The following is a 71,371-nucleotide window of genomic DNA, read 5'->3' on the forward strand; positions in this document are numbered from 1 at the left end:
TATACAAAGCAATAGGCATAGAAAATGTCAATATAACTCTTAGCTATAATGATGTGGAGAGCATTACATTTCTTTGGTATGAATGTTGTGACCATATAGAGCAGTCTATGTCCTTACACCCAGTGCCTTCCACCCTCTCTCCAGGTCACAAGACTTCAAACCCAAGTCACCAATCTGAAGAAGAGCAGTGAGAACCTGCAGAAGCGAGTGGAGGACCTGATGACAAAACTGAAAGAGGTTTGGTGTAAATTCAACTGATTAGAAATGGGATTATTGATAAGGAACTATACTGTTATCAATACATCTATGTATTGTAGGCTAAAGACCATCATAGCACCATGGAGGAGAAGTACCGCAATGAACAGAATGCCCACATCAAGCTCTCCAACTTGTACAAGGTAATTATCTGACTATTCTTCTAATGAACTATGTTGGAATATGTATGAGCACTGTTTTTTATTATGCAGGGGTATATTTTAGCACTGTTTTGCATTATGTACAATATTTAGTGTGAACATTTAGTCATATAAGGCATTCATAGCAGTGCGGTGGTAGCTTGCTAATGGTCCGTTCTTCTATGTGGTTTCTTTAGGGGTCAGCGTCAGATGCAGAGTCCAAGAACGAGGAGTTGAACAGGGCCGTGGAGGAGCTGCACAAGCTGGTGAAGGAGTCTGGTGATGGTGAGATACACAATGCGTTCACTCTATTGTTTCCAATTCCTAATGGTTGTTGTCAACCATTGATACAATCTATCTAAATAATATCACATTTTGAAAAGACCCAAATGTTATAGGGAAAAGTAACACTTTGGTTTGGCTGAAATCTAATAGAAACATTAATAAAAACATAGTATACATTTTTTTTCTAATTATGTCATGGCTCTTCCTTCCAACAGCGAGACAGAACATGGAGAAGAAGCTGGCAGATATGGAGGGGTCAAAGAGCAAACAGGAGGCTGAGCTGAAGGAGAAGTTTAAGAAGATGGAGCTGGAGAACGCCAACCTGCGTGCCTCAGATAAGAAAAGAAGTATGGGACAGTACTGTATATATGTATTGTCTAGAATTTTCCTTTAGCTACAATCTGAATCTGTTGATCTTGGACTCCTCAGTCCTATATTCTCTTGAAATGTCTTATTTGAGATATTATCTCATACTGCAAGACAAGGTGTCTAGGATTGTTGAATGATTTGTTTTTTTTAAAGTGTTTATTTCTTCAGGCATGCCAGTGCTCACAGAGGAAGAGTTGGACTCCATGTGTCCGACCGCAGCTGCTGTGGCCAAGATTGTCAAGCCTGGAATGAAGTTCATGGAGGTAAAATTACATGTTTTAACATTGTGACGAAGCATTGAAATGAAGTGTCCAAAAGTCTCGAAGATACAGTGCCTTCAGAAAAAATTAATACCCGTTGACTTATTCCACATTGGGTTGTGTTAGTCTGAGTTAAAAATAGATTAAATATATCTTTTTTTTTATTACCCATCTACACACAATGCCCCATAATGACAGTGAAAACATGTTTTTAGAAATTTTAGCAAAAACTATTTAAAGTGAAATACAGAAATATCTTATTTACATAAGAATTCATATCCCTGAGTCAATACTTTGTAGAAGCGCCGTTGGCGACGATTACAGCTTTGTCGTCTTGGGTACATCTGGATTTGGGTGAGCTTTGGCTGAGCTACTCAAGGACCTTCACATTCTTGTTCTGAAACCATGCCAGGGTTGTTTTTGGCTGAATGCTTGGGGTCATTGTCCTGTTGGAACGTTAATCTTTGCCTCAGTCTAAAGATGTCTGTATGCTTCCCAGATGAAACGGGTAGTAAGAGTTTGTGCATATATTATGAAGACACTTGTGACGTTTTGGATTACATTTTTTTCTGGAGTCAAGCCAAAGTCTACGCCCCTTTGTTGGTGATTGGTTAACAGGAAATCGTCTAGCATCCATACGGTTTGGCCTGCAAAACTATTATGACCCCTCTATGGAAAGAAAAGACTCTCACGAACACGTACATGACCACAGGCCTCACAATACCCGCCTGAAGGTCCCCCAGTACCAGCTGAATAAATGAATGGAAGTATATATGGAGACTGTTTTGTGTCAAAAAAATAAGGGGTTCATGTAAAAAAAAAAAAAATGCATGTTTCCAGATGTTTCTTATCTTTCTCAGATATAGGACAGACTAGAGGTCGACCGATTAATTAGTGCCCATTTCAAGTTTTCATAACAATCGATAATCGTCATTTTTGGACGACGATTACATTGCACTCCACAAGGAGACTACATGGCAGGCTGACTACCTGTTATGCGAGTGCATCAAGGAGCCAAGGTAAGGTGCTAGCTAGCATTAAACTTATCTTATTAAAAACAATCAATCTTAACATAATCACTAGTTAACTACACATGGTTGATATTACTAGTTTATCTAGCTTGTCCTGCGTTGCATATAATCGATTCGGTTCCTGTTAATTTATCATTGAATCACAGCCTACTTCGCCAAACGGGTGATTTAACAAGCGCATTTGCGAAAAAAGCACTGTCGTTGCACCAATGTGTACCTAACCATAAACATTGACGCCTTTCTTAAAATCAATACACAGGTATATATTTTTAAACCTGCATATTTAGTTAATATTGCCTGCTAACATGAATTTCTTTTAACTAGGGAAATTGTGTCACTTCTCTTGCGTTCTGTGCAACAGCGTCGGGGTATATGCAGCTGTTTGGGCCGCCTGGCTCGTTGCGAACTGTGAAGACTATTTCTTCCTAACAAAGACTGTAATTCATTTGCCAGAATTGTACATAATTATGACATAACATTGACGGTTGTGCAATGTAACAGCAATATTTAGACTTGGGGTTGCCACCCATTCGATAAAATACGGAACGGTTCCGTATTTCACTGAAAGATTAAGCGTCTTGTTTTCGAAATTATAATTTCCGGATTTGACCATTATTAATGACCTACGTATTTCTGTGTGTTATTATATTATAATTAAGTCTATGATTTGAAAGAGCAGTCTGACTGCATTCATTCAAACAGCACTTCCCTGCATTTGCCAGCAGCTCTTCACTCTGCTTCAAGCATTGCACTGTTTGACTTCAAGCCTATCAACACCCGAGATTAGGCTGGCAATACTAAATTACCTATTAGAACATCCAATAGTCAAAGGTATATGAAATACAAATGGTATAGAGAGCGAGAGAGAGAGTCCTATAATAACTACAACCGAACACTTCTTACCTGGGAATATTGAAGACTCGTGTTAAAAGGAACCACCATCTTTCATATGTTCTGAGCAAAGAACTTAAACGTTCGCTTTTTTACATGGCACATATTGCAGTTTTACTTTCTTCAACACGTTGTTTTTGCATTATTTAAACCAAATTGAACATGTTTCATTTTTTATTTGAGACTAAATTGATTTTATCTATTATATTAAGTAAAAATAAGTGTTCATTCGGTATTGTTGTAGTTCTCATTATTACAAATATATATATATATATTTTTTAAATCGACCGATTTTAGTCGGTATCTGCGGTATCAGAACAGTCGGTATCAGAACAGACTTCCTATAGATTTGTTTGGTGGGGGACTATCTGTTCCCCCCCAAATTGGATGCACCCGACGTCAATTTGGAGTGTCATAGCGAGGGGGTGTGAATACTTATGTAAATTAGATTTCTGTATTTCAATACATTTGCAAACATTTCTAAAAACCATGTTTTCAGTTTGTTATTGTGGGGTTTTGTGTGTAATTTAATCTGTTTTTGAATTCAATATCACAATAAAATGTGGAATAAGTCAAGGGGTATGAATACTTTCTGATGGCAAATGTTTAGTCATGACTTAAACACAAAACAATCCCGCTCTCTTAGCTGTACAACGCATTCGTGGACATCCAGGACCAGTTGCTCGTGGAGAAGCAGGAGAACCGGCGTGTGACGCGCGTGCTGGACGAGATCGTGCAGGAGGTGGAGGAGAAGGCGCCTATCCTAAAGCGCCAGCGGGAGGAGTATGAGAGCATGCAGAGGTCCATGAACAGCCTCTGTGCCAAACTGGAACAGGCCAGGACGGTGAGCGGGAGAGGTGACGGGAGTGGCAGGACTGGACGAGTGAGGATCGATATGTGGGGGAGGGGAAAAGAGAAATTGGCAGAGGAAGAAGCTGGGTCGTGTTCATTAGGCACCAAACTGAAGGGAGGGACTACCTAGACTTATAAGAAATGCTCATTTTAGTTTTGAAATGTCTTCCATTTCATGAACAAAACCCAGATACATCACATAGAAGAGGGGAGAGAATACGACGCAGAAAAATATAGGCATGTATCAGTGCTAATGTCTGAGTTGAGGCTTGGATTGACCAATTTCGATCTCTTGTAATCTTCAGGAGATCCACAGCCTGCAGAAAGAGACAGATGAGGCCAAAAAGCACTGCTCCAACCTGGAGAAGGACAACCAGCACTCTGAGAGAGAGCTGGAGGACATGTCCCAGCAGGTATACCATGTTGTCATTTAGTGTCTACCATTACCATATTAATATAACTGTTAACTTAAAATGAACTTAACTACGTTCCAGTTTAACAACGTTTACTAAACCATATTTCCACAATACATTGTGTTCATTGCTCTCAGGCCAGGTCCATCAACAGTGAGACTCCTGTCCAGGTGCACTAATAACAGAGTAATAGCACTGTAATAACAGAAATATAGGGGAACTTAAAATATGAAGTTAACAGTTTGGTGGCTATCAAAGTGTCTTGGTTTTCCTTGCCTTAACAAAATCAAGAGAAGCTCCTCCAGGAATAAGAATAGGAGCCACTGCCTTTAATAAGTTGCTCTCATATAGATTTTACTCCTTTTCATCGCGCCCTCTAGGTGCGCGTCCTGCTAGTGGAGCTGGAGGAGGCGCGTGGCAACCCGGTGGTCCGCGAGGAGACGATGAACCTGAGCAGCAGCTCTGAGATCATCAACCCACGCCAGGTTTCCTTCCGCAGTGTGGAGGAGCTGCAGCGGCAAAACCAGAGCATGCTGGCACGTCTCCGGGAGCTGGGGGAGAAGATGGAGAGAGAGCAGACTGAGGCCAAGTCTGCACGGTAGGGAACGTTTATCAACCCCTTGACACTGTACTTCCTCACCCTTGAACATAGTATCGCAGTCATACAGTCAGATTTAATTTGCTTAGTGCTTTTTACAAATGCATTATTTCTGAAAACAAACTCTATTTCTCCTGTCTTGTGTATATGTAGTGTGACCCAGCTGGAACAGCAGCTAGAGAAGGTCCAGAAGGAGCTGGAGATTATAAAGGAGCAGAGAAACCAGCAAAAGCAGCTGGCTGACTCCAACGGCCGCCAGAGAGACATGTACCGCATCCTGCTGTCCCAGAGCACCGGCTTCAACCTCCCACCACAAGGTGAACTTCTCAGCAACCATCTCACAACCTAACCCCAACCTACCCGCTGTAAACACTCATCAACTTAAACGTAACCTCAACCACCACAGTATAACCACCCTTCAACCTAACCCTAATCATGACAAAGATATATGCATTGAGCCTACCTTCACACACAACCAAATCAATACATGGACCCGGGCATGTTTATTTATTGGGCCTTGGAGCTTTAGATCAATTAATTGATCTTTGTTATGCTGACAGGATTATATATGTTCTTATTCCCAGGTCCTACACAGGAGGCAGCCCCCCAGATGTACACCCCCAGCAGGCCCTCCTTCCCCCCTCCCACCAGGGCCACCCCCATGAGGGCTTCAGCCGCTGAGTCTTCCCAGACCTCCCAGGCCAAGGCTGCTCTCAAACAGGTCAGATGCGTACCAGGGAGAGGCAGTCAGACAACATTCAAGTTGACACTTTAATTAATTCTTTGTTGAATCAAAGGAAATTGAGATACTATTCATCTATGTTATGAATTTGTTTACTTACCTCGCGTTGGTCAGCATGCGAAACTGGGCACAGTGTGTAGTTTGACTAGGCTACTGTTATTGCCTGGGGTTGTCCAGCATGCAAAATGACTTGTAGATCACTGTCACTGCTGTTCACATGCAGTTCGGCACTGCAAGAGAGGACTCATCAGTTGTTACAAAATATTTTGTATTTTGATGTAATAATCATCATATCGAAGTAAACTTGGAGTCACGTGATATAATTTTTACTTTCACTAGGAGTTTATAGGCAGATTAAATAAATTATCATGAACTTCATGGTGGTGCTGAACAGTGGTGAGCTTGACGCAAATTTACAATAAATATTGAGAGTATTATTTGAATGCTGGTGACATATGATAATCAATGGTTGGCTGCCAATTATCAAATATAAATTATATTCTTCTTATCCATATCTCATCATATAATGTACCCTGTCCACTATCAGTGAACTGTTTAGAGAGCATGTGCCAAAACCAGATTGAGCAAGATCGCGATTTATTGCCACAGTTTGCGACAAAACAATCCGTAGAGTTGAAAATGCGATGGAAACCAATTTAACTTACACTCAGTGATCAAAAGGGAACGATCGCACACTCCCACTCAGTGGTCAGTTTATTAGGTACACCACCCCGTTCACAAAATATTTTTTTCATTCTGCCCCTTCCAGTTGAACGACTCCTTCACCACATACAAGAATGAGAAGGCGGTGAACGACAGGATGCTGAACGAGCAGAACGAGAAGCTACAGGAGCAGCTGTCTGCGGTCCGCTCCCAGAAGGCCAAGCTCTCCACACAGCTGGAGTTTGCCTCCAAGAGGTAAGTTGTTACACATCAGTATTGTTGTTGGATTTAGTATATGTCCAGCATTGCTTTTTCATACTTCACCTGACTTACTTTAGAAAATTCGGAGAAAATTGATTTCTGTTGCATTTTTAATTTTGTCTATCGATCATTTTCCGCTTCCCTTTTCGAATGCTCTGAACAAACACATCTCATATGTATTTTTTGGGGCAGAAGTGTCCATCTGCTGAAGTCAATCAAACCATGTTTGGTCTCTGTCAGATACGAGATGCTGCAGGAGAATGTAAACGGCTACAGGCGGGAGATCGCTGCTCTGCACGATAAGAGCCAGAAGATGGCCGCCACGGCTCAGAAACATGAGCAGATCATCCACACCATGACCCAGGATCTCCGGGCGGCCAATGAGAAGCTGGCCTTGGCAGAGGTTAGGAGGTTAAGGTTGGCCCAGGCGGGGTTAGTTAAGTTGCGATGGGGTATGTATGTTTATTAATTTCTCTTCTCCCCTCTCTCTCCATTTCTTCTTTCTCCTTTTCTTTCTTCCCCCCCACCATCAGGTGCGTGGTGAGAACATGAAGAAAGAGAGAGACATGCTGAAGTCAGCAGAGTCCAGACTGAACCAGGAGAAGGAAGCCATGATGGCTGAGCAGCGCAACCAGAACCTCCTGCTCACCAACCTCAAGTCAATCCAGGTACACACACTGCTCTTACATATGTCAACCAGTTACACACAAACACATTGTATCCTTACTGAGGTCTATCCTGACAGACTCCTCACAGTGGGCCTCTAGTAATTGAAAATGCCTCAAAGGACAAATCTGTGGTTTGGCTTTACCCCACTTTCATTAGCCCTGTGGGATATCACTGCAAATGCAGCTTTGCCGTAGAGTCCAGTCACACTACTCTAGTGTAGAAAAGATCTATGTTTAATGACGATCACCTCCCTGCCTTACTCTTGTCCCATAGCTGACGATGGAGCGTACAGAGACCGAGACCAGGCAGCGTCTGAACAGCCAGATAGAGAGACTGGAGAGAGAGCTCACCCAGTTTAAGAAGAAACTGGCTGAGGAGGTGGAGCAGAGGCACATGCTGGGCCGTAACCAAGACGTTCGTATATACTCAATCTTTTTCTTACTTCACTTCCTTCCCTCTTTCTTACTGATTTGCTCTCTGACACTGGTTGTCTTTTTTTCTGTCTCCTTTATCTCCTCTCACTTTTTCATCCCCTCTTTCTTCCCCCAACCCTTTCGTTCTGTCCTTCTCTCTTTAATTGCCCTTCTCGTAGGGTATGAGTTGAATACCCGTGACTATGAGAATATTAGACCTTCTGTGGCTTTTACCATAACATCACTTAAGCATTCCGCATGCTTCGGTTCAGCTCGCAAACTCCCTTAAAAGAACGAGAAAAAAGCGCCAATAGTACTGTTTGTTCATCTTTAGACGCCGTAGCCAGTATACACTTCCTCAACATTCAGAATTAATCTAAGATGACTCAAGAAATCTGTCATTAATTATGACGTTTTTGCCAAGATTTTAGTCGAGCAATTTTACATCTAACTAAGATGTTTGGTGCAAAAAGTGAAGAAATTTGCATTAAATGATTTGTTTCTCATTGAATGACAACAAGCACTTCAGTGAAGAATCCCTACTGTTGACCAATCACTGACGAAGGGGCGTAGACTTCGTCTTGCCTTCAGACATTTTTGTGTGTGTGTGTGTGCACGAACAGCCCCAAAAAACCTTGCCGAAGACCAAAACAAAGAAAAACGTCACAATGTTGTCATAATATATGCACAAACTTTTTCGGCTGGGAGCATGCGGACACTTTTAGGCCCCCTTTCCTTCCTCCACCAGTTTTTATTTAAATATACTCCCTCAGGCTCAACTGCTGGAGGCCAAGAAGCAGCTAGAGGCCCAGTGTGCCCTGCACCAGAAGACCAAGGAGCTGTTGAAGAATGCTGAGCAGCAGGCTAACCTTCTGAAACAACAGCTCAGCCATGCAGAAAGCCAGAACCAGGGTTCAGGTCTGGGCCAGACTAACCCCCGGGCACCCATCAGAGCACCGTTAAGAGGTAGGCTTTTGTCCAAAGGGGCAAATACAGATGTCCTCTGGGAATTTGACAGGAGACATTGCAATGTATTGTGTAAAAGCATTGGAAATGGTGGCATTGGACCAGAACTGTTGGCATTTTCAGTCACTCTCTGTGTGTTTGTTTGTAGCTCCATCTCAGACCCAGTCCCAGGAGGCCCAGGCCAAGCTCCAGTCAGAACTAGAGGAGGTGCGCGGGCGTCTGCAGCAGGCCGAGAAGCAGATCAGCGATCTGCAGGAGCGCCTGCAGAACGCGAGCACTAACGTGGAGCAGTACCGCACCGTGGTGCTCAGCCTGGAGGAGTCCCTCAGCAAAGAGAAACAGGTTATGTGTTGAGAATTAGCACAAGAAAAGCATACAAGTACTTATTATCCTACAATGACCCTTTCCCTTTGACTTATCAATCTTCCATCCTTGTAGTAATCGGCACTACCAGTGGAGTTCAAACTCACTTTGAACACCAATTTGATGTAACTTCTTTGATGCCTAACTTCCTCTCTCTCTACCTCTCAGGCTCGTTCTCCTGTGGAGACTCGTCTAAAGGAGGCCCAGGAGTTCCAGCGTGGGCTGGAGAAGAAGCTGGTGGAGGCTGAGAAGGAGAAACAGGAGCTCCGTGAGGAGAAGAGGAAGGCCATGGATATTGTGGAGAAACAGGTAAGATGGCAACTGTACCAAATACTTTCTCAAAACATCAGAAGCCACAGCTGTTGCTAAATGTTGCAATGTATTGACCCCTCTTATGTTTGGATGTCTGGAGCTGACATGTTAGTCGGGGGCCCAACAAGGCTCTTCTCTGTCATCCTCCGCTCATGCCTACTCCTTTTTCCCCAGGTGAATGAGCTGAAGAGGACCATGAAAAACTTGCAGTCAGAGCTGCAGGAGGCGGAGGAGAGGAAGGCTGCAGCCATCACCCAGGAACAGAAGGCCATGCAGGACAGCCTGCAGCAGGTAGACTTCCAGCTATGTCAGGCTACATGTTCTCAGTCGATAATTAAGGGCAAACTGCCCTGGATGTTGCTTGCTTCAGATCCTTTGTGCTTCACCTCTAGTTATAAATGAGGTAAAACGCTAGAAAGACTGTTGGTATGACAGTGTCTAGGCATGGGTTTGTCAAACTTAACTCTCTTTCTCCTTGCACAGGGCAAGCTGGCAGCGGAGGCCCAGAACAAGTACGAGCGGGAGCTGATGCTGCATGCGGCTGATGTGGAGGCGCTACAGGCGGTCAAGAAACAAGGCCTGCAGGGGAACCAGAGCAGGAAGCAGCTGGAGGACAAGGCCAAACAGACCACCACCCAGCTACAGGAGGCTCGCACCAACTGGAACCAGCTGGAGAAGAAACTCAAGGTTGGTGGTTGGTCAGGAGGTGAACGTTGTTGAAAGAGTTATGCGGATCTTTTTGACAGACAATGTGGTAAAGAACTATTAGATTTGGCCAGGATGTATCAGGTTACCGTTCCATCAGTTGCTTACTGGTGATGAGCTGGAAACATTGTTCTTCACACCCTGGCTTCCCTCTTCCCCCAGGAGGACCTGTCCAAGCAGCAGAAGCGGGCAGACGAGCTGCAGAAGCAGAATGGCCTGCTGCACCAGCAGATGGAGAGCCTGGGAGCCAAAATGGCCGCCACAGTACAGCAGCAGCAACAGGCTAGTAGGGAGAGCAGCCTCAACCTGTCCTTCAGCGAAGAGGGCAAGTCCCAGGAACAGATCCTGGAGATCCTCAGGTAGTAGATAGGGATGTGACTTTGCTTACTGTGCCAATTCCTTTATAGATACTTGATACCTGTATTGCTGACCTGTGTTAAACATGGATAATTTACATCTGAATCTGCGGTCACCTGAATTTCCTGATTGTAAAACTGAAAGATCACACTGATACATTTTTACACTACAAAATGGTTTCCCAGACCAGATTGAGCTAGTTCTAGACAACAACAAAAAAAGTACCATTCTACCTTAAAAATGGGCTTAATCTGTGTCTGGAAACCGAGCCTATACTAGAGCTGTTCCTAACCAGTACTTTAGCGAGCAAGCAGTTTGTTAAGCCTGCTCTGACCTTTCCCTCCTGCAGGTTTGTGCGTCGTGAGAAGGAGATTGCAGAGACACAGTTTGAGGTGGCTGAGGTTGAGACACTGCGCTACAAACAACAGGTTGAACACCAGGATCGAGAGCTGAAGGAACTACAAGAGAGCCTCAACGCTGAGAGAGAGAAACTACAGGTAGAATTAGAAAGTTCTTAACCTTTCAGAGCATCCTTTCCTCTGTTACAGCCTGCTACGGGTTCATATTTTAATTTCAACCAACTCTGCTGTCTGCCCCCCAGCTGACAGCAAAGACCATGGCCCAGCACGATGAGAAAATGAAGAGGATGGAGAACTTAAACGTGCTGGTGGAGACCAACAAGATGCTGAAGGAGGAGAGGGAGCGACTGGAACAGGAGCTGCACCAAACCCAGGCTAAAGTAAGGACTACTATACACTCTATTGAGTGATGTGGAAAACACGGACAGAATCACGGAATCCAGACATTTAAACGGAATTCAACAATATTATAACATGTATTGAACTTATTAGGAAATCAACTAAATGTTTTGAATTGATAAACGCTATAATTTGCAGCTTTCTGAAACATGAATGCCCATGTTTGTGTGTGGTGCGTGCGTTTGGTACACATTTTGTGTAGCCGTTAATGATGATGCTAATGATGACTGTAAATTCGTAGATGGAAAAGCATTCCTTAACCTCAATGAAATGTTAACTACAAAGTAGCCTATGCCTACCTGGCAGAATATCTGATTATTTACATCAATCCAGTGGCCATTTGTTTTGTTAACTCTGCAATCACATGAGTGCTACAGAAACACTGCATACCATACAATGGTCTCTGTGGGTGATTTGGAGAACAAAAACCAGAAGACGAAAACAAACCTAGAAAAACAAACGGAATCAAGCAAACGCATGAATGGATTTTATTGGGCCCTATGAGTGTTAAAAGCATCACTAATAATTGGTACTAGCTACATGATTTCTTTCTAAAGATGTTTGTCAGCTGCAGTAATACTCCCAAATGTTTAGTAGGCATCCTAATGTTGATTTCTGAGCCAGTCTGTTGCCTTTTGGACACACATCACCTGTATGATGAGACTGAATTACATTTTTATAGTTCTGTAGAACTCCGTTGCTTTGATGCTATACACGAAGAACCCTTGTCTCTATACATATACTGACAGAGTGCTCTTTTTCTCATGTGAATTGAGCGTTTACCATTACTTCCTTTTTCTTCCAGGTGCGTAAGCTGGAGGCGGACATCACTCCCCTGCAGGACTCCAACTCTGAGCTGAGTGAGAAGAATGGCATGCTGCAGGCTGAGAAGAAACTGTTGGAAGAGGACAGCAAACGCTGGAAGGCCCGCACACAGGTCAGAGTTCAACTTCAATGTTTGTGTGAGAGAGATGATGTACAATATGTGTGCGTGCTGTTTGTTCATAAATTCACTTTGGCTATCTACTCTGATATCAGAGCACTCTCATCTGAGTGTACAAGAGCGCAGAATAACTGATGCATTTTCGAACACACAACACCCATTGAATATGGCCGGTGTCATTAAACGTCTGCAAATAACTGTAATTCAATTATTGCAAGCAGGACAGTTGCAGTCACCAACACCAATAACATGAAAACAGCCTAACCAGCTCTGCTAGGGAGAGTAAAATGGTCAGTGAGCTGTTCTCTCATTTGTTTCTTGAAGTAGCTAGCCAACGTTAGCCAGTTAGCTTGGGTGCTTGACTCCCATTGTGAGGTCAGATCAACCCTACTCTTCAGCCAGATCATCCAGTGTGCACTCTGAATGCTCAGAGAATTTACGAATGGACAATCTGACAACGCTCTGAATTTGCAAACACCCAGAGCACACTCTGGCATTCCAGAGTGAATTTGTGTGTGTGTGTGTCCCTCAGCAACTGGTGAGCCAGCAGAAGGATACAGACCAGGAGGAGAACAAGAAGCTGCACTCTGAGAGAGAGGCCCACCTCAAACGCATCCAGCAGCTCTCTGAGGAGACTGGGAGACTGAAGGCTGAGGTGGCCAGGTCAGTACGCACTCACTCGAAATAGACTCATCACAATTAACGTACAATTCTTTATATTTGTTGATATAAAAAACAAGGCAATAACAATTACTATAACTACCAATTTGCTATCCTATATTTATCTTGTCTTACTACACAATACACCTGTCATGTTGTGACATGCAATTTGCCGCTCACTCTGATTCTATGCATCGTTGTAGAATTATAAAACACACGTGCACACCAGGGTTGGGGACTATTCATTGTTTCCAATTCAGAAACTGAATCCAAATGTAATAGTACAGTAGGCTCAAATATAAACTGTCCCAAGATTATTGTCCAAAATAATTTTTATTAGGTTATTTTCTAATCCGCATTCCTCTACACTTGACTCTGTACATACCCCTGTCCTCCATTAGGACCCATGCGTCGGTTATCACAGCCCAGAGCCAGGCGCAGAACCTGAAGGAGAATCTGGGCAAGGTGACCACTGAGAGGGACGCGAAGCACCTGGACATCCAGGAGAAGTGCAAGACCATCACGCAGGTCAAGAAAATCGGACGACGCTACAAGACGCAGTATGAGGAGCTCAAAGTGCAGCACGACAAGGTGTGTGTGTGTACATTTGCTGATCGTGCATGTTTAAACTGTACCTGCACATGTTTGCACCCACAGCTACAATGACCGGGGCCAGTCAGAACTTTACTGACTGTTAATTCTGTTCCGTTCCAACACTCTGCTCCTGTCCCCTTTGGTAGCTGGTGGCGGAGGCAGCAGCCAAGCCAGCCCAGGAGGAGGTGCTGCAGGCTGTGCAACAGGCCCAGCAGCAGGCTCAACAGGCCCAGCAGGCCTCTGCCCAAGAGATCCAGAGCCTGAAGGACTCCCTCAGCCAGGCTGAGACCAAGGTCAAAGACCTGGAGGGACAACTGGAAAACGTACAGGAGGTAGGTATACTGTATGTGTATGGAGCCAGTGTTGTAGATGCTGGGCTTAACTGCTTTTCTAAAAGTCTACTTTTGTGCAGATGGGTGTTGGCACCTTGTCAATATCATAAACCATGTTTCCAACCATTTAATGCGGTTGAATTACCTGACGCATAAAAAAAAGTACTGACAGGAAATGTCAGTGTAATTTCATAAATGTCGAAAAACTATTTGTTCGGTCGACAACTTTTTGTCTGTATAAAGAATAATGCGCAAAATGGCGGTGGAAATGCATTCATGCGCAAATATTAACATAACCATCATATCGAAGTAAACTTGGAGCAAATGATATTGGCCAACCACCACAATGGAAAACATGAAAAGTTTATAGGCAGATTAAATAAGTTATGAATTTCAGCTGGTGGTTAAGTGCACAGTGATCAGGCACATTTCCAATAGGCTAAATATTGAGGGTAGGCTGTTATTTGAACGCTTGTGACCTGATGATCGGTGCTTGGCTGCCAATTATCAATTGAGATCGTCTTACTCTTATCCATATCTCATCATATAACCCCCTGTCCACTATCAGTAAATTCTTGTCCTAGAGAGCATGAGGTGAAACCAGACTGAGCGATTTATCACTACAGTTTTTGTGACAAAACCATAGACTGAAAAATAAATGATGTACATAGCCTTTTATCCCCAACAAGTCAGTTTGATGGATAACTCACCACTGGTGAGAAAATCTGGTGATTTTATGCAGATTTTTAAAAATATTCGCCTGATTATCTTTCACCATTTGGATGGAAACCTAGCTATTGACTAGAAATTAACCTTTGATTTGATTGTATTTGTATTTCCATAAATAAAAAAAAATCCAGAGAAAGGTCATGATTGAATACATTGCCACCTTCCTTGTCCAGCCATGATCCTGTTCCCTTGTTCTGGAGGACCAATCTATTCCCTTTCCTGTACTTCGTTCACCATACAGCTTTACAAAACACCTCAAACCGTTGACCCCCAAACCCCTCTAATGATAGCAGGAGACACATTTCTATCTCGTATGGATTAATAAAGTATTGTTCTCAATCACCCTGTCAGACGGTGAATGAGCGCAACACAGAGATGGGGCGGCTGAAACAGGAGCTGACCCGGCTCCAGGAACAGTCTACACAGGCCCAGGGGACACAGAGTGAAGTGACCCGGCTGAAACAGGAGCTGACCCGCCTCCAGGAACAGTCTGCCCAGGGGACCCAGGGTGAAGTGACCCGGCTGAAACAGGAGCTGACCCGCCTCCAGGAACAGTCTACCCAGGCCCAGGGGACCCAGGGTGAAGTGACCCGGCTGAAACAGGAGCTGACCCGGCTCCAGGAACAGTCTACCCAGGCCCAGGGGTCCCAAGGTGAAGTGACCCGGCTGAAACAGGAGCTGGCCCGGCTCCAGGAACAGTCTACCCAGGCCCAGGGGACCCAGGGTGAAGTGACCCGGCTGAAACAGGAGCTGACCCGGCTCCAAGAACAGTTTACCCAGGCCCAGGGGACCCAGGGTGAAGTGACCCGGCTGAAACAGGAGCTGACCCGGCTCCAGGAACAGTCTACCCAGGCCCAGGGGACCCAGGGTGAAGTGACCCGGCTGAAACAGGAGCTGACCCGGCTCCAGGAACAGTCTGCCCAGGGGACCCAGGGTGAAGTGACCCGGCTGAAACAGGAGCTGCAGGAGAAGACTGCTCAGGAGGAGTCGCTACGGCAACAGATTGCCGACAAGGAGGAGAAGACCAAGAAGGTCTTCATGGGCGCCAAGCAGAAGATCAACCAACTCAACAGTAAGTCACATAGCTAGCTGTTTATGTTTTGTTTATGCACATTATCTAGTTTGTTGCCCCGATTTTAAAGAAATTATTTAAGTGATCTGAGAACTATCTGGGGTTTGTACTCATCACGGATTCCAAATGAAGTATTCTGTGTGTGTCCCAGTTGCGAAGGAGCATCTGACCAAGGAGGTGGAGGAGCTGAAGCAGCAGCGGGAGGAGCAGGAGGTGCGTCTGAGTGCTATCAAGTCCCAGTATGAGGGCCGTCTGCACCGACAGGACCGAGAGATCAGGGAGCTCCGAGACCACCGTGACGAACAACCTCAGAGAGACGAGTCCCAGGACCAGGGGAAAAATAAGGTACAGGCACTGCACACAAACGTCTGCATGCACCCTTACGTACTGTACAGGGAGTACTGTACACTTGATTTGGGATAAATTACATTTAAAATTCAGTCAATCCAGGAGATGAATTGAATTTCCAATTCAATTATTTGTGATAGACACTTTCTTCTTCCAGACCCAGGAGCAGCAACAGAGAGCTCCAGATCAGAGGCAGATCAACCAGAGGACTTCCCAAGCTGCAGACAGGGGAAGGTAGAAATATGTCTGAATCATGCACACTGAAAATAAAGACTGGTTTAAAATCTAAAGTAACTGATGCATCCCCCAACTCTTAACACCACGTCTGTGTCTCCCATTTCTTACCAAACAGTGGTTCTTCCGGCTCTTCAGAGCAGCCCCCCACTGCCAACATCAAACCCACCACGGTGTCGGGCGGTGCCCCCAGTAAACCTTCCCCCATCCCCGGGAACAAGTCCACCCCCAGGGCCAGCATCCGACCCATGGTGCCCATAACCATGCCCACCCCCACGGCCACTGTCATGCCCCATACACAGTCTGAAAACCAGGAAGGTGAGAGAAGTGGCTCTGTATTATAGGATTGGCATTAGATGGGTGACTGTCCCCCAGGGCAGCTGTGGATGGGCGACTGTCCCCCAGGGCAGCTGTGGATGGGCGACTGTCCCCCAGGGCAGCTGTGGATGGGCGACTGTCCCCCAGGGCAGCTGTGGATGGGCGACTGTCCCCCAGAGCAGCTGTGGATGGGCGACTGTCCCCCAGGGCAGCTGTGGATGGGCGACTGTTGACCTGACCTTGTTATCCCCTGTGTGTGTGTGTTAACCCCCACAGTGCTGCAGTCCTCTGAGAGTGGAACCCCCGTGGAACACGTGTCTGTGTTCGGCAGCACCAGCGGCTCGGTCCGCTCCACCAGCCCTAGCGTCCAGAACATCACGCACTCTCAGTTTCAGCCAATCAGCAGCCAGGCCACCGCCTTCGTCCAGCCAACCCAGCAACAGCAGGCCCCGCCCACCGCTGAGCTGGCCAGTCAGGAGACAGAGGCGGGCCCTAGTGGTCAAGTGGAGAGGCCCTCCACTTCTACGGCCGTATTTGGCTCCGCTATTGCTACAGGGGGCTCTGCTGGGCCAAAGCGTGCACGCGAGGTGGAGCTGGAGGCTCGAGCAGAGAGCGCCGACATGGCCCTGGAGAACCCAGACGAACCACCCATCCCCAAAAAGCTCCGTATCATCCAGAGAGTAGGACTGGAGGAGGAGAATGAAGAGGGCACTGATGGAGAGGCTGAGGGGTCAGGGGAGAACCAGGAGACTCCAGATGGCAGCCAGGTAAACCTTAAGACATAGGAGTGTGTGCGCACAAATTCATACGCATGTGTATCAGGCCCTGTATGTATACAGGTGCATGCATTCCTCATCACATGAGTGTTGTTGCAAAACCCTATCTAACTGTGTGCGGTAGGAACTACCAGACGTGTCCTTTCCTGTACTGGGAGAGGTGGAGGAAGAGGATGACGGGGTGTCCCAGTCTGTCCCCTCAGACCACCAGGTGACCCCCCAACCCTCGGACACCCAGGACTCCAGCGAAGAGCGCCAGCCTGACGTCATCATCATCGACACAGACAGCTCCAGTCGAGAAGAAGAGGAGGAAGAGGCAGAGCAGGTGAGGGTTTCAGTATATGTTGACGTTAAAATATATTGTGTTTTATGAATGTTTGCAGAATCTGATCTGTTGAGCTCTATTTAGGTGTTTAATTCGAAGTAAGGTGTGCATTTCACGCTAGAAGTGCATTTCACACTAGTTTATTTTCTCTCTGTAAAAGCACTTTGTGACAATTGCTAATGTATACAATCTTTAAATACATTTGATTATTCAAGAGATGTTTGTATTTTCTCAGTATGAGGAAGAGGTGGAGGAAGAGAAGGATGATGATGATGACGAGGACCAGGGGATGGGAAGAGAGGAGAGCAACGAGGGGAGCGGAGACGCCAACGAGCCGTTTGAAGGAGACGAGACGGGCCCTGAGACCTCGGAGCCTGCCTCGGAGAACGAGGAGAGCATGGGAGCTATAGACTCAACCTCCCAGAAACAGGCTGACTCACAAAGCGGTGAGAGACACTGTTTTTGTACGACATTTGTATTAGGAAGTCCCCCAATTTGCATTTGAAACACTGATGACTGAGGGAGTTTTGTCTGACAATTGAGAGACTTCCAAATATGGATGTCGTGTTTTGAAAGTAAAATTAATGCAGTAAATATCATTAAGTAGAAGTGAATAGAAACTTGAGGTAGATGTGACTGACGTATCAGAGTCTGAGACATTAACCCCTTCCCCTGCTTCCAGGTGAGGGGAGCAGCAGTACCACCGAATCCTTCCCCATGGCCATGTCCGACCCCCCCAAAGAACTACTACAGCCTACCGCTAGTACTACCAGCACTTTCTCCTTCTCTACCTCCCCCTTCTCCCCCTCCTCCAGCCTGCGCCTGCCCCAGTCTGTCCCCCGCCGACCCCCACACCCCCTGCCCCCACGCCTCTACATCCAGCCCCCCGGCCCTGAGCTGGGCCTGGGACCTCCACCCACACAGGTAAGGTTTTGATACAGACGTAAATACAGATATTCAGATGTAACCTGTACTAACATGCTCCTGGGTTCAATTATACAATATTCACTATGTACTGAGTCAGCTGTGCAAAAATATTTTGTCTAGTTCAGTGTCCTTGTGGTTGTTTGTCCCACAGAGGCTGTCTGTGCCAATCCGCCGGCAGTCTGTAGGCAGAGGACCCCAGCTCACGCCTGGGATAGGCAACATGGTAAGGCAGGAAGGAATGGTGCCTGGCTATATTTTGAGGCTTGGTTTCCCAGACACAGATTAGTGTTACCAAGCTTATTCCTGGACTAAAGGCTTCTTGGTCTAGGCATAATTTGGGTCCAGGAGTATTTCAATGACCATGTAACCTAACCAAGTTATGTCTTGCACAGTTTGCAAGTCCTTTCTCACCATCTCTGTTCTCCATCCCTCAGCAACACTTCTTTGATGACGATGACAGGATGGTCCCCAGTACGCCCACGCTGGTGGTGCCCCACCGGACTGATGGCTTTGCTGAGGCCATCCAGTAAGTCTCTCTCACACACACACACACACACTTACTTGTATGGACCCTTAAATGAATGTTGTGATTTGGTATTTATTGACTGGACCCAGTCTCTTGGCCATTGGTTTTTCATTGATATTATTATCGGTGTCTGTCTCAGTTCTCCACAGGTAGCAGGAGTTCCCAGGTTCAGGTTTGGTCCTCCTGAAGACATGCCTCAGGCCAGCTCGTCCCACTCTGACCTCGGACAGCTCGCCTCACAAGGAGGTATAACACACACCAAGTAGCACTGAGTGAATATGCTGCTCTGTACTGTCTTTTTCCTCTATAGATACAATATATCTGTCATGAAATGTATATGTCATTGTAATGAGTGTCCGCTTCAACTCCCTGACCTCTGTGGTTGTGTCTGTAGGTCTGGGGATGTACGAGAGTCCACTGTTCCTGGCCGCTCACGACGAGGAGTCTGGAGGGAGGAGTGTTCCCACCACGCCCCTGCAGGTTGCTGCCCCAGTGACACTCTTCAATGAATCCCACCCCTCTGATGCCCAGGACATGGCATCCCAGTCTGTTCCCATGGTGACGACATCCACGAGCCACCACGGGCTGGCAGTCCCCGGCGGAGAGACCATCCCAGGAGATGACGGTGACGAGGTGTTCATGGAGGCAGATAGTGAAGGGTGAGAACAGGGGTTGTTGTGGTGTGGGGATGGGGGGGGGGTGTGTGTGTTGCTCATACACTTTTCAATCCTATTAGTAGGAGTGGTGAAGCGTCCATGGATAGCCAGGCTGAGATGGACTCTGTCCAGCCGTCAGACGATGCTAGTCTGCCCTCCACAAGCCAGGAGCCCACCTCCAGCTCTGCCGGTCAGTACAGCTTTCCCTCTCTCACGTCTCTCTTGCTTGTTCTCTCACACCTCAACCTTCTCTCATCCCTGCTTACAACCTCTTTGTCTCTTCTCTAATTATTTTGCTCCCTCTCTCTTCAGACACCAGCAGTAGTGTGCAGCCCAAGCCCTCCGGTCGCCCCTTGGCCCAGCACTCTCTGCCCATGAGAACAGCCAACAGGGGCAGGGCGCTCATCCGCAGAGGAGGTGAGCTTTCATCTACATTGAATTTTTAAGTCTTGAAGGCCACTTTTAACCCAGAACAACATGTTATAAGTCCATTCAACTAAAGCAGTAGCTTTGCTACCATACTGTTGCCTAATAGAGTGGAAACGCAGCACACAACAAAGTAGATGAGAATTTTTTTAAATTAGTTTGATAAGCAAGTGAAAGTAGGTGACATAAAGCACACATTGTAGACTTTTGTTTGGCATGTTGGAGTACATGTGCTGCAAGTATAGTTGGAGCAGGGTTGCTGTCATGCGAGAGATACTTAAGCCCCCCCAGGTATGGTTTAAACTTGGACTTGTAAAATGTTTTATCTTAGGTTTGAACTTAGCACTGACAGTTTAGAGGTAATTATTTCAACGCAGATCAAAACAATCTTCAAAGAAGCTATAGTGACCCAATCTAAAGCAGCACAACAGAGTTACAAGTGTCATGAAGTGGCCATTTTGGATGATGGGTAAGATGGAACTTGACTCTTTTCGCCTCCTCCATTCAAGGTATGGGCTTCCTTCGAGCAGGAAGAGGCCCCTTCGGCAGAGGAAACCTACCCCGCTAATGATGCCATCATGCACTGCTCCATCCCCCGCCCTTCATCCCAACTATCAATCATAGTGTCTTGGTCTACTTAAAAAATCATACTAATTTGTGATCGACTTTTCTTCCCTAACTTCGTGTCAGTGGATACCATGTGCTTTAAAAGCGTACATTTTTGTTGTTTTGTATTTGTTTCAAGAAGAGTGATTGTTCCATTGCTTTTGTTTTTGCTAATAAACTTAGAGGAAAATAAAATGTTTGTCGTAGTCGTGCGTTGTCGGTGGTCCATCCATAGGGTTGCTCTAGACACACTTGAGCCAGTTGATTTTTTATTTTTTTTATTTTACCTTTATTTAACCAGGCAAGTCAGTTAAGAACAAATTCTTATTTTCAATGACGGCCTGGGAACGGTGGGTTAACTGCCTGTTCAGGGGCAGAACGACAGATTTGTACCTTGTCAGCTCGGGGGTTTGAACTCGCAACCTTCCGGTTACTAGTCCAACGCTCTAACCACTAGGCTACCCTGCCGCCCCGTTGATGGCGTTCTGGCGGGGATCGGGGTTGTCTGGTTTGGCCAGAGCAGGCAGGTCACCAGATATCTTGATGTTGAAGTAGAGCGCTAAAATGGATTAGAGTTCATGTTACTATATAGATTATAAATAACTACCTTTCCAACAGAATAACTGTTTTGCTTTTAGATTAGCATTTTGACTTTTTAGTATTCGTTTTTATCGTTTTTATCCCTAGTGACCGGTAATTTCCACATTGCGTATTCTGTTTCTCTCAAAACATGTTTGATACCATTCCAGCCATTACTGTGAGCCCGTCCTCTCCAATTAATGTGCCAACTGCCGCTTGTGGTTCAAAGGCACTTAAATCTCTTATCTTGCCCATTCACCGTCTGAATAGGACATACAAACAATGTCTCAAGGCTTACACATTTTTCTTTAACCTGTCTCCTCCCCTTCATAAACACTGAAGTGTGTTTAACAAGTGACCTCAAGGGATCATAGCTTTTCAACCTGGGCAGTCGGTCATGGAAAGAGCAGGTGTTCTTAATGTTTTGCAAACTGTATGTCAAACGCAGCATCGGCGTAAGAATGATAAATTTCTTAAATATGTATGTGTACATTACGTCTGTCTTTTGAACTGCAGTAACCCCATTTCCATGATATAACCAAGATATCAGATGTACAATACCTCAAACTAAGACTTGGGTCCAGCAAAGAGGAAGTATTTGTATCTGTCGGCCTTCTTGGCGCTGGGGACAGACACAGCTGAGGTCACTGAGGAGGGGAAGCCTTTCAGAGACGGCTTGATGTTAATCTCTACTCCCAGACGCACCTCTGCTCTGCGACCGTGGGGTTTCTTGGTACTGGACTTGGATTTCTTGCCACAGACGGGGCTACTTCCAGCAGGGTAGGAGTATTTCTGCATGGTGCCTCCTGTGAGAAAGAAATGGTTTATTAGGCTTGAGTGAAGCAAGCTCATTGGTGTAAATCATCATGTAAAGCAATGGGAGTAGGTTAGGTAGTGGTAATCCTCAAAACTCTCCCTAACTTTTCTTGAAGAAGTAGACAGACTCGGGCCTTCTCCTGTTAACAGGCACAGACAGGGCTGCAGTGATGGTGCCAGTCAGACCATCAAAACTAGAGGCAACAGATTTGGGGTAACCAGGCTCCATCTTGCCGTTGGCCATCCTCCAGTAGCCTTACATGGAAAAGAGATGGGGACAAAAGTGTTGCCATTTGGTTCCACCAAGGCATCTCCACTGCCCCAACCCTCTGAACTTCTCAGGTTCTAGGTTTTTCCTCTGCAGTTCTAAAGCATCTTGATGATGTAGCTCTTGCCCTGGCAGTTGGTGCGGGTGATGGCACTGTCAATAGGGGACGGAATGCCAAACTCCTCCGTGACGTTGCGGGCTGGGCAAAGGGCCTTGGTCCTGGGGTCCATCGTCCAGAAGAAATTACCTGGTTGGGGGAAACCAAACCACAATCATTAGATAATGTATCAACTCACTTCAGTTTTTGTCTGCTGCTGCTTTGGAAAAGCTACTTGACCTTCATAAACATTTAATCACTAAGTAATAAGTGAGATATGAGAGAGCTGTGTAGGACAGTGCTGGGCATGAGCTAGGCCACTATGCTCAACACACACTTGAAGATGAGAATGGTTCCGTTGGCCAGTCTGTTGATGGGCAGGTCACTGCAGAGGTCTGGGTTACTGTTGGCATCTAGAGTAAAGAGGACACACCCGTGTGGGTAGAAGCCATTACAATTGTGAAGAATATTTAGGTGTTATTTACTATATAATATTATACATATAGCTTACTGTATAATAGCTAAATATTTACTTGACAGTGATTGCATCATTTTTTTTAGCAATAATCAATTGATGCAGTACTATACATCACAACAGAGCAGACATCCCAAAAGTGACTGACGGAGAAACATGACATTAGTATCTAATCCTGAGGTCCCCAGCTGGTACACTTTTTTGTGGGGTTTGTTTGGGTTGTTGACCTCAAAGGCCTTGGCTATGCCTGCCAGGGTGCTGGGGCCGTTGAGCTGAGATGCCCTCCAAGAGACTGGTGGCTGCATCACTCAAGGCTTCACAGGAGATAAGGGGGCAAGATGGAGGACGTTAGAACATGTACATACCAACAAACACAAGCAGGTATCAGCACTCAGAGAGAAAATTGGACTCCTGAGCCTACTAAGATGCATAGAGCTTTGCTCTTGTCGCTCGACTACCTCAAAACATAACTAGCTGTTCTGCCACTTTCTCAGACAACACCATCAAACACTTGACACTCACTATCCATGACAGTGGCTGGGCCATGAAGCGGTCAGTCAGGGGGTAAAAGTCAGGGTTCAAAGAGGATGCTGGGTCCTCGGAGAAAGGAGAATAGTCACTCTGACTAGAGCTGCTGGATCCAGGGTAAGGGCCGTTGGTGTCTGTGAGAAACACAGACCGGTTACAGGAATCCACAGAGCAGGCTACCATAAACTCTAAATTATGAAAATGACTGAATGATTCTAGCATGTAGTTATAATTCTTAATCAATTGTTGCCCAGCATCAAGTGCCTTGTGTGTTGACAAAGTCCTCAATCTCTACATTTCATACATTACATAAAGTGTTATAATGTCAATGATGGACAAGAGCACCCACAATAGGCTGAACTTACAATAGTCCTGAGTCTCAGGAAAGAGGTCAGACAGAGCGGGGTATGTGACCTTACTATGGTCTGAAAGCACAACAAAAATACCAGAAATGATCAACTTTTGTGTTCTGAGACCCAGAGGGCAGACAGACACAGGCTCAGCCCCTGAACTGCTGCATGTATCAGTACAGTTACTGCTTTCATCTCATCTGACCACAATACATCAATAACCTAGAGGCCTATTGTGGGTTGGATTATCACATGCAGTCAGTCGGTCACTGATCAACACGTAACCAGATGGAGGCTAATTGCTCTTCCAGTCAATAAGCATGGCCTTGGTTTGGAAAAACTCAGGACCGCAGCTATTACACACATGCCTTGTCTGCCTTCCTCACTCTCGCTGTTTAAAGTTTTCTTGGAAAATTTGAGAGACTTCAATTCTGTCTTGCTGGAGGATTTGTTCTTAGGAAGCGCTAAAGATAATTAATTGTATCTTATTTAAACGTTTCTACTGTTTAAAATGGCCCACTCTAACCTAGCACTGAGACAGTTTGGCCTATAATCAGGGTACACAAGCTCTGTTGATCCATGCAGTTACTTTGCTACAAAGACAAAGACAATAACTGAGCCTGTTGGCTTTTTCGTGGCATCCTGCTTGATCCTCTGGGTTGGTGTTGGAATTGGAGTGGCATCTAAAAACAGAAGAAAGTTGATGGTGATAATCAAAAACGATTAGTAAATGGTCTGACCCATCACTCTATTCAACTCACTTTAAATCATTAACTACATAGGCAGTGTTCTTTAGACATGTTCTCTGTGGGACTGATGGGTTTAATGGATTACTGATTGCTGGTTGTATTGTCCTGGTTAAGTTGAGCTAACTATCAGATATCATGAAAAAGTGTTGTAAAGAGTCTTCATAAAGATAGCTGTTGGACGTACCGCAGTGGTTCTGGTAGTCACGGCAACAGGTGTCATAGCGGACACAGCCTGAGTCACATTCGCAAAGCCTGCCTCGTCTGAACCATTCACCACACCTACCACTGCACGACCTGATATTCACCAACACACAGACTTTCTCTTTGTACATGGTCCTCTCTACTACACCATTGATGGATGACTTGGCCTGTCACATAGTTTGAGTTTCAGGTACATCATCACATGTTTACATTCATGCATATATACAGACTCTGATGAATAACCATGCTGACTTTTAAATAAAGACATAGTAATAGCATCAGTCTTACCGGAAGTGCAGAGAGCCTCAAAGTCCTTGCAGCACTCGTCATGAGGGAGGCAGCTGGCGTCACACTAGCAGGGCTGACCACGAGCAAATGGCTCACCACATCTAGCACTGCAGCTGTCTGCAGGTTGGGACGACAGCGATGGGGAGGGATGAGCTCAAAAACAACTACTACTGTACATTCAATGCTACCATTAAAAAAGGTCCAAAGTGACTTACAGAACTGTTGCATTAACAGTGTCACATATTCAGCATATAATGTGGCCCCTGTACCAGACAATGGGTTCTTACCTTGAGCAGCAGAGAATGGCAGAAGAGCAGCACGGGTCGCCACCACGAAGGCAGCCAACAGTGACGATGCAGTCATCATGAGTTTGTCTCTAATATAATAGAAAAAGAAGACTATTAAATACCTTTTGTCCAACTCAGTAGGATGAACTGGAAAAAAGCATCCTCCTCTTTGGTTTTATCCATAAAGGAGTGTTACAAAGTTACATTCAAATAATCAAACCATAACTAATTGTCAATGTTCTCTTCACATGTTATGCTTGGTAGGTCCCTGAAATAGAGAAAAAGATCAAAGAAAGCCAATCACCTTCACACAAGTCAACTGCAGTCGACTCACCTTGCTCTCCCTAACTTCCTATGGGCTTTATATAGTGTGAATAGGGCTGGTTTTGGAGTGACAGCTACCGCAGGATATTTTTATTAGTCCAAATACAGACACAATTAAAACCACAAATGATGCAGAGACCTCCTCCTCACTCACAGGAAGTAGAACTAACCTGGCCAGGCGTGTTGAGGCGTGGAATAAGAAACTGAAAGAGCATCTGTGGGAATAGACACCGGTGACATCACAGTGAGGTGACGACCTTGCTTTTCAAGGGTCCCCAAAAAACACTATGTTCTTTATATTAATAACCAGACCTGCATGGTTGTTCCCGCCACTCTGTGTGGACTCCAACAACAACACACTGATTGGTTTTTATCATCTTAATTAAATTAAAGTCCGCCTGACAACCTCAATTGGTTAAAAGGTTGAATTGTTCTCGTGATTCACAATGTACCTCAGTGTATGATCAAGCTTTCACTCTCAGGGCCCAAACTTCAAACTGATGTATTAGTACTGTATTACCAAACAAAAATAACTGTTTTTTTTGGTGATATTTTAACTACATTCTGACTAGTGTTCCTTACAGTAGGTTAGTGGAACATGGTCAATCATGACTAAACTAAACCAATTACTCTATAACCAGGAAGAACTCTATGATAGTGCCAATATAATAGGTAATCTCTGGCTAGTACTAGGGCTCTTAAAGGTTTCCCTTGTCAGATCATGTGGTCAGTAAAATCTCTGGACCTAAGTGATAATGTAGCAACTGAACAGTGTGCAGTGATTTGAATGTAAATCATTCAGCACACCTTTATTGTGGCGTTCATCTCTCTGAGTAGGTCTGTGTACAACACAAGGGGTATACTACAATGCAGGATCAATGAGTTAGCAAGCTCACCTGCTTAAATATTCTGAAATAACTTCTTATTTAAGCTTGAAATGGGCATGGTCTAATTGAGTCAACAACCAAAAACACACATCTAAGTTTAGCCTTAATGAACCAGAAAATCAACAGTTTTTTCTGGTTGTTTATCAAAGTTAGCTGGCTAACTCATTGATCCTGCTTTGTAGTATACCCCTGAGATCTTCCAGTGATTTGATCTCGCTACAATAACAATGAGGCGCACCGAAACACAGCACTTACTCTCACTACCATTTGGTATTTTATTAGGACCCCCATTAGCTGTTACAAAAACAGCAGCTACCCTTCCTGGGGTCCACACAAAACAGAATGACATAATACAGAACATCATTAGACAAGAACAGCTCAAGGACAGAACTACATACATTTTTAAAAAGGCACACATCAATACATACACACAAACAAGTGTCAATTGCTGCTTTATTTTTTTTAGAAAATGTTTTTTTTGTGTGACCCTGCCTCTTGATACATTTTCAGTGTTTGGAACAAAATATACTTTTCAAGAAAGAATAGTCTCTCCTGGTTCTATTCTAAGGTAATGTCTTCTACCCCACCGACGAACATGTAGGTATTATTCAAACCGTCTCTCCGAGGCAATATGTTTCAAGAATGAAAATAGCAGTGATGGGAAAAGTACCCAATTGTCATACTTGAGTAGAAGTAAAGATACCTTAATAGAAAATGAAGTGAAAGTGAAATGAAGTAAAAGTGAAAGTCACCAAGTAAAATACTACTTGAGTAAAAGTCTAAAAGTATTTGGTTTTAAATATACATAAGTATCAAAAGTAAATGTAATTGCTAAAATATACTTCAAAAATCAAAAATGCTAAGTAAAAGTATAAATCACTTCAATTTCCTTATATTAAGCAACCTTTCCTTTCTTTTTTTCAGGGCCACACTTCAACAGACATAATTTACAAACAAAGCATTTGTGTTTAGTGAGTCTGCCAGATCAAAGGCAGTAGGGATGACCAGGGGTGTTCTCTTGATAAGGGTGTGATTTAGAATATTTTCTGTCCTGCTCAGCATTCAAAATGTAACGAGTACTTTTGGGTGGTGTCAGGAAAAATGTAAGGAGTAAAATGTACAATATTTTCTTTAGGAATGTAGTGGAGTAAAAGTAAAAGTTTAAAAAATAAATAGAAATAGTGAAGTATAGATACCCCAAAAAACGACTTAAGTAGTACTTGAAAGTATTTGTACTTAAGCACGTTACACACTGGAAAATAGTGAGTGCTTCAAAGAGCATTCTTAAACACACCCATGTTCACACATGCACTTGGCTTCACATAAACATCCTCTTTGACCAATAATCTTACAATCAGAATTTTACGAGTTCACTAGATCAAAAATGTATAGCCCCACATTTACCATTTATCCAGAGTGACTTACAGGAGGAATTAGGGTTAAGTGCCTTGCTCAAGAGCACATCGACAGATTTTACCCTGGTCGGCTCAGGGATTCAAACTAGAAACCTTTCGGGTATTGGCCCAAAGCTCTTAACCACTAGGCTACCTGCCGGCAGGTTAACATGTGGAAGATGCTGAATCTTACTGAAGGTTGATGCCTACAAAGGGACTGACTGAGACGACTCCCTGCTCTGTGACCCCAAATTCTTTCTCAGTTCTGTGAACATTATGTTGTAGTTCTTGATTTCAGAGTCTTGTAAAAGGTGGTTTGTAGGAGCTGTGTTGGAGGCCTTATTAGGCTAGTATACTACCCAGCTGTCAGCCTACAGACCACAGGAACACAAGCTGGCAAGACTTCCACAGCTAGCCATGACCTTTGTCTCTCTCTGCCTCTGGACTGGACTCACCGTGGGTGACGAGAATGATATGGTTACAGTCTGATCTGCCCAGAGTTCCTATGAACTAACCATGATCTGCTATACTGTACGGCATCATTTAGTGTGGAACTCAAGCCAGGTACTATGGATAGGGCCAGGATTTGTCTTGTTCTTGAGATCTGGTCAATTAAATCTCTGGGCTCTGAGATATAGGCCGGCAGATAGCCTAGCAGTTAACGCATTGGGCCAGTGACAGAAAGGTTGCAAGTTTTAAGCACTGAGCCATCAAGGTAAAAAATCTGTTGATGTGCCCTTGAGCAAGGCACGTAATCGTAATTGTTCCAGGGTAGCCGTTGATAATGGCATACCTTGGCTGTGACACCACTCCGAGGGTGGAATTTTTTACATTTCCAATTCATGCATGCATATTAATACATGCGAAATGGGACAAATATTACTATTATTATAGCCTATAACTTGGGCCCAGAGTTTTTGCAAAGTCAGGAAGAACTCCTGGCCCAATTAGAGTATCGTTGCTGTAAAGGGTGGCTGGCATTGGAATGAATTAATGAAAATCAGACCGCAGTTGTTCTTTTTGCTCCAACACTCTTGAATGGACACTTAATAAATACTTGATAAAGGAGATGTGCAATGACTTGTTGGGATGAAATATGTGTTATAAAGAGATTAAATAGCTACCGAATGGCATTTACATATTTTGTCACTTAAAAGAGCAATACTAAACGAGACACACATGTCAACTTTGTGTGTAACCTAGACGTTTTATGAGGTAAGTCTCTAATTTCAAGAGAATAATTAGATAGTATTTCACAATTTCACTAATGCAACACAAAATGATGTATGGCAAGTGGGAGAGCTGTTGGTTGGTCCACTGACATTATAAAATAAACTGTGGTTCTATGTCTTACTACTATTTAGCTTTTCCACGCATTTGACATTCTCAGGCTTTCCAACGCTGCTTGTGCTCTCTCTTAATAGGTTACTTCACATATGGGAAGGAGATTACAATAGGACACAGAACATGATGTTACCACATACCATTGAGTTTATTGCAAGTTTATAGCATAACAAACTGACTGAGTGAGGTTCTGTTCAAATCTTTGCTAGGTTTCTTCTCCCATCCTACACATAATGTATTTACAGTAGAAGTCGGAAGTTTACATACACCTTAGCCAAATACATTTAAACTCAGTTTTTCACAATTCCTGACTTTTAATCCTAGTAAAAATGCCCTGTGTTAGGTCAGGTAGGATCACCACTTTATTTTAAGAATGTGAAATGTCAGAATAATAGTTGAGAGAATTATTTATTTCAGTTTTTATTTCTTTCATCACATTCCCAGTGGGTCGGAAGTTTACATACACTCAATTAGTATTTGGCAGCATTGCCTTTAAATTGTTTAACTTTGGTCAAACGTTTCAGGTAGCCTTCCACAAGGTTCCCACAATAAGTTGGGTGAATATTTGCCCATTCCTCCTGACAGAGCTGGTGAAACTGAGTCAGGTTTGTAGGCCTCCTTGCTGGCACACGCTTTTTCAGTTCTGCCCACACATTTTCTATAGGATTGAGGTCAGGTCTTTGTGATGGCCAGTCCAATACCTTGACTTTGTTGTCCTTAAGCCATTTTGCCACAACTTTGGAAGTATGCATTATCCATTTTGATAGACCCATTTGCGACCAAGCTTTAACTTCCTGACCGATGTCTTGAGATGTTGCTTCAATATATCCACATATTTTTCTTCCTCATGATGCCATCTATTTTGTGAAGTTCACCAGTCCCTCCTGCAGCAAAACAACCCAACAACATGATGCTGCCTCCCCCGTGCTTCACGGTTGGGATGGTGTTCTTTGGCTTGCAAGCATCCCCCTTTTTTCTCCAAACATAACGTTGGTCATTATGGCCAAACATTTCTATTTTTGTTTCATCAGACCAGAGGACATTTCTCCAAATTTCTTTTGATTTTCTCACAATGTCAAGCAAAGAGGCACTGAGTTTGAAGGTAGGGCCTTGAAATACATCCATAGGTACACCTCCAATTGACTCAAATGATTTCAATTAGCCTATCAGAAGCTTCTAAAGCCATGTCATAATTTTCTGGAATTTTCCAAGCTGTGTTAAAGGCACAGACAACTTAGTGTATGTAAACTTCCGACCCACTGGAATTGTGATTCAGTGAATTATAAGTGAAATAATCTATCTGTAAACAATTGTTGGAAATATTACTGCCAAAACTATAGTTCTGTTAACAAGACATTTTTGGGGTGGTTGAAAAACTAGTTTTAATGACTCCAACCTAAGTGCATGTAAACTTCAGACTTCAACTGTACATACTGTATTTACATAGAGTATGTTTAAAGAATGTGATTTATCTTTGTTGTCCTATTTTGTAACTGTACTTTAAATAAAAATCTAATTGAGGCTGAGAATAAAGGTTGACAGAATGAATTGACCAGACTTGAAGCAATTTATTATGTTAAAAGTTGTCTTTCTATTTGCACAGATATTCTATTCTGGTGACATTGTATTTCATACCGTTCATCATTGAATAAAATAAGACATGTTGCATTCATTTGTTGCTAGATCTGATAATTAATACTCTTCTTTTTACAAAAACAAATCCTCTTTAAAATTCACCTTTGACAGTGTTGCATTTCTTAAAATACCAATAGAAACTTTTTATTTTCACATTATTAATTGTGCTCGGTACAAAATATGCAAGTGAAGAACTCTCAAGTTTGACTTCATAGCAGTTGTACTCTGGGGTACGGGATCTGGGAATTGGGTTTAGGGGGTATTTACAATGGGTAAGACTTGTGTCATGTGATCTGGTGCGGCGCTTCGAGCATTTCCATGAGGAAAGTATCTATGGGCGTATCTCCTATCAGCTTGAAGAAGAAGAGGTGCTCCAGACACTTGAGGCCGATGGAGCGTAGTGCAGGCAGGCGCAGCAACAGCTTGGCAAATCTAACCAGGAGAAAGTAGATAAGAGGGAAGAGGGAGGATTGATTACTCTTGTCTGGGGTGTAATTTTAAAGCCTTAACAAATCAAATTTTATTTGTCACATGCACCGAATACAACGCCTTACAGTGCAATGCTTACTTACAAGCCAAGAGGCTTGGCTATATACAGGGGGTACTGGTACAGAGTCAATGTGTCAAGGTGCGGGGCCACCGGTATTGAGGTAATTATGCACATGTAGGTAGAGTTATTAGAAGCTGTTTAGGAGCCTCTTGGACCTAGACTTGGCGCTCCGGTACCTCTTGCCGTGCCGTAGCAGAGAGAACAGTTTATGACTAGAGTGGCTGGAGTCTTTGACAATTTTTATGGCCTTCCTCTGACACCGCCTGGTAGAGAGGTCCTGGATGGCAGGAAGCTTGGCACTACCCTCTGTCGTGCCTTGCGGTCGGAGGCCGAGCAGTTGCCATACCAGGCAGTGATTCAACTCGTCAGGATGCTCTCAATGGTGCAGCTGTAAAGCTGGATCTGAGGACCCATGCCAAATCTTTTCGATCTTAGTCCTGTGTTGATGCTTTGCCTGTTTGATCGTTCGTCTGAGGGCATGGTGGGATTTCTTATAAGCTTCCGGGTTAGAGTCCCACTCCTTGAAAGCGGCAGCTCTACCCTTTAGCTCAGTGCGAATGTTGCCTTTAATCCATGGCTTCTGGTTGGGGTATGTACGTACAGTCATTGTGGGAACGGCGTACTCGATGCACTTATTGATAAAGCAAGTGACTGTGGTGTACTCCTCAATGCCATCGGAAGAATCCCGGAACATATTCCAGTCTGTGCTAGCAAAACAGTCCTGTAGTTTAGCATCTGCTTCATCTCACCACTTTTTTTATAGACCGAGTCACTGGTGCTTCCTGCTTTAATTTTTGGTTGTAAGCAGGAATCAGGAGGATATAGTTATGGTCAGATTTTCCAAATGGAGGGCGAGGGAGAGCTTTGTACGCATCTCTGTGTGTGGAGTAAAGGTGTAATGGAATACGCAAACCATGAAGATGAATTACGATTTATCGTCTTTAAGTCAGACTTAGCGGAGAAGGAATATGGGAAAATTAGAGCCTATATGGGTAGAGTAAAGTGTGATATTTTAAAGAGCTGCAGTGTCATATAGTAGGAAGAGTCAGACACATGAGACTGTTGAATGACTGGACATTAGTGTGTATGAGTGTGTCATTTACCGAGACTAGGGATTGGATTAAATCTGTGTTGTGGGAGATCGATTGAAATTGAAATGCAATGTTCTCGCGTTTGCAAAGACTGCATTCACGGTAAAGGTTGAATGTGTCGGGCTAATTCTGAAATGTCCTTTACATTTTAGCGTGGGTCTTCTGGGATACTTCCACAATAGGGATTGAATGCAGCCCCAAATGAGCCCAAATGAGCAGAAAATGTATAAGACTGAAGGAGAGTGTGACTGTGAGACACTGACCTGCCAGGCTGCTCCGGATATCTGTGTTTAGTGTAGGACTCCAGTGAGGCGTACACCTTCTCTCTCAGGGCTTCCACCTCTGTAGGATTAGACAGGCCCTTGGCATCTGGAAGCAAAGAACATTCATAGACAGAAACTTACCCTTGTGCACACAGTAGACAGTATGTGAAATTTATTATAAGTGTATTTGTAATGTATTTCTAAAGTCGAATATATGGTGGTCGGTGAGTTAAAAACATTAAATTATTAAAAAAATATAAGTTAATTGGACAACAATCTTTAATGCTAAAATGAATGAGGATGACCATCCTCCTCTTCCTCCCTGGACGAGCCGCCTCTTGTATGATGATGGTAGTTACCTGGGTTGAAGAGAACAATGGCTCGGAGGCAGCCCAGCTCAGTCTTGTCCATCTGCATGTCTTTCATCTTAGACACCAGCTCCGTCAGCACCCTGGAGACCACAACACAGCAAGAAAATACACTGAAAACAAGTCAAGGGAAAAAAACATGGTCACCCTTTATTTTGCAATTCCATCTATAGATATTCAACAAACTATCATTAAAGACATTTCTACTACTGTAGAAATACCAGGGCTACATTTCTAGCCATGGGGCGGCAGGGTAGCCTAGTGGTTAGAGCGTTGGACTAGTAACCGGAAGGTTGCGAGTTCAAACCCCCGAGCTGACAAGGTACAAATCTGTCGTTCTGCCCCTGAACAGGCAGTTAACCCACTGTTCCCAGGCCGTCATTGAAAATAAGAATTTGTTCTTAACTGACTTGCCTGGCTAAATAAAGGTAAAATAAAAAATTACATAAGATAAAGCTATAGTGTAGGCCACAGGAGGCTGCTGAGGGGAGGACAGGTTATAATAATGGCTGGAATGGAGTGAATGGAAAGGTATCAAACACATGGAAACGTGTTTGCTGTGTTTGATACCATTCCATTGATTCCGTTCCAGCCATTAATATGAGCCCGTCCTCCCCAATGAAGAAGCCACCAGCCACCTGTGGTGAGGGCTATGCGTTACTATGGTATCCATATTACACATGTCAAGGGGTTATACTGTTCAAGTATTTTTCTCTGACCTGTCAAAGATGGAGCCCACCCCGGCACTGTGGGCGCTGCTGCGGTGTACGTGGAGCCCCGTGGCCAATAGGATACCATCTTTCACTGTCACAGAGCGGTGGGAGAACGAGGCAATGAGCAGCTCATTCCAACCTAACAGAGAGAGAGAAATACACACTGTGGTTAACTGGTGAGTTTAACTTGAATTGTGACTATGTTGTTGAGACTAGAACTACCTACGTGTCCAGAGGGGTAAGGGTGTGCTAAGGAAACAGCTCTGTGCAAAAATATACTGTATTGTTCTACCACCACTACTCATAGTAAATATTTCCATCAATGCACTAGATGAATCAATAGGTGTCTATGGTGTGTGAACAGGCATGGTGATCTGCTGTGCTGTAGCTGGAGCCTACCTGCTCGTAATAAGATGACCTGGTCGTCCAGGGGCAGCTCAGAGAAGTGGGGGATCCTCTTGGCCCACTCCACCAGGGTGAACAGCTGCTTGTCTGCTGCCTGGCAGATGTTGGTGACCGGGTCGTTCTTCTGTCAGATAGACAGAGACACACATGGACTATTCAATAATCAGCTATGAAAGAGGACACTGAGTTTGGAACAAATAGACATGTGTAGAGTGACCTCAAGCATTCAGGACAACGAATATGATTTGACGTAGTGGAGATCTGTCCATAGAGAGAGAGAGAGATGGGCGGAAGGATGGACAGAGGGAGGTTTGCTTACAGAGTTGCCTGCGCTCGCCTCCATATAGGCTTCAGTCTTGGGTTCGATAGCCAGCTCCGCGTCCAGTATCTTCTCAACAGGCATGTCCTCGTTAAAACTACTGGTAGACTCCACCTCATTATCACTCTTCTCCCGGCCCCGCTGACGCTCCTCCTGCACCGCTGCGCAGAGGAACACACAAACATGGGAGTCACACACACACACACACACACACACACACACACACACACACACACACACACACACACACACACACACACACACACACACACACACACACACACACACACACACACACACACACACACACACACACACCTTCTCTCTTCATGCCCATAGCCAGACACTTCTGATAGCGGCAGTACTGGCAGCGGTTGCGCTGGCGCTTGTCGATCAGGCACTGCTTGCTGTCTCGACACGTGTAGCTGAGGTCCTTCCTGATGGTTCTCTTGAAGAAGCCCTTGCAGCCTTCACAGCTGTACACGCCATAGTGTTTCCCTGGAAGAACATGGAATATATAGAAGATCAATAATGTATCGATCAGATCACCTCTTAATGTAAATTAACTGTTGTTGTGTGGTTCTCTCTGGATGTTATCATTCTGTTAATGCTGTTAGTGAGGGGATATAATATGATGGAGCATTTCATAAGGAAATGTTTTGGCTTAGTTATCCTGTAGCTATGTTGATGAAGGTGGTATGGTATACTAGTAGTAGGGAAGGAATATCTTCCAAACCATGTAACTTGTCAAGGGGAAAAACTATGGTACAGTATAGTATGGTCTAGTCAGGTAACCATCTACAGTACAGTATATTATAGTCAGGTAACCAGCTACAGTATAGTATGGTCTAGTCTGGTAACCATCTACAGTATAGTATGGTTTAGTCAGGTAACCATCAACAGTATAGTATGGTCTAGTCAGGTAACCAGCTACAGTATAGTATGGTCTAGTCTGGTAACCATCTACAGTATAGTATGGTTTAGTCAGGTAACCATCAACAGTATAGTATGGTCTAGTCAGGTAACCATCTACAGTATAGTATGGTCTAGTCTGGTAACCAGCTACAGTATAGTATGGTCTAGTCTGGTAACCAGCTACAGTATAGTATGGTCTAGTCTGGTAACCAGCTACAGTATAGTATGGTCTAGTAACCAGCTACAGTATATTATAGTCTGGTAACCAGCTACAGTATAGTATGGTCTAGTCTGGTAACAAGCTACATTATATTATAGTCTGGTAACCAGCTACAGTATAGTATGGTCTGGTAACCAGCTACAGTATAGTATGGTCTAGTAACCAGCTACAGTATATTATAGTCTGGTAACCAGCTACAGTATAGTATGGTCTAGTCTGGTAACCAGCTACAGTATATTATAGTCTGGTAACCAGCTACATACAGTATATTATAGTCTGGTAACCAGCTACAGTATAGTGTGGTCTAGTCTGGTAACCAGTTACATTATAGTATGGTCTAGTCTGGTAACCAGCTACAGTATATTATAGTCTGGTAACCAGCTACAGTATAGTATGGTCTAGTCTGGTAACCAGCTACAGTATATTATAGTCTGGTAACCAGCTACAGTATATTATAGTCTGGTAACCAGCTACATTATAGTATGGTCTAGTCTGGTAACCAGCTACAGTATATTATAGTCTGGTAACCAGCTACATTATATTATAGTCTGGTAACCAGCTACAGTATAGTATGGTCTGGTAACCAGCTACAGTATAGTATGGTCTAGTAACCAGCTACAGTATATTATAGTCTGGTAACCAGCTACATTATATTATAGTCTAGTCTGGTAACGAGCTACAGTATAGTGTGGTCTAGTCAGGTAACGAGCTACAGTATAGTATGGTCAAATCTGGTAAACAGCTACAGTATAGTATGGTCAAATCTGGTAACCAGCTACAGTATAGTATGGTCAAATCTGGTAACCAGCTACAGTATAGTATGGTCAAAGCTGGTAAACAGCTACAGTATAGTGTGGTCTAGTCAGGTAACGAGCTACAGTATAGTATGGTCAAATCTGGTAACCAGCTACAGTATAGTATGGTCTAGTCTGGTAACCAGCTACAGTATAGTATGGTCTGGTAACCAGCTACAGTATATTATAGTCTGGTAACCAGCTACATTATAGTATGGTCTAGTCTGGTAACCAGCTACATTATAGTATGGTCTAGTCTGGTAACGAGCTACAGTATAGTATGGTCAAATCTGGTAACCAGCTACAGTATATTATGGTCTAGTCTGGTAACCAGCTACAATATAGTATGGTCTAGTCTGGTAACCAGCTACAATATAGTATGGTCTGGTAACCAGCTACAGTATATTATAGTCTGGTAACCAGCTACATTATAGTATGGTCTAGTCTGGTAACCAGCTACATTATAGTATGGTCTAGTCTGGTAACCAGCTACAGTATATTATAGTCTGGTAACCAGCTACATTATAGTATGGTCTAGTCTGGTAACCAGCTACAGTATATTATAGTCTGGTAACCAGCTACAGTATAGTGTGGTCTAGTCAGGTAACCAGCTACAGTATATTATAGTCTGGTAACCAGCTACAGTATAGTATGGTCTGGTAACAAGCTACAGTATATTATAGTCTGGTAACCAGCTACATTATAGTATGGTCTAGTCTGGTAACCTGCTACATTATAGTATGGTCTAGTCTAGGGCCTGTTGTGTTTTACCTGAGGATCGGTCCCCACAGATGGCACAGATGTGCTTGGACATGGACCCTGGGCTCATGCAGCCGTAGCTGTTCATGTGACCCAGTCCAGCTAGGCCTGGAGGAGGCTTGATATCCTCACTGCTGCTCACATTGTTCAGAGAGTTCATCTACAGAGAGGGGGACATCGACAGCAGAGAGGGGGTTAATGGGGAAATGTGTGTGGGTGTCTCACTTTCGCCAACTGCCCACTGTATCACAAAGGTCAAAAGTAAAAAGTCACCGACTTGCAGCTTCCCAGTTTTGTTGAAGACAGAACTCAGCACTTCCGGGTTCAGCAAAGATCACAGTGAGTGATATATTATGTCAGTCTTTCTATGACAACATCCCTATTTAAAAAATATATATATATTTCACCTTTATTTAACCAGGTAGGCTAGTTGAGAACAAGTTCTCATTTGCAACTGTGACCTGGCCAAGATAAAGCAAAGCAGTTCAACACATACAACAATAATAGAGTTACACATGGAATAAAGAAACAAATAATCAATAATACAGTAGAAAAATCTTTATACAGCATGTGCAAATGATATAGGATAAGAGAGTTAAGGCAATAAATAGGCCATGGTGGCAAAGTAATTACAATATAGCAATTAAACACAGGAATGGTAGAATGTGCAGAATATGAATGTGCAAGTAGAGATACTGGGGTGCAAAGGAGCAAGATGAATAAATAAATACAGTATGGGGATGAGGTATATGGGATGGGCTATTTACAGATGAGCTATGTACTATTTCAACCATGCATTAGCTACACAGTCAGTGCCTTCCTCAGTGTATTTGTGTGTATGCACCCATGTCAATCAATGTGCATCATTCAAACATAATAGCCCCCAGGTGTGCTAACGTGTGTTTGTATTCACTCCTCCCTTGTCCTTTCTGCCTCCCCCTCCCACCTTACAACCTTATCGGAAGTGTTTTTTCCTTTGTCATGTGACCTGTTCCCTCTAGGTGAGGAAGTAGCAGTTCACTTTGAATGTTTACTCTCAGCGAACACCCACAGTCAACATGGACACAAGGTTCTTAAGGAAGGGCACAAAATTATATCTGCTGATACCAGTTTGAATTCTAATCGAACTCAACTGAAAACACTCAATTGAAACCTGTTACATGCAGTTCCACATGAGAGCAGTAGAGGGAGGTAGTTGGTCATTAAAGAGCGACTGCTTTTAAAATCAACTAATCCCTTTGAAAATGGCCTATGTGGTATCGATATGAGTCATAAACAGTTAATATAGTGTCTAAATTTACAATAAAGTCTAAATAGGGTAATTTTTGTAATAAAGTCAGTCTGGTCTAAAACGGAGTTTGGAAAGATTTTGCGTAACAAAGGGTAAATGAAGGTTGGGTTTTGATTTGACGATGTCCCTTTGCCCACTATCATGGGGTGACCAGCTGCGGTGACTGCTCTCTATCCAATAGCATAGACAGTAAGGCAGACCTGCTCAGCAGCTCCGACTTTGTTTACATAAGACAACACATTGTGCATTTTTTTACATGAGAACTACTGCACCAAACACCTTGGTTAGATATCAAATCGTGCAACTAAAACATCCTCAGCAAAAACGTCAAAATAAATTACAGATTTCTTGAGTTATCTTAGATTAATTCTGGGGATTTTGAGGAAGTGAAATAGGCAGGTATCTACAGTGTCTCATGGGGGACAAACATCATTAACCAAACTGTATCGGTCAGAAAACACACGTCCAAGACTGAAAACTTGTTTTTCAAATGAGCAACAGAAAAACACACGTGCCAATTGGTGTGCTCAGTTGCTCTTTAAGGAAACTTTATAAGCCACTCTGGGCCATCTAAAGGTCTAATAGGGGTTACTTATATTTGTCCTGTTTTACACATGTACAAGTGTTGGTGTGAAATGGAAATGTGTTTTTTGCATATCCCTCAGAGGATATGGTCACGGCCAGGGATCAGCCATTATAGATGCCGACCCTGGAGCAATTAGTGTTAAGTGCCCTTTTCACCTAGTCGGCTCTCGGATTCAAACTAGCAACCTTTCGGTTACCGGCCCACCGCTAGGCTGCCTGCCGATCATTATCAGACCATGAAGTATTTATGTTCTTTGAAATACTTTGAGTTTGATTGAGCCTGTCTAGAGTGCCAGAGGGGCGGGGCTTACACTTTAAGGACTATTCCATTGGTTCCATTGTGCCAGATAAGCTCAATCAAGCCCAGCTAAAGTATTAGAAATAGAACAAATACTATTTGAACCCAGGTCTGATCATTAAGAATGAGAACATCCTCCTAAAACTGCATTATTCTGACAGTGAGGGATGTATGCGCTGTGCTATACAGGCATGCTCAAATCAAATAAAATTGTATTAGTCATATGCTCCAAATACAACAGGTGCAGACCTTACAGTGAAATGCTTACTTATGAGCCCCTAACCAACAATGCAGTTTCAAAAAATACGGATAAGAATAAGAAATAAAATGAACAAGAAATTAAGAGCAGCAGTAAAATAACAATAGCGAGACTATATTCAGAGGGGCACCGGTACAGAGTCAATGTGCGGGGGCACCGGTTAGTTGAGGTAATATGTACATGTAGGTAGAGTTATTAAAGTGACTATGCATAGATGGTAACAACAGAGAGTAGCAGCGGTGTAAAAGAGAGGGAGGGGGGGGGGGGGGGCAATGCAAATAGTCTGGGTAGCCATTTGATTAGATGTTCAGGAGTCTTATGGCTTGGGGGTAGAAGCTGTTTAGAAGCCTCTTGGACCTAGACTGCTGTGTACGCACGCGCACACACACAGGTTAAGGGACTATTGCAGGTCAAGAGACCAGCCTGGATCTAGTGTGTTTGGGTAGTAACAGAGCTTTCTGGCCCCTATTCGGCTTACTGCTGTGTACTGTACTCTACTGTAGACTAAAAGGCGACAGGGTCGACACACACACACTCACGCACGCACATACACAAAGGAAACATATGCACGGATGACCTATATAGTTAGTCTACACACCACATCCCATGTCTCCCACTCCACACATATCAGCCATGGGGCCCTTGTTGAATACTTCATATAGCCTATACATTATTCACAGTGCTCTTAATGCTACCGACTGTTCTATACACATTTCTCTGTTGCTTGGCTCATTGAAAGTACCAGCTCATTGAAAGTGTCTACTTCTTTGAGACCAAAAGGGAGCTGCACTATTAGCGGTAAGAAGAAATCCAATTTTAACATCCTATTGGCAATAAATGGATCTGAATCTGACTATTGCATATGTGTCCCTATTTGCTTTACAGAAGCCTGTTGGCACAGCTGTCATTAGATGACTTCCATTTGTGTACTCTTTTCTGCTAGCTAGCTAGCCTTCAAGGCTTTAGCTTAGCAGGCTGGGTCAATGATATCTCCCTCCGACTCACTAGCCATCACGCCTCATTAGCTTAGCTCAGTTAGCTCCGAGTGGGACAGCCAAATACAATTCGCTCATCCCCTCTAGGGCAGGCAGAGGCCAAGCCAGTGGTAAAGGCAGGGACGGTGCAAAAAAACGGTCAGAAAAGGAGACATTCTAGATTCTATTTAATGCAGGACAGAACGGCAATGTTTTTTTTTTAACTAACTGAATAAAATGTTAACTTTTAAATTCACAAGAGTAAGCCTCTATTTCCCCCATTTGTTATCTATTTGAGACTTGGACTCGAAGTAAGTGGAAGCGCTGTCTCACTAATGGAGTGGGGACGAGTGAATTGAGCAACAGAATAGAATGAGGTTCTATTTCTAGGGCAGTGATTCAGTTGTAGTCTGTGGACATGAATGAGTCTGGGTCAGGCTAACCTAATGTAGCAGGCCTGAGCTGTGTTTCTTTCTTTCTGGTCCTGACGAGAGAGAAAAAAAACTGTCAGGGGAGGTTTTCCTCTGCACTGGTCAACCAATCCAGTAAATGTGGAGATGTTAAGATAGAGTGTTGCCTTGTTAACATCCAAAAGCAGAAGTTGTGTCACAGGCTTTTTTAATTTCCCTTGAAAACCGGATGCATTTTTGGCGACCCCACTGTGGGTGGGGTCAGGCTAGCCTTCTAGGTTCTGTTAGAACAGTGGTCACCAATCTCCAAGGCATTCCTAGCAATGAAGCCTTGCGTTCCTATTTGTATTTATTTGTCTCAGGCTGTTGGCGGTAGGTGCACCTGATTCAGCTGCCCTACATGCCAGGTAGGTGAAGTGTTGCAATTTAGAACCATTTCATGTGTCTGAAGGTACAAACTCTGCCTTCATGGAGGGCAAATCTGTTTGAAGTAACATAGCAGGTGTAAAAGAAGCTAAAGCAAGGTCGATACTGTGAGATTTCAAAATGTTTAAAACCATGGCCAGAGAGACTGTCAACGAATACAGCAAAGAGCTGCTGTTTTTATGACTGAGTTCATGTTGAAGTTTTTACTCTTTTTATTCAACAGTTTTATAAGCCATAAAATGTGCATTCTTCCTACCTCCACTCGTGTTACAACAAACACTGCAGCTGTAATGAATGAGTAGGAAAGTGTATAGGTGGGCTTGCATTGTTATTATCAGCGGCTTGGGTCTTCTTTAATATCGAGGAATATTTCACTTTCTCTGGTCATTGAAGTAACAACATGAATTTGTGCATGAGGCAGAAATAATGCGCTGCGACTCGAGCTTAACTATGAGCTGGAAGACGGTGTCTTTTTTTGGTCAGTGGAGGAAAGGGAGAGCGGAGGAACGTTAGGAGGTAGACCCTCAGGATGCTGCGTTCTCTCTCCTCTGAAACAATCAAATGCAGGCACCATCAGCCCAATAAAATACAAATAAAAAGCAAATGTATGCTCTCAGCCTCACATGTAATACAACAACTGATCTATTACCGGTGTGATCATATTGTCTACCTCAAATTGTTTAATATAATATAAAAGTGGTCTGAACAACAATACACTGGCAAGGGAATTAAAGCAAAGCCAATATGCAGTGATAACGTATTGGGCCTATAGCCTACTGCACAAACCTAATTTCTACAGTACTGTTTTTAATAGGTTAACGTTGCATAGGCTTACGTCCTGTCAAAATGATTCTGAGCAGTTGATCTCAACCTGCATTTTGACTCAGAATGTGATCTTGACTCAGAATGTGATCTTGACTCAGAATGTGATCTTGACTCAGAATGTGATCTTGACTCAGAAAGGGTTGGTGACCACTGTGTTAGAAGGATGCAGATGACCACTATGGAGTCTGAGACTTCGGTAGTATCAGCTCTGACAGAGAAACAGTTAGAAATACAAAAGGGCCAGGAAAGGCTAGTCAGCTGGGTGTAGAGTAGTCTCCTTCAATTGGCATGGGTTTGAAGCTTGGCATGCAAGGCTAGGGCATTAAGAGACTCATATAAGTGACAACAATGTATCCAATGCAGTAGTTCCAAAGCTACTTTGGTGGGTCGGCTCACCTGCTGTAAGGCCTCTCGTGTTTTTAGTGTGTTCGTGTTTAACAAGTGTGTGTGTATAGGCGTGAGCATAAATAATTGTCCAGGAGGCAGGGAGCCTAGAAGTTAAGAGTGTTGGGCCAGTAACCGGAAGGTCACTGGTTCTATTCCCCAAGCCGACTAGTGAAGAAAAATCAGTTAATGTGTCCTTGAGAAAGGAACTTAACCTTAATTGCTCCAGGGTCGTTGTCAATAATTGGCTGAGCCCTGGTCATGGCCCCTGTCTCAGGGGGAGTTGGGATATGAAAAAAATACATTTCCAATTCAAAAATAGGACAAATATAAGCAACTAATTATTATGCGTGTGAATACATTGACCCTTACCTGTGGGCTGGAGAGTGTGCTGAAGCCCATGGTGGGAGTAGGGGGGATGGAGACACTTGGGGAGCCCAGAGATGACGAGGTGATGACTGAGTACGGCGAGCTGCCCTGCCCGTTGAATGGCGAGCCCAGGGTGCTCATGGGAGACGGGAGGGGCTGCCCGGGGTTGACAGAGGCACTGATGATGGAGGGGTGGTGATGATGATGATGGTGGTGGTGATAGGGGTGGTGGTGAGGGGGCCCCACCATGGTGCTGAGGGACTGAGATGGGGTGGAGCTCAGGTGCGAGACCTGCACAGAAGAACCTGTAATCAGAGCAAAAAACAGCCAATCAGAGATGAGAATGAAGGAGTTAGGAGACATGGCAATCAATAAAAGAACAGAACAGAATGGAACACAGCAGGGTTTTATTCATTAGAGCACACCGTAGAAAAGCTTGCTACAACTGAAAACAAGCATTTCTTATTGGACCAGTTCATGTAGTTGGTGCCTCATGAATTCGACCGTCATCTATATGAACTATATTGTCCTCAAAGAGGATTACCGTTTTCATAGGGATCAATAAAGTGAAACATTCAGATGTTGCAGGTAGAAATCTACAGTGTAGAACCACAACTCTAACCCATTCTAGTCTATTCCATATGAAAATAAAATGTTCATGACTACAGCAAAAGACCTTGGTTCTGGTTCACAGACGGTGTGATGACCAATCAGACCAGAGAATAACAACTAGACCCACATCAGCCCCTTTTCACAGCAAAACGAGGTGCTTGAGTAGACAGCCAGGGGTCCAAAATGTCCATCACTCCATTTAACCTCATCACTGATCCAGCTGGTAATGCACTGTGATGTAGCCTGATGTAGCCTGATGTAGCTTGGGGGTCAGTGCATGGGGAAAACCTGCATAAGGGACTTCCATATATCACCAGAATAGCCCAAAAGGTCAGTGCAGAGACAGGCTACACTGATCTGATCATTCATAGGAGCTTTATAAGGTCATATTCACATTATGCATCAACATGAGGAAATGTCAGGGGGATGTTACAGGGACGCTAGAGGGATGGTAGGGCAACATCATAGAGCTTTTCTCTATGACCTTAGCCAAAATAACGACAAACATTAGCCTACATCACAACGACAAACATTAGCCTACATCACAACGACAAACATTAGCCTACATCACAACGACAAACATTAGCCTACATCACAACGACAAACATTAGCCTACATCACAACGACAAACATTAGCCTACATCACAACGACAAACATTAGCCTACATCACAACGACAAACATTAGACAAACATTAGCCTACATCACAACGACAAACATTAGCCTACATCACAACGACAAACATTAGCCTACATCACAACGACAAACATTAGCCTACATCACAACGACAAACATTAGCCTACATCACGACGACAAACATTAGCCTACATCACAACGACAAACATTAGCCTACATCACAACGACAAACATTAGCCTACATCACAACGACAAACATTAGCCTACATCACAACGACAAACATTAGCCTACATAAGGAAAGTGAGACTTTAATGCTGCACAAAGATTGTTTTTTAGTTTGTATAGCAATTTGGGTTGATATGAAATTGCCATGATTGTATGAGAACAAAACGAACGAACAACAGAAGGTTATTTCCCTTCCAAAACAAACCGACTAAAACTCCCATTATAAATCTGCATCATCAAAAAAATCATATCAACAACCCCATTCCAACAGAAACATAATTCAACAAGAGAGGGCTTTATCAACTATCAAATCTATTTACATGTATGCAGATTGTAGCACGGCCAGGGTTTTCTTCCTAGCTGGAATATAGAATGACAGGTTGACATTTCAGGCCCCAACAATTTAAGGTTGGGCTGTTGGGCAGAGCTGTGTGTCACAGGGTTAATGGGGGGTGGCATTTGCATGGGGCATGGTTTCAGGGTCGCCATAGTCAGTCCTGGGTACAGGGATCTCTCTCATGTTACACAGGACAGAGTCTGATAGGTCAGCCAGACCAGCAGCGCTCGGACGCCAGTCTACAGTGGTCACTGATACTAGCATGTGTTAGTGGGGTTGGGACGTTTTGTGTGGCAGTGTTAAATGACTACTTGATTTTCATGCACACAGAATGTCTCTCTCACACACACACACACACACACACACACACACACACACACACACATACACACGATCATAGCCACACATGCTTCACACCATAATCCACGCATTACAATAAACATAACGCTCACACAAGTATAAAAAGGTTCTATCTATAAAAGTAGCAAGTCTAAAACAAGCTAAAGGAGGACAAAGGCACTTCCTCATATTGTGTAGTAACAGCTGTACCTTTAGCAGTTTCTCTGCCAAACCAGACGCAGGAAACCCCAATGTATATTTAGACAGGTTTGAACAGAATCTAGAAAATAAATGTGTGCGTGTCTGTGTCTGATCACACACACACTTTCACCAACTGTCTACTATTGTGTCACAAAGGTCCAAAGACACCAACACACAGCTTGCCATTTTTTGTTGAAGACAGAACCCAGCACTTCATGTTCAGCCAAGATCACAGTCAATCGTTCTATGCCAACAAATACATGCCCACATACTTCAGTTAATTCATGTATTAGCTATTGTACCTAGCATACAGTCAGTGCCTGCCAAGTCAAAGTATATTACTCTGGACTATATGTATGGTCGAAGTGGCCATATTGCTCCCACAATATCTATGTTACTCACTGTCAAAGTCAGGAAGGAGCATCAGGGGCTGGTAGTTTACGTACATATCTAACTCTGATTGGCTAATGTCTATTAAGTCGCTTTCCTCTTTTCCTCCGGAATCTCCGACACCTGCTATGATTCTCATGTCTGCAGGCGACACCTCGGAGGATCTGCAGGGGGCTTGACCCTTCCAACGCAGGCGGCGGGCTGGCAGCCCCCGATCATGTGTGTGTGTGTTACAAGCAGCTGTAGAGTGGCACACACACACACACACACACACACACTCGCTCTCTCTGTCTCTTGGCACAGCTCCTCCTGTGATATTAATGCCTGCTAAATGTCAAATTCCAACAGCAAAGAGCCTCACACACGTACAAACACGTACACGTGTACACACACACACAAAATTAATAGGCATATTTGAGCAACACACATGTACACATATGAATGTAAATGAGTATGTCACCATACAAACATCATCTGGGTTAAGTGGTTTAGAAGTGTTTTCAAATGATTTTTTTCACTGACTTTTATAGAGATACCATCATCATAATAAAAAAATATGATCAGTGAGCGCCTTAGCTTAATCATGTAAAAAGCAGGCCTGTAGCCTTTTGGCCTGGTCTGGTCTCCCCTGTCGTATTCATTATGATCTGAGAGCCAAAACTGATCATAGAAAAGCCCAGGCCTGATGTGTGGAGACAGAGCCCACTCATTCCTGTCTAAATGGAGATGATGTCTGATCAATCAGGGACCGTATAATCCTCTTAGCCTCTGTAAGCATCTCCAACCTGGTTATTTACTGTGTGTGTGTGTGTGTGTGTGTGTGTGTGTGTGTGTGTGTGTGTGTGTGTGTGTGTGTGTGTGTGTGTGTGTGTGTGTGTGTGTGTGTGTGTGTGTGTGTGTATTAGAGGTAGTGGGCTGGAAGCGGTTGAGTGGGGGCTTGGTCTACACGACAGCATGCTGAGGCACTGTAGAACACATTTCCCAGTTGCTCGTTACATGACAAACATACACATTCATTCACACGTGCAGTCTCTGTCCCTGTTCCATGTGTCTAAAGGGATTTGGCCTAGAAAAGGAGAAAATTCTATCCTGTCTGTCGGATGGGCTCTCTCAAATACCCAGTGGAGGATTGGATGACTTTTTAATTAAAGATGTCCCTTCTCTCTTGTAGACTTGTCCCTTTTTCCTGTTGAAATGACAGAAGATGTGCCGAGCAGACATCATTAACTTGTATGGCTTAAGCATGAGAGGAGAGTGAAGTGAAATAGAGAGTCCATTCAGTCCAACTCAAAGCTTCACATTCATTGATAAAACAATTCAGTATTACATGGGAGGATACAGTAACTTTGCTAACAGTTACTAATGGGAATATGGAGTCAACTGCTGATATACTGTATTTGTAATGGCTTGGGACCACTGGTGAATGGATTCATGCACAAACCAGATATGCACTTTTTCCTTGTTCACGTATCAGGAAATCACACTGTATCAATTCCTATGGCAGAGGACATCTATTTCCAAGATGATTGTTCAACGTTGGTCTGACCAATCAGAATCTATGCTTCAGGATTGTTTTGATCATGCGGACTGGGACATTTTCTGGGTCGACGTATACACTGACTCAGTGACTGGGTTCATCAGGAAGTGCATACAGGATGTTGTTCCTACCGAGATGATTACAATTTATCCATCCCAGAAACCGTGGATAGATGGTAGTATTCACACAAAACTGGAAAGCGCGAACACCACATTTAACCACATCCAGCTATGGCCTCCGTAAGGCAATCAAAGAGGCAAAACGCCAGAACAGGGACAAACTGGAGTAGCAATTCAACGGCTCAGACACAAGACATATGTGTCAGGGACTCCAGACAATCATGGATTATAAAGGGAAAGCCAGCCACATCGCAGACACCAACGCCTCGCTCCCGGACAAGCTAAACCCCATCTTCGCCCACTTTGAGGAAAACATCGAACCACCACCGTGGGCCCCCTCCGCTCACGATGACTCTGTGCTCTAGTTCTCCATGGCCGACGTGAGTAAGGTATTTAAGAGTGTTAACCCTCGCAAGGCTACCGGGCCCAGACGGCATCCCAAGCTGCATCCTCGGAGCATGCGCAGACCAGCTGGCTGGAGTGTTTGGGGACATATTCAATCTCTCACTGTCCCAGTCTGCTGTCCCCACTTGCTTCAAGATGTTCACCACTGTTCCTGTACCCAAGAAAGCGAAGGTAACTGAACTTAATTAATATCCCTCCATAGCACTCACTTCTGTCATGAAGTGCTATGAGAGGCTAGTTAAGGACCATATCACCTCCATCTTACCTAACACCCTAGACCCACTACAGGTTGTATTCAGTCCCAACAGATCCACTGCCCTATCCCACCTGGACAAGATAAATACCTATGTAAGCATGCTGGTCATCGACTACAGCTCAGCCTTTAACACCATAGTGCCCTCCAACCTCATCACTAAGCTCAGGGCCCTGGGTCTGAACCCCGCCCTGAACCCCGCCCTGAGTCCTAGACTTCCTGAGGGGCTGACCCCAGGTGGTGATGGTAGGCAACAACACCTCTGCCACGCTGATCCTCAACACGGGGGCCCCACAAGGGTGTGTGCTCAGCCCCCTCCTACACTCCCTGTTCATCCATGACTGTGTTGCCACGCACGTCTCCAACTCAATCATCAAGTCTGCTAACGACATAGCAGTGGTAGACCTGATTACCAACAATGACGAGACAGCCTACAGTCCCTTCAGGACTACTACAGCACCCAATGTCACAGGAAGGCCAAAAAGGTCATCAAGGAACAACACCTGAGCCACTGCATGTTCACCCCACTGTCATCCAGAAGTTGGAGAGTACAGGTGCATCAAAGCTGGGACTGAGAGTCTGATAAACAGCTTCTATCTCCAGGCCATCAGACTGTTAAACAGTCATCACTAGCCGGCCTCCACCCAGTACCCTGCCCTGAACCTCAATCACTGTTACTAGCCGGCTACCACTCGATACTCAACTCTGCACTTTAGAGACTGCCGCACTAGGTACATAGAGTCATTGAACACTGGTCACTTTAATAATGTTTACATACTGTTTTACCCACTTTATATGTACATACTGTATTCTAGTCATGGCTCATCCTATATAACGACTGTTGTACACACCTTTTCTATTCATATACTGTCCATACTGTCTATACACACCATTTTATACACTGAGTATACCAAACATTAGGAACACCTTCCAAATATTGAGTTGGCTGGATGTTCTTTGGGTGGTGGACCATTCTTGATAGGGACGGGAAACGGTGTCCCGGTGTGCCTGGTACCTACTACCATACCCCGTTCAAAGGAACTTACATGCTTTGTCTTGCCTATTCACCCTCTGAATGGCACACATAAACAATCCATGTCTCATCCAATTCTTAAAAATCCTTCTTGAACCTGGCTCCTCCCCTTCATCTACACTGATTGAAGTGGATTTAACAAGTGACATCAATAAGGGATCATAATGTAGCTTTCACCTGGAATCACCTGGTCAGTCTGTCATGGACTGGATTCACCTGGTCAGTCTATGTTATGGAAAGAGCGGGTGTTCCTAATGTTTTGTACACTCAGTGTATATATTTTGTTTCATATGATACATAATGTACTGTAACCAAGACAGAGTACCTCTCTCCTATAGCTACACACCAAACTGCACCATTTCACTGTTATCATATTACCTACAGTACATTGTGGTTTGACTTTTTAATAATTCAACCCTGTTACATTTAGACATGTCAACCCTGTTACATTTAGACATGTCAACCCTGTTACATTTAGACATGTCAACCCTGTTACATTTAGACATGTCAACCCTGTTACATTTAGACATGTCAACTCTGTTACAGTGGGGCAAAAAGGTATTTAGTCAGCCACCAATCGTGCAAGTTCTCCCACTTAAAAAGATGAGAGAGGCCTGTAATTTTCATCATACGTACACTTCAACTATGACAGACAAAATGAGAAAAAAAAATCCAGAAAATCACATTGTAGGATTTTTAATGAATTTATTTGCAAATTATTGTGGAAAATAAGTATTTGGTCACCTACAAACAAGCAAGATTTCTGGCTCTCACAGACCTGTAACTTCTTCTTTAAGAGGCTCCTCTGTCCTCCACTCGTTACCTGTATTAATGGCACCTGTTTGAACTTGTTATCAGTATAAAATACACCTGTCCACAACCTCAAACAGTCACACTCCAAACTCCACTATGGCCAAGACCAAAGAGCTGTCAAAAGACACCAGAAACAAAATTGTAACCCTGCACCAGGCTGGGAAGACTGAATCTGCAATAGGTAAGCAGCTTGGTTTGAAGAAATCAACTGTGGGAGCAATTATTAGGAAATGGAAGACATACAAGACCACTGATAATCTCCCTCGATCTGGGGCTCCACGCAAGATCTCATCCCGTGGGGTCAAAATGATCACAAGAACGGTGAGCAAAAATCCCAGAACCACACGGGGGGACCTAGTGAATGACCTGCAGAGAGCTGGGACCAAAGTAACAAAGCCTACCATCAGTAACACACTACGCTGCCAGGGACTCAAATCCTGCAGTGCCAGACGTGTCCCCCTGCTTAAGCCAGTACATGTCCAGGCCCGTCTGAAGTTTGCTAGAGAGCATTTGGATGACCCAGAAGAAGATTGGGAGAATGTCATATGGTCAGATGAAACCAAAATATAACTTTTTGGTAAAAACTCAACTCGTCGTGTTTGGAGGACAAAGAATGCTGACTTGCATCCAAAGAACACCATACCCACTGTGAAGCATGGGGTTGGAAACATCATGCTTTGGGGCTGTTTTTCTGCAAAGGGACCAGGATAACTGATCCGTGTAAAGGAAAGAATGAATGGGGCCATGTTTCGTGAGATTTTGAGTGAAAACCTCCTTCCATCAGCAAGAGCATTGAAGATAAAACGTGGCTGGGTCTTTCAGCTTGACAATGATCCCAAACACACCGCCCCAGCAACGAAGGAGTGGCTTCGTAAGAGGCATTTCAAGGTCCTGGAGTGGCCTATCCAGTCTCCAAATCTCAACCCCATAGAAAATCTTTGGAGGGAGTTGAAAGTCCATGTTGCCCAGCAACAGCCCTAAAACATCACTGCTCTAGAGGAGATCTGCATGGAGGAATGGGCCAAAATACCAGCAACAGTGTGTGAAAACCTTGTGAAGACTTACAGAAAACGTTTGACCTCTGTCATTGCCAACAAAGGGTATATAACAAAGTATTGAGATAAACTTTTGTTATTGACCAAATACTTATTTTCCACCATAATTTGCAAATAAATTCATTAAAAATCCTACAATGTGATTTTATGGATTTTTTTTCCCTCATTTTGTCTGTCATAGTTGAAGTGTACCTATGATGAAAATTACAGGCCTCTCATCTTTTTAAGTGGGAGAACTTGCACAATTGGTGGCTGACTAAATACTTTTTTGCCCCACTGTACATCTGTTATATCAATCTAAATTTGTGATTTTTACAACTGTTTTGGCTTTTCAGCAACACTGTCATTATAACACCATGATAAAAGACAACACGTGCTACATACAACTGTTTATGTATTCACACAAATAGCATTGGACACGTGACAGTGACACAAGACCATTACAAATGCATGTCGTAACAGGCGTTCAATCAACCATTTCATACATGTTCACCATCATTCCATGCATGCATCTTCATGAGTCTGTTTTCTAAGCATTGTGTAACATCATATACAATGAATAAAGTCAACCACATTCTGAGTGGGTTCCCACTGTATATAGAAACTCTGATCTCGCCCTCTCATTCTCTCTCTGAGGTTAACATTTCCATCCTGGTGTCTATTTCATGTCCTGATTAACAGAGGTTGGGGGGGCAGTCATATGCCATGTGGCCAGGGGGTAGCAGGGGAGGGGCTCAATGTCTGTGGAGTTTGGAGAGGGAGTGTGCACGTGTGTGTGTGTGTGTGTGTGTGTGTGTGTGTGTGTGTGTGTGTGTGTGTGTGTGTGTGTTTGCTTGTGTGTGTGTGTGTGTTTGGGGGGGGGGGGATTAAAGGGGATTATCCCCCTGGAGGAGATGGTATATTGAAGCAGCTCTATAGAGCTTTTGGGCAGGGGAGGAACCCAGGATATGGTGCTGCTGTACAGAAAACAACTGGACCTTCTCCAAGGCTAGAAGCTTTTCAATACTGTGCCTTCACTGATCTCCGTCTCTAAGAAACTGGCCACTATCTCTGACCACAATTGAACTCAAACAACAAAAACAAATTCCCAAAAAGCTGATAAACATCTCAACATTGAGATGTTATGTACAAGCAGTTACTGTATGGCATAGAAATATAATCACTATTTATGTAGATGCTCTATAGGCTATTCTATTCAATTCCCCTATAATCCTACAAGAGACTACAAAGTTCTGAAGTTTCCATAAAGAGTAAAGCCAACCACGAGCCCCTCTATCTGTGGAGCAGCACTGCTCTCCTATTCTACTGAAGCAGTAGCGTTGGCTACCCAGACTGGGCCCACTACAACTGGGGCAGAAAAATTACCAATTAGATAAGGGAGCTGATTCACAATCACAAGCCTGCCGGGATACACATCAGAGCACCGCGCCTGGCCCTGACTAAATGTTATCTAATGGCCGGGCCTGCCAGCCCTGTATGTTGACACCATTTCTGCCTCTGCTATTTCTGAGTTTCCTCCATACAAAGAGAGACAGACAATCAGAACAAATGACAATAAAATGACAGAATGAAGAACAGAGCGGTGTATAGAGGACATTGGTTATAGCATCAAAGCACAATGAGTCGGGTACAAAAGAGTAGCCCACGGCAACAAGCGCGGTTGAAAGCGGAGAGCATGGCAGCAATAAGGTTATGATGAGAAGGCAGACAGGGACCTGATATTAATCCTATAGGTTGGATCAGGTCTGGACATAGCCAAGTTACTCTCAACTCCACGATGTACATCACATTAAAGGAGTTGAGAGGAGACGACTGTGGGCGGACTGAAGCTACAAGTACATAGAAGGTCCTAAGTAATCCAATTAGACGAACAGAGAGACAGATAGACAGACAAATACACAGACAGGTACACAACACACACAACTACAGAATGCTCACACACACCCACACACACACACACTCACGCATTTGACGAGTACCAAGCTACATACTAATATCTGTTAAGAAACAGGTGTCTTGTTGAATGCCAATTAAGATCGAGGGAGGGAGAGAGAGAGAGAGAGGGAGGGAGAGAGACCAAACGTGCCACTTGATCTCCCCACTCTCTTCCCTCTCTTTATCTCCTAACCCCTTTACAAACACAGCAGCACATAGAGGGCCTCTCAGTGCCCAGGACCCAACACAACACAGGCCTTGTACTACCTATTAAGGGACATCATCAAATAATTGTTAATGAAACATGAGGCCCATGTTGGGTCATCGGATCCCACTGTGTGGAGAGAGAGAGAGAGAGAGAGAGAGAGAGAGAGAGAGAGAGAGAGAGAGAGAGAGAGAGAGAGAGAGAGAGAGAGAGAGAGAAGAGAGAGAGCGAGAGAGAGAGAGAGAGAGAGAGAGAGAGAAAGAGAGAGCGAGAAAGAGAGAGAGAGAGAAAAAGAGAGATAGAGATAGATAGAGAGAAAAAGAGAGATAGAGATAGATAGAGAGAAAAAGAGAGACAGAGAGAGGCAGAGAGAGAGAGAAAGAGAAAGAAAAAGAGAGAGAGAAAGAAAAAGAGAGAGAGATAGAAAAAGAGAGAAAAAGAGAGAAAGAGAGAAAAAGAGATAGAAAGAGAGAGAGAAAAAGAGAGAGTGAGATGCAGCTTATCTCTCAGTAGGCCCTAGTTCCCAGGAGAAGACTCAGAAGTGGATACTCATCCTGTGGAGCACTGCTTATGCTCCAGACACTACATGCTATAGCACTGAATAAATCAACATTAGTTTATGTGGCTTCACCCCAGACAGACAACATTGACTTAGTCTATCTGTATTTCATATCAGTCGGTCTATCGATCCATCTACATGTCTGTCTGTCTGCCTGAATGCTTGTCTGTCTGTCTGCCTGTCCATCAGCTTTCCTGTCTGCCTGACGGTCTGGCTGTCTGTGGTGTGAAGCTCAATATGAACTGATGGTGATTTATTCAGTGATATCAGGAAGTCTCAACACTGATTATAATGAGTACTACAGAGAACACTGGTAGCTAAATCAGACTGCCATCCCAGTTCTATACAGTATGGGGGCAATTAAGAGGTAGCGCGTAGGAACGAAGCATGCTAGTGAATAATTAACTAGGGGGACCTTTTGGGGTATTTGAGGAATCAGAGTATTTTTTGACATCCTCTTCTTGTTCTACTGTTGATGAATATAATACAGCAACATCTGTTCCCAAACCTGTGTCTAAATGTCGTCTTATTACAACAGCATTTTTCTGTTATTTTTAAACAGACATTTATGTAACAACCTTTTCATGAACAAATATGGTCAGCGCTGAGAATTATGTCAATGGTATAATAACACATGAAGAGACATGTTCAATAGCAGGTTTATTAGCAGGTTTAGAGTTGCTGATTTACCTGATGGCTTGCAGACAGGGGAAAACAAGTATGTCAAACTACAGTATGGAGCCTGAACTGAAAGTAGGCCAAATAGTGTGCTGAAGTTCATTGATCTTTGGCTGACACCAGTGGAGAGGCTGTAGACCCAGGATGCTGCTCGTGTTGACTTACCCTGTCTACAGACAAACTAAAACACAGCATGGTACCATATATAAAAAATACCAGATTAACTCTCGCTTTTCATTTCCAAAAAGCCTCCACTGAAATGGGTCATTGTCTTCTAGTTCTGCTGTTCCAACACCGACAGAATTGTCCTATTTTGGCCGAGAGAAAATAAAGTAGCTTACAGTATATTATAAACTCGGTGGTTCGAGCCCTAAATGCTGATTGGCTGACAGCCATGGTATATCAGACCATATACCACGTGTATGACAAAACATGTATTTTTACTGCTCTAATTACATTGGTAACCAGTTTATAATAGCAATAAGGCACCTTGGGGGTTTGTGGTATATGGCCAATATACCACGGCTAAGGGCTGTATCCAGGCACTCCGTGTTGCCTCGTGCATAAGAACAGCCCTTAGCCGTGGTATATTGGCCATATACCACACCTCCTCGTGACTTATTGCTTAATTATAAACTCGGTGGTTCGAGCCCTGAATTCTGATTGGCTGACAGCTGTGGTATATCAGACCGTATACCACGGGTATGACAAAACATTTATTTGTATTGCTCTAATTACTTTGGTAACCAGTTTGTAATAGCAATAAGAGACCTCCTCAGGCCTTATTGCTTAAATATAGTGAAGTTATCCTCACATAGCCTGGCATGAGATAACATGTACAGTAGTTTAAATACACCATCAAACCCTTTGAAATGCATGAATGGTGCTAATGAAGGCAGTTTGTCAGTAATCGTATAGCCTCAAACCATTCTCTCGCATCAAATCAAATTTTATTCGTCACATGCGCCGAATACAACAGGTGTAGGTAGACCTTACAGTGAAGTGCTTACTTACAAGCCCCTAACCAACAGTGCAGTTTTAAAAAATATGCATATGTGAGAGGCTCAGTCAGTGGACGAGTGTTAGTAGGCTTGTGTTGTCAAGGGTCCGTGCTATCTGGGATCCTTGGGGCATCCCTACCAAATTGAAGTTGACATTTAAAATGGTTACGGTTAGGGTTAGGCAAAGGTAGGATTTAGGGTTAGGATTTAGAGTAGGGACATCCCAAGGATTCCGAATAGCACTGACCATAGTCAACAGGACTGATCCCATGTCAGCCTTCCTAATCACCATTGGCAGTGAAAACCAGAATGACTTGGCCACATGACTTCTCACTCTCTTTGACTGCTTGCTGCAGGAAGAGATCATGGAACTCACAGCTGTGACCGTAGCGCCATATGGCTGGTTCCTACTCCACTAACGTGTTCTGCCATTGCATTGGTGCATTACAGTATGTGTTACTAGTGAATTATATTTCATTGAATTGTGAACTAATGTGAATTCAATGTGAAATCAACAATAATTTGAACCATGTCATGGGATTTAGGTTCAAAGTTGGGTGAAAAGAATGACTAAATTCTCTAAATTCCTTTACTTTGATGACTTTTTGCAAATCAAATCAGTTTTCCACGTTGATTCAATGTCATCACATATGGGTTGTTTTTTCTGACGTAGAAGCAACATTGATCCAACCAGTTTGTGCCCAGTGGGATCATAGCAGAAGTCAGACCATGCCAATGTTGAAATAAAACAAAGTCCACCGCTGCAGAGGAGACGAACCCATGCAGATGAACTTGTCCCACACTCATTTGTTCACATAACTAAACCCTAGAGAGAGAAAGAGTGTGAGAGAAAGAGAGAAGAGAGTGGACGAGAACAATAGAGTGAAAGAGAAAACGAGAGAGAAAGAGAGAGAGATAGAGAAGTAAAAATAGATCAAGATGTCTCAGATTCCTGGTCCAATGTGGGATAATGTCCGCTGTAGCAATATAAGCATGTCATTACACAAACATAACATGCTGAGAAAGTAATGGATTTGAGTCCTTCAGAATCCTCTCTGTAGCAGTATAATTTACTGCATGCATGGATTCATGCGTGTTCTGGTAATAATCCACTAAACTGATTCAGTGACAATTGCTGTCACACTTTGTCTGTTTTTTTTAATGAATTAATTATTGACAATAGTTGGTGTTGTAGATTGTAATGATCAATACTGTTACACTAAAATCTAAATATGAATAGGGAAATGATACAGTCGCCTAGGCTGTGTGGAAATGCAATAGAATAGAAAATAATGTGCATTTCCAATACAAAGATAGAATAAGTCTTTGGGTCCACAGGACTGCTTATTCGTGGTTTGTTGTGCTGTGGCCTCATTTTCGTTCTTTGATTGAAAAAAAAATATGATGATTCAATTACGGAACAATTTCAACCAATTAAGAATAACCTGCTAAAGAGAAGTAGAGCTTGCAGTGAGAAAAAATCGTATCGGCCTACCCTCTCAATGTGGTCTTCTTGACGAACTTTCCTCGAGAACAGCCGTGAGGTGAGTGAATGTATGGCTGTCGAATGGATAAGCGCTTCTCTGCCAAGCCAGACCCATAAATAAGAACAAGGCAGCGAACAGTTTAACAAGAGGCGCGTAAGAAAGGACATAAATTACAAAAGCGCAATTAAAGTGCCAACCCCTGACCCTGACTGAGGAGCAGAATCACTATCAGCTGACTTGAGCATTGGCACTGCCTCCTTGTCAATCAATACACATTAGGCGCCGGACAAGTGTTAACTACATAGATAACATTGCCACGCGGGATTTATTGCAGTCCGTATAAAGTCGGCTGTGCAGAGGGAATTCGGAAAAAACAAACACAACACAGAGAACTGCAAGAGCAGCCTATGCGGGATATACCGCCCGCGTCTCAAGACTTGATAGAGAAACGGAAAAACATACTTACTTAGATGTAGATAAGAGTCATTGTTATCCATAACTGTATGGACGTTATTATTATTGTACGTTTTTTCTCTCCAAGATGAATGTTCTTGTTTAGCGTTCATAGGGCAGCATCTCTCTGTGAACGTCGTCCCCGCCTTGACTGAGTTCTCTTCTTACTGTTGCCTGACTGGGCTACCACACACGGAGGGGCCCAGCGGAGGGGGTGGCGAAATCAGGAATCCCACTGGGCAAAAACAGGTTGAATCAACATTTGTTCCATGCCATTAAAAAAAAAAAAAGCAATGTCATGATGCTGAATCAATGTGAAAAACTGATTGGATTTGCAACAAGCCATCACCATAAGGGAATTTCGTATTTCTTTACCCAACTTTTTACCTAAATCCAATGACATGGTGATTTTTCTTCTTCTTCACAATTCAGGTTAGATGACAACTCAACCAAATCTAAATCAAAACTACATGTTGAAATGACGTATGTGTCTAGTGGGATTCTCCCAAATGACAACCTTATTCGCTTAATTTACAAATAATGACATCTATTTACAAATCAAATCTAGTACATTAGAGGCATGCCAATTTAGGATAATGTGTCTGCAAATTTTTTTGGGCACAGCAAAAGTAAATTAAATATGCCAATATGCTATATACTTAATTGAGGAATTAAAGTGGAAATTCCTCCAATTCCAAGGGGATGCTACAGGCTATGTTTGACTACTGATGGAAGGTCTGAAGACCCCTTGGACCCCCCCCTCCCTCCCCTCAGAGTGAGGGGTCATTTAAGGGTGAGCTCCCACTACCTCGGGAGGTTATTCAGAAGTCACCGGCATTCACAGTCTTGAACTCTCGTTTAAGGGGGACGGGGACGCTCCGCGAGCACCGCGGCTGACCACTCCACCACTCCCTCAGTCCAGCCGCTCTGCTCCCTGGCTGGGAAAGACTCCCCCAGCGCCCCCTCCTTCTAAAAACAACCCACAAAAGAACACAGGAGGATGCTAACAAAGATGAATAGCTTTTCTTCCAACTCATTCCACACTAATCAGGCCCCTTTTCATTTGTCCTCCTTTAGATAATGTAAATTCATGAAAGTCAAAGAAGGGGACTAAAAGGACCATTTATCACCCTGTCTTTTATCTCACTAATGGAGCCACATGGTCTAGGACATTAGTATTGTCTGTCCCCTGTTACTCAGTATCATTGCATAGCACACGGTTTTAAGTGGCAGAATACTATTTTGTTTTCAATCATGGTGGTTCAAAATGAAAATCAGAGGGTTGTGAATAACAATCAACATACAAAGTTTGTGTGTGTGCGTATGTCAGTGTGTGTGTGCGTGTGTCAGTGTGTGTGTGTGTGTGCGTGTGTGCCACTCTCTGTGTTTCTCAAAGCATGTGAAAAAAAACAGGCTTGGGTGTGTGTATTTAAATATTTTGAAATATTCCAAAATATTCAACATAATCAAATAATGTGACTTCAATCATTGCAGAAGTGGTTTAAAACATCTTAAATGTAACTAAATGTAATCAAAAATGTAATGTATGTAATTATTTATCATGAGAGCACCATAAACAATAACAGGTAGCGCTGCATACTCCAAGAAAGGTTCAAATCTCACCCTTCTGGGAAAAATAGTTATAAATGGATGAGGTGTCGTCACTTTTGAGAACACAAGCTCAAGTACACAGTACAAATATGACAAAAAAATATAAAATATGAAATATTTGATATTATGTATTTTCTATTCAACAAAACTGTATGAATAAAACTTTTAATTATTTATATGTTTTCATAAATATAGTATAATCAATTTATAAAATGACTAACTATAATTTTTCACCTTCCTTATAAGTGTAAAATACATATTTGTATATTTAGTGTTAGAGAAAATGTGCATATTTTCTAAACTCCTGCGCCCATCGCTATGAACGTCCCACAGAGCTCTAGCTTGGCTTCTTGAACTTGCTTCATCTCATATTAATCTTGTCCGTCTATGTTTTTTTGTTTAAAATCTATGAACGATTTTAGATTACTGGCTATATATACACATCTCTGAATGTGCTACTGCAACGAAACCACTCTCTCCTGCTGCGTTATGATGTAAGGATTTCAATCATATGCCTTATTCGTGGCTGTGACATAGGGTTCAGCCAGGGGTTGATGGACAGTCGAAAGAGCGAATGAAATGGTAGGAGGGACATCCCAGCTTCAAGTGGTGTCAGATTTCACATCCTGCTTCACACAGGCAGAAGAGACATACTTCTGTGTCCATGAGAATCAGGGCTACCGCTCAACGCAAGCCATTTCCATCTATGTGGTCCACATATCAATTGATACTCTTAAATGTGGGTTGGAACCGGTACCATAACCACGCAGGTCCCCAAAACAGGGGACTTTACATATGAGGTTTTAAACAGGAGCAAACATTGCTGCTAGTCAACAACAATAGGCCATGTGAAACCCATTAAAAAGCACAAGGCAACAGACCCCACCCTCAACACCATCTATCACCACTTAAGCTGAAGCATTAACCCAACTCAGAGAGCTGAGAAGCAAAAGTGACCACAGCTCGCCCGGTCCCTCATATAGCCCAGTGAAGCAAGCTCACTCGATAGTGTCTTCCTTAGGTAAAGTACAGAATTAACAGTTGTAGCTAAAAATGACCATTGTGCATGATGAAACATGTTTTTTTCTTACCATCACTGCATTTTGCTTCTGCCCACAATGTCTGCAGAATAGCTTCATTTCCTCTATTGTCTGTATTACAAAGGTGTCAGTCAGTCTGGTCTGTTACACATCGTGAGCATATGGCCACTACAGTTGAATCACCCTGCCTCCACTTTTTAAACTAATATGACATTATGAGATCGAGGTGTGTGTGTGTGTTGTGTGGATCTTCATGCATATAGATTTTAGTGTTTTCTTTTGAGTGTGTGTGTGCACATATAATTGTATCTGTGTGTTCAATAATCTGTGTGTCAGTGTGTCTTAAAACGTGTGCTATGCATCTGTGCACGTGTGTGTTTGTGAACGGTCTTCGGCTTGGTTGGCTGAGTTGTTTCCATCTTCCATGAACTCTTAATCTAGGTCTCATCATGCCTCTATGAGCTCCCTTCCCTCTTGCCCTCCCCTCCCCTCTTCCTCCCCCATCATCACCCCCCACACTGCTGCGGAGTGCATCCCTCCCGCACAGCACCCAACGCAGGCGTGTAGAACATCATCAATCTCATACATCATCAATCTCCGAGCACAAAAGATGAAACGTGCAACCCAACTTTCCATTGTAAGCTCTTTCTTTGGCCTCAGCTAAGTTTCCATGCGTTCAGTTGAGTTAAAGATACTGAAACAAAAACAACCATGTCAGGGATAGTTCCAGGCTAGGAGGCTGTATGATGAGATCTATAGCCACAATAAAGTGTGTTGAACATGAAGCTTGATGAGGCTAATGGACAGTTTGGTTTGGTTTATCATCAGCGTTTGAAAATATGGCAGTCACTTATCTAGGAACTCTTTGTACTTCCAAGATGGGACCTTTGCTCTCATCTGAAGTTCTGTAAAAGGGGCCAATTTTTCATTCATTTGCTGTATCTGCCTCTCTTTGTTTGGCCAAGTCAATAAAAACTTAAAGAAGTACAGAAATACTGCCCTTCAGGGATTGGTGAGTCAACATGTTGAGTCAACATGGCTCGATGAAGACACAGGAATTTCGAGGTGAAAGTGGACATTCAAGTCTGTGGAAATTTGAAATCGCAACCAGCTTGTATCATTCTATGATCTTGACTTGATAAAAATGAGAAGATTTGTACTCGTAATTTTTGGTAATCACCACACAGTTCTTTAACCAACAGACAGAACAGGAGACATTGTGGTTACTTCCAAACAGGATCTGAACTTTAGTTTTACTGGAGAAAGCCCTGACCAACAGGAAAGACAGCTAGAGCAGCATAACCTCATGACTGGCGTATCGTTTCAGCGGCACAGGAAGTCTGTCGTAAATCTTACTCAACAGATCTGTCAGCCGGGCTCATGGGACCTGAACCATGACACACTGATCAACACATGAGAGCTCCACCACGGGCCCAACGCTCAACCCTGAGAGACCCCCAAAAAAGCTGGAATTGTTTTCCAGTCCCAAGGTCATCCAACAACGTATCCAAGCTGGATTGTAAACTGCAGTCGGGCATCAAAATGTTTGTCCAATTCATCACATTGGGAAATTAGCTGACTTTCTGAGGTAAACGTTACAGGGAGAGTGGACATCATTAGCAATCAGCTAATCCCAATGGAATCAATGGAGTTGAGAGGGGCCTATGGGATCCTTGGCGTCGAAATAAGTATTACTTCAACAACAAGAACCTTGAGCAATAATTCAGAGGCAAGGAGACAAAAGGGGAAGCCAAGTTTGCAACATATTGTGAAAGCCAGCTCAGCAGCTAACCAGATGGACAGCATGCTCTGACCATTTTATCAGCAGAACAACCATTGGAGAGATCCCATGCATTCAAGTAGGGGAACGACCGAGAGGGTGAAATGTGTCCGCCCGGTCCTTGTTCAGGCTCCCATAGTCTCTTTCAACAGCTGCTGTAACTTACTAAGCGAGCCTATGAGTCTGGTCCGTGAAGCTAACCAACAGCCTGTCCCAATTCGCTTCATTTTCTTCCCTGTTGGCCTACCTAACCCCTCAATGTTTGCATGTCCAGAGGGTCTGGATAGGTAAAAGCAGCGTACTGGCTTAGCTTACACCATATGGCGTCCCCCTTACAGATCTGCAAGCATCGAAGGGTTGGGATCATGAGGAAAGTGTAGTGAGGCAGGCTCACCAAAACACCTACAGTTCCAGCAAACAGACCAAACAAAGAGTCAATCTGGGAACAATTGGGAGACAAACAACAGGAAATCACCTGGCCCTTCCCTTGAGAACTCCACCTGAATCACAGCACAGTGGCCAAACAGTGGGCTAAAACAGACATCTTCAAGAGGACATTTGACAGGAAACAACAGAGCAAAATCAATAGGGCCTGAAGAAGGCCAGAGCGGGTGACCGGGGGCACACACCATCAACTAACAGAGGAAGAGAGTACCCGCCTGCTGCCAAATTGGAGGAACACTCAAGGCTCTTCCTTTCCAAACAAGATAGTTGCCAGAATAATTATTTTTAAAAGTACAATGACAGTGAAAGCCTGCGACAACAACAGGTCCGAATGTAGCAGTGTAGTAGACAACAAAAAGAGTGCAAGGGACATTCTGGCATTTTGGACAAAAAGGAAATGCTCTATCTTAAATATATCACAATTAACTAGGGTCAGGAGTTATTCCATGTGCTGACTATCTTAAATATATCACAATTAACTAGGGTCAGGAGTTATTCCTGACCCTGCGCGATCTACACATTATGGTACAGTTGTTATAGAACAAGATCGAAAAATGCACCACAATAGTATTTTATAGCCCATTTTTTTTCATTTTAATGGAATGTCATGTTCACTCGCCATCTCACATATTTTGGCAACTACAAGAGCACTAGTTTTATACTTGATGAATTTACATTATGTCTGTGTCATATTTTTTCTGTGATGGTATAGTGGCCATGATGTAACCACATACACTGAGCTCTTTCCACGACAGACTGACCGTGTGAATCTAGGTGAAAGCTATGATCGCTTATTGATGTAACTTGTTAAATCCACTTCAATCAGTGTAGATGAAGGGGAAGAGCAAACCTTTTAAGGATCCAACCCTTTTTTTAAATTTTCGCCTAAAATTACATACACAAATCTAACTGCCTGTAGCTCATGGGCCTGAAGCAAAGATATGCATATTCTTGATACCATTTGAAAGGAAACACTTTGAAGTTTGTGGAAATGTGAAATTAATGTGGGAGAATATAACACATTAGATTTTGTAAAAGATATTACAAATAATCTTTTATATTTTTTACCATCATCTTTGAAATGCAAGAGAAAGTCCATAATGTATTATTCCAGCCCAGGCGCAATTTAGATTTTGGCCACTAGATGTGAAGTTTTAGACTGATCCAATGATCCATTGCATATATGTTCAATATGTTGTATCAAGACTGCCCAAATGTGCCTAATTGGTTAATTAATACATTTTCAAGTTCATAATTGTGCACTCGCCTCAAACAATAGCATGGTATTCTTTCACTGTAAATTGGACAGTGCAGTTAGATTAACAAGAATTTAAGCTTTCTGCCCATATCAGATATGTCTATGTCCTGGGAAATGATTTTGTTACTTACAACCTCATGCGAATAACATTAGCCTACGTTAGCTCAACTGTCCCGCGGGGTGGACAACTATCCCATAGAGGTTAAAGAAAGATTTTTTACCCTTGAGACAATTGAGACATGGATTGTGTATGTGTGCCATTCAGAGGGTGAATGGGCAATACTAAAGATTGAAGTACCTTTGAATGGTTTATGATAGTAGGTGCCTGGCCCACCAGTTTGTGTCAGGAACTGCAACTCTACTGGGTTTTTCACGGTCAACAGTTTCCCGTGTGTATCAAGAATGGTCCACCACCCAAAGGACATCCAGACAACTTGACGCAACTGTGGGAAGCATTGGAGTCAACATGGGTCAGCATCCCTGTAGAATATTAGGAAGGTGTTCCAAATGTTTGGTATACTCAGTGTATTTTTCCTGTACATAGGCCTTTGCTATTCAAGAGTGGTGGTCAGTCCACATGCACGGTCCTTCAGAAAATATATGTCTTACAGTTGTTATATTTCCACCCTCTCCGAGGACCAATTGTCATCTCCAGAAGGCCTCGAAAGACGCATTTTATGAACCTGTTAATCCCTGGTTCTGTCTAGAGGGTTACAACAAATAATTGAGATGAAGCCAACCAGACCATAGATTTGTCATACCGCATAAAAAATCTATGATGTTGATGTGGCCCAGTCATAACTGACCTAAGAATAACCCCAGCCACTATTTTGAATGATTGCTAATGTTGCCCAAACAAAAAATTAGACGCAAATTACACAGAAATAAAAATAATCCCACCCCATTGCATCCTATATGCGTGCAAAGAATACCGGATCTGTGGTCTGGCTTAGAGACACTGTTGTAAAAGAGACGGCTGGACCAGGGATTCGCCTAGAACACCTCAGGTTAAGCTGGATCTGTCCTGAAGGGACCAATCAGATTAGGGCCAGAGACACCTGCTTCTTCATGTCACACTGGTCTGGTCTGCTGTGAACTGTTTGTTCCTCTGTACCACTAAAGAGCATGTTTCACCCTCCTTTCGTAGTTTTAGAACGGTCTTTTTTCATTACGTTTTAGTCATTTATCAGACACTCTTATCCAGAGCGACTTACAGTTAGTGAATTCATCTTAAAATAGCTAGTTGGGACAACCACGTATCTCAGTAATAAGTAAGTACACGGGTGATAACTGTGATTTTTAGATCAAAGCAGCTCTGCAGCCCCGAGTCCACATCAAGGCTGCAGAGGCCCTTGAAGAGTGACTCACACTTGCTCAAATGTCATCGTATCAGCTTTCACATCACATCTAACACAGCCAAAACAAAAATGGCAGTTGTATCATTTCTAGCAAACAACACTCCATTTTAGATACTTTTTTTGGGGAAAGGGCAGAGGAATATGAAGGTGCTGCATTGTATTTTACTGTCAAAATCACAGGGTCACTCCAGTGACCAAACCAGGACGAAATGTCCAAATTGTACACGGAGGGACTACTTTTCAACGAGGGCCATAAATTGAGGGTAGCCTAACCGTGTCGTCACACCCTCTAGGAACAGCTCTCTCTATTTATAATGTAAGTCAAAGGCTTATTGGAGACATTCGCTGAAACTGGAGAGCAGACATGGACTAGCATCAAAAATCTGACTTGGCAGGATCAATAAGAAATGGGTGTTGTTGAGTTCAGAGGAAAGTGCATGATAGCATGTGCAGTGTACTTTAATATTTCATATATTTAAGCATTTCACTGTATTGTGACAATAAATCTTGAACTATCAACACTGTGACATGAATAAACTGTTGTATCATATATCATTTTCACAAACACTTCAAAATGTTGATGCATGTTGTGTTATGTTGAGTGGCCCAAATGTTTATAAATTAATTTTCTCTTTGATACTTATCAATACATTTTGGAGACTTCCAAAAATCACTGATCGTGGACTACAAGAAATGGAGGGCCGAGCACGCCCCCATCCATCGACGGAGCTGTAGTGAAGCTGTTCGAGAAAGGAATTATCATGGTCCACACACACCAACACAGAAGGCATGACAACGCCTCTTCCCCCTCAGGAGGCTGAAAAGATTTGCCATGGGTCCTCAGAGCCTCAAAAAGTTCTACAGCTGCACCATTGAGAGCATTTTGACTGGCTGCATCACCGCCTGGTATGGCAACGGATCAACATCTGACCACAAGGCACTACAGAGGGTAGTGTGTACATTCCAGTACATCACTGGGGCCGAGCGTCCTGCCATCCAGGACCTCTATACCAGACAGTGTCAGAAGAAGCACCTAAGAATGGTCAAAGACTCCAGCCCCTAAAGTCATAGACTTTTCTCTCTGCTACAGCACTGCAACCTGTGCGGATGCACAATGTCTGGAACCAACAGGACACTGAACAGGTTCTACCCCCAAGTCATAAGAATGCTAAATAGATAATTAATTAGTTAACCAAATATCTACCCGGACTATCTGCATTGACCCTTTTTGCACTAACTCTTTGACTCATTACATACACTGATGCTACCGTTTATTATCCTGTTGCCTAGTCACTTTATCCCTACATACTGTATATGCACATATCTACTTCAACTACCTCATAGACCTGCACATCGACATGGCACTGGTACCCTGTTTATATAGCCAAGTAATTGTTACTCATTGTGTATTTATTCCTTGTGTTATTATTGTTTTATTATTTCTGTTATTTTCTCTTTACATTGTTGGGAAAGTTGTTTACGAAGCATGTGACAAATAACATTACATTTGATTTGAAGTAGTGTCACCATTTCCATGCATCCATTTAAAACGTGTATTTGCTGCCATCTAATGAAATAAAGATGTAATATCAAATCAAAGTTTACTGGTCGTGTACACAGTTTACAGTAGCAGATGTTATAGCGGGTGCAGCGAAATGCGTATGTTAATTGCTCCTAACAATGCAGTAAAATGTCAAACAATTAAAATGTAAGGGGAAAAAATACAAAAAAGACAAGAAATTGAGAATGGCGGGACAAATCTGATTACAGTTTTTTTCATCGCTTTGGTACTATTTTCACAAGTATGTGGTAACATTTTACAACTCTTAATACAAAACTCAAAACAGATCATCAAAAAGGCATTTTTTTCAAAACTTGAAGCACATTTTCAATTGACTAAGTACAACACACAAAATCATACGGTAACTTTTTCACCAAACCTTTTAATTTATTTTATTTCACCTTTATTTAACCAGGTAGGCTAGTTGAGAACAAGTTCTCATTTGCAACTGCGACCTGGCCAAGATAAAGCAAAGCAGTTCGACACATACAACAACACAGAGTTACACATGGAATAAACAAACATACAGTCAATAATACAGTAGAAACGTCTATAGACAGTATGTGCAAATGAGGTAGGATAAGAGAGGTAAGGCAATAAATTGGCCATGGTGGCGGAGTAATTACAATATAACAATTAAACACTGGAATGGTAGATGTGCAGAAGATGAATGAGAAAGTAGAGATACCGGGGTGCAAAGGAGCAAGATAAATAAATAAATACAGTATGAGGATGAGGTAGTTGGATGGGCTATTTACAGATGGGCTATGTACAGGTGCAGTGATCAGTGAGCTGCTAGGACAGCTGGTGCTTAAAGCTAGTGAGGGAGGTAAATCTCCAGCTTCAGTGATTTTTGCAGTTCGTTCCAGTCATTGGCAGCAGAGAACTGGAAGGTAAGGCGGCCAAAGTAAGAATTGGCTTTGGGGGTGACCAGTGAGATATACCTGCTGGAGCCCGTGCTACGAGTGGGTGCTGTTATGGTGACCAGTGAGCTGAGATAAGGCGGGGCTTTACCTAGACTTGTAGATGACCTGGAGCCAGTGGGTTTGGCTTCAAGTATGAAGCGAGAGCCAGCCAACGAGAGCATACAGGTCGCAGTGGCGGGTAGTATATGGGGCTTTGGTGACAAAACGGATGGCACTGTGATAGACTGCATTTTGTTGAGTAGAGTGTTGGAGGCTATTTTGGAAATGACATCACCGAAGTCGAGGATCGGTAGGATAGGAACAGGCTAGTAATAGGGGTTGCAACAATTTAGCAGAATTTTTCCAGATTGTCTAGCCCAGCTGATTTGTACGGGCCCAGATTTTGCAGGTCTTTCAGAACATCTGCTATCTGGATTTGGGTGAAGGAGAAATGGGGAGGCTTGGGCGAGTTGCTGTGGGGGGTGGAGGGCTGTTGATTGGTGTAGGGGTAGCCAGGTGGAAAGCATGGCCAGCCGTAGAAAAATGCTTTATGAAATTCTCAATTATAGTGGATTTATCGGTGGTGACAGTGTTTCCTAGCCTCAGTGCAGTGGGCAGCTGGGAGGAGGTGCTCTTATTCTCCATGGACTTTAGTGTCCCAGAACATTTTTGAGTTTGTGCTACAGGATGCACATTTCTGCTTGAAAAAGCTAGCCTTAGCTTTCCTAACTGCCGGTGTATATTGGTTCCTAACTTCTCTGAAAAGTTGCATATCACAGGGCTATTCGATGCTAATGCAGAACACCACAGGATGTTTTTGTGCTGGTCAAAGACAGTCAGGTCAGGAGATAACCTAGGGCTATATCTGTTCCTGGTTCTAAACTTTTTGAATGGGGCTTGCTTATTTAAGATGGTGAGGAAGGCACTTTTAAAGAATAACCAGGCATCCTCTACTGATGGGATGAGGTCAATATCCTTCCAGGATACCTGGGCCAGGTCAATTAGAAAGGCCTGCTCGCTGAAGTGTTTTAGGGAGCGTTTGACAGTGATGAGGGGTGGTCGTTTGACCGCAGACCCATTATGGATGCAGGCAATGAGGCAGTGATCACTGAGATCTTGGTAAAAGAAAACAGCAGAGGTGTATTTGGAGGGCAAGTTAGTTAGGATGATATCTATGAGGGTGCCCGTGTTTACAGATTTGGGGTTGTACCTGGTGGGATAATTTGATAATAACCTAATCAGTGTTTCATCTATAATTATCTTTCAAATAAAGTAATTGCCTTTCACAAAGCAATGCTATCAACAATTTTCATATTATTCTCTTCTCATTTGTTTGAAAATGTTTGACCATGACTTAACCCAACAGCGCTTAATGGTTAATCACTTAACCGTTTGGTAAACCTATAGATTTTAAACTGGTTTGTCTGCTATGTATGGATTTAGAGAACTACAGAAATAAAATGTGTGTTTGTAAAGTATTGTAATGCGTGCGTACTGGCGCAGAGAAGTCAGGCGCAGGAGAGCAAAGACTGTGTTACAACGGTGCAGTTTAATGATAAAAATCACAGTGAACAAAAACAATAAATAAATACAATGGGACGAAACCCTTCGCAGACATAACGTGCACAAACTCTTACAATCAACAATACCGGGCAAGGACATGTGGGGAACAGAGGGTTAAATACACAACATGTAATTCGAGACAAAACAAATGGAAAATGAAAGGTGGATCGGCGATGAATAGAAGACCGGTGACGTCGTCCGAACAAGGAGAAGGACCGACTTCCGAGGAAGTCGTGACAAGTATAAACATCTAAATTATATGTATGATACATGATAACTATACATAATGTATATTGACTTTGAGGGTCCTCTGTAATAATTTCCTCAATTTGGTGTCAACAAACAGGATCAGTGATTCCACCTGTGGAGCATCTCAGTGAAGGTCTGAGAGGGAGACACCGGTGCTGCATTCCCTAGTGGGAAAGTGTAAGGGAATTTCCCTTCTGACCAAAAAAGGTGACGTGGACCAGACTTCTACTGAGATCGGTCCTGGGGGAAGATACCCAATATGTAAAACTCTGAGGGACATGTCTTCTGAATTCCAGTAAGTCAATTTAAATGAATTTGTATTAAAAAAATACTAATAATGAAATCGAGGCGATTAATTAATAAAATGGTACCCATAGCCTTATAGAGAGAAGACTATTCACTAGTTTAATGAGAAATAATGAGAAAACTATAGCGAAGGCTTAACGGTACCATGGAAAGTCCCACTAACAGCTGTCTGTAGACATTTATAAGAAATGTCTGTGTGGTCTGCAGCCAGGTACAACATCACATGAGGTACACTACTGGTCAAAAGTTTTAGAACACCTACTCATTCAAGGGTTTTTCTTTTCTTTCTACATTGTATAATAATAGTGAAGACATCAAAACTATGAAATAACACATATGTGATCATGTAGTAACAAAAATGTGTTAAACAAATCAAAATATATTTTATATTTGAGATTCTTCAAATAGCCACCCTTTGCCTTGATGACAGCTTTGCACACTCTTGGCATTCTCTCAACCAGCTTCATGAGGTAGTCACCTGGAATGCATTTCAATTAACAGGTGTGCCTTCTTAAAAGTGAATTTAACACATTTGAGCCAATCAGTTGTGTTTGTCAGAAGAGAACTGGAGAAATGTAAGAGACAAAAAGAGAAGAGAGAATGTAGAAATACAAGATGCAAATTAAGGAGTGCAAGCAGCAGGAAGAACGTCAGTAAAAAAGTAGCCGAGATGAAGAAGATGAAACAAGCAGCAGTGATGACAGCAATGAGGGCAAAAAATAGAAAATATACGAGAAAGAAAACCTCCCCGGGAATGTATCTGTTAATACGCTACTCTATCCCCAATGGTGGTGGTAGCATGTTGGAAATGGATAGACCGTGGGATGTTGATGAAATTAAGGCAATAGTGGGTGATGTCACTGACCCAGCAAAATATGCTGTAAAGTTTGAAGAAGAGATAAAAACAATCATCTCCATGTACAACCCCTCCCCCAGAGAAATTGAAGAAATACTCTGCTGTTGTTTAAAATTTAAATGGAAGGACTATAAACATGTGCGACCAGCTGGATGCAGTGTTCACCGGTATAAAGGCTGCTTTCCCTAAACATACAGACTGGCAGAACCATATCCTCTACCTGTAGATAACGTAGATAATGTTATAGATCAGCTCCCACAGAACTGGAAAACTCAGCTCCCACCAGTTTAATATCCACATTTAAATCGTAATAGTACTAATTTCAATCCATTTATTATCCAAATTTCAGTAATTTGTGTTACAGCTTAATATGTCACATCTCACAATCACACAACTTTCACATCCACATTCACTTAGTACTATTCCCAAACACACTCGGTAATCTCCTCATTACCCCATGTGCATCTTCAACAATTCTCTTGTCGTTACTTGCTATACATATGAATAACACCCGTATTCAAAAATACACAATCTGTCAAATGTTTCAGAACACCTACTCATTCAAGGGTTTTACTTTATTTTTTACTACTGTTGGCTGCTTTTCCTTCACTCTGTGGTCCGACTCATCCCAAACCATCTCAATTTGGTTGAGGTCAGGGAATTGTGGAGGTCAGGTCATCTAACGCAGCACTCCATCCCTCTCCTTCTTTGTAAAATAGCCCTTACATATCCTGGAGGTGTGTTGGGTCATTGTCCTGTTGAAAAACAAATGATAGTCACACTAAGCCCAAATCAGACTTATCGTGAAGCATTTATTTGGGCTGCAATTTCTGAGGCTGGTAACTCTAATGAACTTATCCTCTGCAGCAGGTAGAGGTAACTCTGGGTCTTCCTTTCCTCTGGCGGTCCTCATGAGAGCCAGTTTCATCAAAGCGCTTAATGGTTTTTGCGA

At 43.2% G+C, this 71,371-nt stretch overlaps 2 protein-coding genes and 1 pseudogene across 5 annotated transcripts in view; 1 reads left to right on the top strand and 2 right to left on the bottom strand.

Moving 5' to 3' along the window:
- The window catches only part of LOC139375976 (nucleoprotein TPR-like), a 22,933-nt gene extending 1,963 nt beyond the window's left edge, over positions 1–20,970 (top strand). The window contains exons 7-47 of one of the 2 annotated variants that reach the window (XM_071117966.1): positions 145–237; positions 318–398; positions 593–680; positions 896–1,027; positions 1,218–1,312; positions 3,878–4,075; positions 4,389–4,496; positions 4,877–5,094; positions 5,248–5,411; positions 5,679–5,815; positions 6,606–6,754; positions 7,001–7,163; positions 7,294–7,428; positions 7,703–7,843; positions 8,616–8,808; positions 8,957–9,150; positions 9,340–9,480; positions 9,658–9,774; positions 9,967–10,170; positions 10,351–10,547; positions 10,895–11,042; positions 11,147–11,284; positions 12,109–12,240; positions 12,779–12,909; positions 13,308–13,497; positions 13,647–13,832; positions 14,913–15,633; positions 15,785–15,978; positions 16,139–16,215; positions 16,334–16,533; positions 16,810–17,300; positions 17,434–17,634; positions 17,870–18,080; positions 18,317–18,558; positions 18,713–18,784; positions 18,996–19,087; positions 19,227–19,333; positions 19,482–19,746; positions 19,824–19,933; positions 20,056–20,160; positions 20,679–20,970. In XM_071117966.1, coding sequence (XP_070974067.1) covers positions 145–237; positions 318–398; positions 593–680; positions 896–1,027; positions 1,218–1,312; positions 3,878–4,075; positions 4,389–4,496; positions 4,877–5,094; positions 5,248–5,411; positions 5,679–5,815; positions 6,606–6,754; positions 7,001–7,163; positions 7,294–7,428; positions 7,703–7,843; positions 8,616–8,808; positions 8,957–9,150; positions 9,340–9,480; positions 9,658–9,774; positions 9,967–10,170; positions 10,351–10,547; positions 10,895–11,042; positions 11,147–11,284; positions 12,109–12,240; positions 12,779–12,909; positions 13,308–13,497; positions 13,647–13,832; positions 14,913–15,633; positions 15,785–15,978; positions 16,139–16,215; positions 16,334–16,533; positions 16,810–17,300; positions 17,434–17,634; positions 17,870–18,080; positions 18,317–18,558; positions 18,713–18,784; positions 18,996–19,087; positions 19,227–19,333; positions 19,482–19,746; positions 19,824–19,933; positions 20,056–20,160; positions 20,679–20,737 — 7,020 coding nt within the window. In that variant the 3' untranslated portion in view covers positions 20,738–20,970. The remainder of the gene's footprint in view (positions 1–144; positions 238–317; positions 399–592; positions 681–895; positions 1,028–1,217; positions 1,313–3,877; positions 4,076–4,388; positions 4,497–4,876; positions 5,095–5,247; positions 5,412–5,678; positions 5,816–6,605; positions 6,755–7,000; positions 7,164–7,293; positions 7,429–7,702; positions 7,844–8,615; positions 8,809–8,956; positions 9,151–9,339; positions 9,481–9,657; positions 9,775–9,966; positions 10,171–10,350; positions 10,548–10,894; positions 11,043–11,146; positions 11,285–12,108; positions 12,241–12,778; positions 12,910–13,307; positions 13,498–13,646; positions 13,833–14,912; positions 15,634–15,784; positions 15,979–16,138; positions 16,216–16,333; positions 16,534–16,809; positions 17,301–17,433; positions 17,635–17,869; positions 18,081–18,316; positions 18,559–18,712; positions 18,785–18,995; positions 19,088–19,226; positions 19,334–19,481; positions 19,747–19,823; positions 19,934–20,055; positions 20,161–20,678) is intronic. The other variant, XM_071117967.1, reaches the window with a different exon arrangement.
- A 263-nt stretch (positions 20,971–21,233) lies between these two features.
- On the bottom strand, positions 21,234–24,969 carry LOC139376880 (proteoglycan 4-like; annotated as a pseudogene).
- A 4,522-nt stretch (positions 24,970–29,491) lies between these two features.
- LOC139375977 (retinoic acid receptor RXR-gamma-A) lies at positions 29,492–57,680 on the bottom strand. 3 transcript variants are annotated; one of them, XM_071117970.1, is made up of 10 exons: positions 57,502–57,680; positions 43,219–43,520; positions 37,407–37,554; positions 35,025–35,204; positions 34,707–34,867; positions 34,382–34,511; positions 33,989–34,121; positions 33,261–33,352; positions 32,902–33,007; positions 29,492–31,429 (listed from the first exon to the last, which is right to left on the bottom strand). In XM_071117970.1, exons 1-10 carry the CDS (start codon positions 57,599–57,601, stop codon positions 31,282–31,284), a joined length of 1,500 nt encoding a protein of 499 aa, XP_070974071.1. In that variant the 5' UTR covers positions 57,602–57,680; the 3' UTR covers positions 29,492–31,281. The 3 variants fall into 3 exon arrangements, with proteins under 3 accessions (XP_070974071.1, XP_070974070.1, XP_070974069.1); XM_071117969.1 differs by lacking the exon at positions 57,502–57,680 and adding an exon at positions 45,968–46,222 and having other exon boundaries at positions 32,902–33,004; XM_071117968.1 differs by lacking the exon at positions 57,502–57,680 and adding an exon at positions 45,968–46,222.
- Positions 57,681–71,371: the final 13,691 nt, after the last annotated feature.

The sequence above is a fragment of the Oncorhynchus clarkii genome, chromosome 20, assembly GCF_045791955.1.
Source record: "Oncorhynchus clarkii lewisi isolate Uvic-CL-2024 chromosome 20, UVic_Ocla_1.0, whole genome shotgun sequence".
Lineage (NCBI taxonomy): Eukaryota > Metazoa > Chordata > Actinopteri > Salmoniformes > Salmonidae > Oncorhynchus > Oncorhynchus clarkii.

What these genes read in the sequence shown, in the direction of transcription:
- LOC139375977 (XM_071117968.1), bottom strand. Translation starts at nt 46,094, where the DNA reads ATGAGAATCATAGCAGGTGTCGGAGATTCCGGAGGAAAAGAGGAAAGC. An exon ending in CTGTGGGGACCGATCCTCAG is followed by an intron (nt 35,205 to 37,406) that starts GTAAAACACAAC and finishes ATGTTCTTCCAG; the next exon opens with GGAAACACTATGGCGTGTAC. An exon ending in GTGGGCTCCATCTTTGACAG is followed by an intron (nt 33,353 to 33,988) that starts GTCAGAGAAAAA and finishes TGTGGTCTCCAG; the next exon opens with GGTGCTGACGGAGCTGGTGT.